This window comes from Triticum dicoccoides, chromosome 7A (assembly GCF_002162155.2).
Source record: "Triticum dicoccoides isolate Atlit2015 ecotype Zavitan chromosome 7A, WEW_v2.0, whole genome shotgun sequence".
Taxonomy (NCBI): domain Eukaryota; kingdom Viridiplantae; phylum Streptophyta; class Magnoliopsida; order Poales; family Poaceae; genus Triticum; species Triticum dicoccoides.
The window spans coordinates 443663978-443736066 of record NC_041392.1 but is presented as its reverse complement, the minus strand read 5'-3'; positions in this window follow the sequence as shown (position 1 = coordinate 443736066).

Genomic DNA, 72089 nt, shown 5'->3' with positions numbered 1-72089 from the left:
GCTCGCCGAGATCATAGGCAGCCGGGATGCATCCGGCCGGGTGGCAAAATGGGCCATTGAGCTAGCCTCCTACACGATCTTCTACCAGCTCTGCACCGCTATTAAGTCCCAGGCACTAGCCGACTTCCTCGTCGACTGGGCGGAAACCCAATACCTGCCACCGGCCCCCGACTCCACCCACTGGCGGATGCACTTTGATGGGTCCAAGATGCACACCGGCTTGGGAGCCGGCATCGTCCTTACCTCTCCCAAGGGAGACAAGCTCAAGTACACATTGCAAATTCATTTTGCCGCCCGCAACAATGTGGCTGAGTACGAGGCGCTCATACACGGGCTCCGGCTAGCCAAAGAGCTCGGCATCCGCCGGATCCTGTGCTATGGCGACTCGGATTTGGTGGTCCAGCAGTCATCTGGCGACTGGGACACCAAGGACACGAACATGACGAGCTATCGTTTCCTCATTCAGCAAATCAGTGGATATTTTGAAGGATGTGAGTTCCTTCATGTACCATGTGCCAACAACATGCAAGCAGATGCCTTGGCACGAGTAGGCTCCACCCGGCAAGCTATACCAGCCGGCGTTTCTCTCCACCGCCTCCTCAAGCCGTCTCTAGAATCTGATTCCATCCTCGTGCCAACGGACCCCGACGCAGTCGGATCCAACTCAAGGAACCAAGCAGGCGGCACGGGGACTCCGGCAGGCGACCCGGGGACTACCATAGTCGCACCCGGCCCGGGGACTTCAGAACTCGGTCCGGGGGCTACTACAGCCGGCCTGGGGACTGCATCGACACAACAGGCGGTGGCTGACTCCAACTCTTCACCACCCACCCCACCCGCCCTGGTCACAGCAGCAGTCCTGACAATAGAAGAACTCCCAGCTCCATCATGGGCCCAGCCCATCCTCAACTTCTTAGTAAACAGAGAGCTGCCAACCGATGAGATCTTGGCAAGACAAGTTCAAGGCCGAGCCGGAGCTTACACAATCGTCAACCGAGAGCTTGTTAGGTGCAGCGTCACTGGAGTCTTCCAGCGCTACGTCGAACCAGAGAAGGGCATAGCAATGCTCAGGGACATCCACCCAGGCGAATGCGGCCACCATGCAGCCTCAAGATCACTCGTCGCCAAAGCTTTTCGCCATGGATTCTTCTGGCCGACTGCTTTGGATGACGCCAAGGAACTAGTCAAACACTGCAAAGGGTGCCAAGTTTTCAGCTCCAAGCAACACCTGTCGGCTTCTACACTCAAGACCATCCCCCTCACCTGGCCCTTTGCCGTCTGGGGGATGGACATGGTGGGCCCATTCAAGACGGCACGCGGCGGCATGACACATTTGCTCGTTGCTGTGGACAAGTTTACCAAGTGGATTGAAGCAAAGCCGATCAAGAAGCTGAATGGGCCGACTGCCGTCACTTTCGTCGCAGATATTACAACCCGGTACGGCGTGCCGCATAGCATCATCACCGACAATGGCACAAACTTTGCAAAGGGAGCACTAGCACGTTTCTGAGCGACACACGGCATCCGACTGGACCTAGCGTCCGTCGCCCACCCGCGGTCAAACGGTCAAGTCAAGCGAGCAAACGGCCTCATCCTCTCCGGCATCAAGCCCCGACTGGTCGTGCCACTGGAGCATTCGGCCGGCTGTTAGCTCGACGAGCTGCCGGCCATCCTCTGGAGTTTGCGCACTACCCCAAACAAGTCAACCGGCTTCACACCTTTCTTCCTTGTATATGGTGCCGAGGCTGTCATCCCAACTGACATCGAGTTCGACTCACCTCGGGTCACCATGTACATGGAGGTGGAGGCCAAGGAAGCACGAGAAGATGGCGTTGACCTGCTAGAAGAGGGCCGGCTGTTAGCCCTCAGCCGGTCCACCATCTATCAGCAGGGCCTGCGCCACTACCACAGCCGGAAGGTCAAGGCAAGATCCTTCCAAGAGGGTGATCTTGTGCTCCGGCTGATCCAGCGAACAGCCGGCCAGCACAAGCTCTCGGCCCCTTGGGAGGGCCCCTTCATCATCAGCAGAGCTTTAGGCAATGACTCCTACTACCTAATCGACGCACAGAAGCCGAAGGCATGCAAGAGAGACGATTCTGGCAAGGCGTCGGAACGACCGTGGAACGCCAATCTCCTCCGAAGATTTTACAATTAAAAAGTAGTACGTAGCATGCTACCTTTTGTACTAAGTACGAGATAAAGGGTACCCCGAGGTGCACTCGGGGACTACCCTCCTATATCTATGAATGATGAGTATCACGCATATGATTATGTTACTACATTTACTTTTTTTCGTCCGACACCGGGTTCGATCAGTCGGCCTGGGGACTCGCCACCTCGTGTTATACCTGAAGTTCTGCCTGTAGTGGGACAAGTAGTGTGCCGGCACCCAAGTCCCCTCTTGCCAAAAATCGCAGCTCGAAGAATCGACTGTCCGATTGCCAAGAGCCAAGGGCAGGAAAGGGCGCCCACACGAAAAATGGCTAAGGACCAACGAACTTATATAACACGAGCCGGCATCCTGCCTCGCCAGCCGGCTACCAGAGCAGTCAGATGGCCGGTTTCCCGTTCACCTTGCTGCAATCAAAGAAAGCTCGAGTACTTGCCTTCCCAAAATGACCAAGTCCTTCTCCGGCCACAAACTGCAGAGCAGCTGTCCGACTGGGAAGGCGGCAGCCAAGGGAAGGCGGCAAAGGAAAAAGCCAAAAAGATGAAAAGAAAACATGAACGGAAGCCAAACACATGCATAATATTTACACAACAGACCTTCAAAAGGCCAGCATTCAACGTAGTCTGAATACACCTGAGGGAGTCCTGGATTAGGGGGTCTCCGGACAGCCGGACTATCTCCATTGGCCAGACTGTTAGACTATGAAGATACAAGATTGAAGACTTCGTCTCGTGTCCGTATGGGACTCTACTTGGCGTGGAAGGCAAGCTAGGCAATACGTATATGGATATCTCCTCCTTTGTAACCGACCTTGTGTAACCCTAACCCTCTCCGGTGTCTATATAAACCAAAGGGTTTTAGTCCGTAGGACAACAACCATAACATACAATCATACCATAGGCTAGCTTCTAGGCTTTAGCCTCTCTGATCTTGTGGTAGATCTACTCTTGTACTACCCATATCATCAATATTAATCAAGCAGGACGTAGGGTTTTACCTCCATCAAGAGGGCCCGAACCTGGGTAAAACTTCGTGTCCCCTGCCTCCTGTTACCATCCAGCCTAGACGCACAGTTCGGGGCCCCCTACTGAGATCCGCCGGTTTTGACACCGACATTGGTGCTTTCATTGAGAGTTCCTCTGTGTCGTCGCCATAAGGCTTGATGGCTCCTACTATCATCGATAGCGATGCGGTCCAGGGTGAGACTTTTCTCCCCGGACAAATCTTCGTATTCGGCGGCTTTGCACTACGGGCCAATTCGCTTGGCCATCTGGAGCAGATTGAAAGCTACGCCCCTGGCCATCAGGTCAGATTTGGAAGTTTGAACTACACGACCGACATCCGCGGAGACTTGATCTTCGATGGATTCAAGCCACAGCCGGGCGCGCCGCACCGTTGCGATGGGTATGACCTAGCTCTGCCGCCGAACAGTACCCCAGAAGCCGCGCCCGCATCAGCTCCGACCCTTAGTTCGGAGCCAACTGCTCCAACCAAGGACGGGTGGTTAGACACCGCCTCAGGGGCTGCAGTCTCAACGGCGATCGAGCCAAACACCAGCATAATCCTCTGCGCAGCCCGTGACTCCAAGGTGTCGGACTCTTTTTCTGACTCCGAACCGCCCGCACCCCTGCCAATGAATCCGATTGGGCACCGATCATGGAATTCACCGATGCAGATATCTTTCAGCACTCACCCTTTGGCGACATTCCGAATTCACTAAGGTCTCTCTCTTTGTCAGGAGAGCACTGGCCGGATTATGGCCAACAGGATTGGGATGCGGACGACAAAGAAATTCGATGCCCACCCACCACCGACTTCATAGCCACTGTCGATGATTTAATCGACATGCTCAACTTCGACTCCGAAGACATCGACTGTATGGACGACGATGTAGGAGACGAACATGAACCAGCACCTATAGGGCACTGGAAAGCCACCTCGTTATATGACATATACATGGTGGATACACCCAATGACGGCAATGGCGACGAGATAGCAGAGGATGACCCCTCCAAGAAGCAACCCAAGCGCCAACATCAGCGGCGCCGCTCTAAGTCCCGCCAAAGCAAAAGTGGTGACACCGGCACATGAGATAATAATACTCCGGACAGTGCCAAAGACAACAACAATCCCCTCCAGCAAGATTTAGAGCAGGAGGATGAAGGAGCCAGCTCTCCTGAGGGAGCGGCAGATGGAGAGGAGGAGGATGACAATTACATCCCCCTCCGAAGACGAGGCAAGCCTCGGCGACAATGGATTCACCGTCCCAGAGGATCTCGTCAAACAAGAGCACTTCAAGCGCCGGCTTATGGCCACAGCAAATAGCCTGAAGAAAAAGCAGTAGCAGCTTCAAGCTGATCAAGATCTGCTAGCTGACAAATGGACTGAAGTCCTCGCGGCCGAGGAATATAAACTCGAGCGCCCCTCCAAGAGTTACCCAAGGCACAGGCTACTACCCCGACTGGAGGAAGAAGCATATGATACGGCTGATCGGCCACCTCGTGGCCGCGATAGAAAGGCATTCTAGCCAAAAGCTCAGCCTCCACCCCAACGCCATTCAAATAAAAAGGCATGGGGAGGTACGCCAGACCTGCGAGACATATTGGAGGACAAGGCAAAGCATTCAAGATCGATCTACGGATCACGAGGGCGCACCACTCTGCGAGACGACAAACGTCACGCCGGATACAGTAAAAGCAAATCCGGTCGGGCCGAACACAGTGGGTAAGACCCATTCGAGCTACGTCGAGATATAGCCCAATACAGAGGCGCCGCACACCCCTTATGCTTCACAGACGAAGTAATGGAACATCAATTCCCAGAAGGTTTCAAACCTGTCAATATTGAATCATACGACGGCACAACAGATCCCGCGGTATGGATTGAGGACTTCCTCCTCCACATCCACATGGCCCGCGGCGATGACTTACACGCCATCAAATACCTCCCACTAAAGCTCAAAGGACCAGCGTGGCATTGGCTTAACAGCTTGCCAGCGGACTCCATTAGTTGTTGGGAAGATCTGGAAGCCGCATTCCTCAACAACTTTCAGGGCACTTATGTGCGACCACCAGACGCTGATGATTTAAGCCACATAATTCAGCAGCCAGAAGAGTCGGCCGGGCAATTCTGGACTCGGTTCCTTACAAAGAAAAATCAAATCATCGACTGTCCGGATGCGGAGGCGTTAGCGGCTTTCAAGCACAACATCCGAGATGAGTGGCTAGCCGGGCACCTTGGTCAGGAAAAGCCGAAATCTATGGCAGCTCTCATGACGCTCATGACCCGCTTTTGTGCGGGAGAAGACAGCTGGCTGTCTCACAGTAATAACATATCAAAGAACCATGGTACCTTAGATACCAAGGACGGCAATAGCAGGTCACGTCGCAACAAGTATAAGTGCCGCATTAACAGTGAAAATACTGAAGATACGGTAGTCAATGCCGGATTCAAAGGCTCTAAACCCGGTCAGCGGAAAAAGCCTTTCAAACAAAGTACGCCGGGTCCGTCCAGCTTGGACTGTATACTCGACCGCTTGTGTCAAATACACGGCACCCCAGACAAGCTAGCCAATCACACCAACAGGTATTGTTGGGTGTTCAAGCAGGCCGGCAAGTTAATTGCCGAAAACAAGGACAAGGGGCCGCATAGCAATGACGAGGAGGAGCCCCGGCAGGTGCACACTAGAGGACAGAAGAGGTTTCCCCCGCAGGTGCGGACGGTGAACATGATATACGCAAAACACATCCCCAAGAGGGAGCGGAAGCGTGCGCTCAGGGCCGTATATGCGTTGGAGCCAGTCGCCCCAAAGTTCAACCCTTGGTCCTCCTGTCCGATCACCTTCGATCGCAGGGACCACCCCACTAGTATCCGTCATGGTGGATTCACCGCACTGGTTCTAGACCCAATCATCGACGGATTTCACCTCACTTGAGTCCTTATGGACGGCGGCAGCAGCCTGAACCTGCTTTATCAGGACACAGTGCACAAAATGGGTATAAACCCCTCAAGGATCAACCCCATGAAAACGACCTTTAAGTGCGTCATTCCAGGTGTAGAGGCCCATTGCACAGGCTCAATTACACTGGAAGTGGTCTTCGGATCCCCGGATAATTTCCGAAGCGAAGAGTTAATCTTCGACATAGTCCCGTTCCGCAGTGGTTATCACGCGCTGCTCGGGCGAACCGCATTCGCTAGATTCAATGCAGTATCGCATCATGCATACCTCAAGCTCAAGATGCCAGGACGTCGCGGAGTTATTACAGTCAATGGAAACACAGAGCGCTCTCTCCGAACAAAGGAGCACACCGCGGCCCTCGCAGCAGAAGCGCAAAGCAGCCTCTTAAGGCAATCAACCAGTTCGGCGTTTCAAAGCCCGGACACCTTCAAGCGCGCTCGGGGCAATTGGCAAATAGACCACCTGGCGCGATATGAGCTCGCGTAGCAATACGGCGGCCACCCCAATCCCAGCCCAGCGGTGAAACTCGTGCCACGCGTACATAATTACGCATTAAAAATACCATGGGCACAGGTGGGGAGGGGGGCACAACCGCGGCACGCCCCAAAGCGCGGCCTAAACCGCACTAGGGGCTTCCCGTTTGATTATTTTTCTTTTTCTTTCAGGACCTTAATCTCTGGAAACACTGTCCGGCAGCACTATTGCCGAACACATGATGCAGCAACCAAGGAGGCAGACAGCTACGAAATTCCCAAGTTGATTACAGTAACGTGCGAAATATTCGATTTCATATCATTCCTCAGCTTGCCCTTGGAAGGGACATAGTCCTACTCTTTGCTTATCGCACTATCTGTATCCACCTGCTTTAATGCAATTTTTCAATAAACAATGAATGATATTACGATTATTATTGCATTCTTGATATATATATATATATATATATATATATGTGTTCATTAATGACGCCTTGCAACCGTACACTCTGGTACGGCCAATACACCAGGGGCTTACGTACCCCACAATGCGGTGTGAAAAGTCTGAACACTTTCACAAGTGCGGCACCCCGAACTTATAGCATTATATGCATCAGCTCTGAATCATGTCTTTGGTCAAATGTTGGGTTTGCCCGGCTCCTATGTTTTGGTACCTTATGTTCCACTCTATCGGCTAAGGTAGCGCTAGGAGAACTACTGCGATTGTGCCCCGGTTCTGCCGGGCTAACCACCTCATTAGAGAAAGCTAAAACTGACTGTCATGATAAGGCGAGAGACTGGTCGCTGTTCGGCGAGGTTTTTCGAGTCCCTAAAGACTTATGCCGCTTAGGGCGAGGGGCCGGCCCTGTCCGGCTTACAGGCGTGTATCGCGCCCCAGGGTGTCGGTGTCAAAACCGGCGGATCTCGGGTAGGGGGTCCTGAATTGTGCGTCTAGGCCGGATGGTAACAGGAGGCAAGGGACATGAAGTTTTACCCAGGTTCGGGCCCTCTTGATGGAGGTAAAACCCTACGTCCTGCTTGATGAATATTGAAGATATGGGTGTTACAAGAGTAGATCTACCACGAGATCAGAGAGGCTAAACCCTAGAAGCTAGCCTACGGTATGATTGTATGTTGTGATTGTTGTCCTACGGACTAAAACCCTTCAGTTTATATAGACACCGGAGAGGGTTAGGGTTACACAAGGTCGCTTACAAAGGAGGAGATATCCATATACGTATTGCCTAGCTTGCCTTCCACGCCAAGTAGAGTCCCATCCGGACACGAGACGAAGTCTTCAATCTTGTATCTTCATAGTCTAATAGTCCGGCCAATGGATATAGTCCGGCTGTCCGGAGACCCCCTAATCCAGGACTCCCTCAGTAGCCCCCGAACCAGGCTTCAATGACGACGAGTCTGGCGCGCAGTATTATCTTCGGCATTGCAAGACGGGTTCCTCTTCAAATTCTGTGTACCTGTCGAAATAATGTCCGGTTCCTTGTGATGGTTTGTACTTCTTGGCTTCTACGCCCAATAATGGCCATGTTCCATGTGTCGAGCAAATGTGAAGAGCCAGGGTGTTTTCACATTTACCCCCTAGCTATGTAAATGAGCCGCCTATTTGAAAAGACGAGGATTCAGATCCAAATCACATCATCCTCCCTTGCCGAGTCTTCATCAGAGCGTACCCGACAGAGATCCATTCCATCATGGCTGGTCGACGCAGCTCCTCCTCTCGCACCCCTAGTTCCAAGCCTGGAGATTGGGAGACATGTTCCATCCCGCACAGCAAATTGGTGATGCTTCAGTCCAAGGGATTTCTTCCCCCAGCATAACTGGTCCCGGTTTGAGCCGGGCTTGCCACTTATAATGGCGGAGAGCAAGCGGAGAGCCGTCCCAATCCATCCAAGGGAGAGCGGGTATGCCTTGTCCCTTATCTGGTAAGAGGGCTCGGATTCCCAATCCATCCGTTTCTCCGAGGGCTTCTAGAGTTCTATGGCCTCCAGCTGCACAACCGTATGCCTGCCTCCCTGCTGCATATCACGGGATTCGTAGTCCTTTGCGAGTTAATTTTGGGCTGTGAGGCTCATTTTGCTCTATGGAAGAAGCTGTTCTGCCTTGTGCCGCGTTCTAAGAAGGGATCAATATATCAAGTCGGCGGAGCCGAAGTGTGGCGTATCGCTGGGACCGGATACCTATCCGGGACCCCGAAGAAGACGTCTGAAGACTGGCCTTCAGAATGGTTTTATATAGAAGATCTCCACCTTCCAGACCCTATTCGGATCGGTCTTCCTAAGTTTGACAACGCCCCTTTGAAGAAGCGCCAGAGCTGGCGTCCACGGAGCCCCCTGGAGGAAGACGACTGGGACATTCTTTATCTGATGAGCCGGATAAGCTCTTTAGCTCGATCCATATTGACCATGATCGACGTCATGGCTATATGCATTATGCGGGGGGTGCAACCGCTCCAGTATAGAGGCCACCCCATGTGGGACTTCAACGGGGAGGATGACGCCACCCGCCACGGCCGCAACGGGCCGGGATCAGCTGCTGATCTAATAAAGATCTTGTCCACTTTGTACAAGGGAGAAGAGGAGGAATTCCTCCATATCAACCCGCAGGGCGGATTCTCCATGTACAAGGGAGAAGCGGAGATTTTTTCTCGCAAATCCGTTTCGTATTCCCGTAGTTTAAGTATTCATTCTAGCGATTTCATCGCAGGAGCTGCGCCAGGCAGTAAAGGAGATAAACAACCCTCCTCCACAGCCCAAGGACCCTGGACTGTCCCTTGACCCGGCCTCCAAGGAGGATCCGGACATATCCGTGGAGTTGATCGATGGGGTATTTTACCAAGGGAGTAATGACAATACCTTGGTGGCCATTACGGCCGATTACCTTGGGCTAGTTCCAGTCTCACAGGTGTCTGAGACCGAAGTCCCAGCACTTAAAAAGGGATCCGTCCTTGTGCTCTTTTTTATTGCCGTATAACAGCCGTGTTTTGCAGGGGAGGTCCTCGGGGCAGAAGGCCGAGCCTATGGCAAATAGCCAACAAGGGACCGTTAGGCCAGGCAGGCTGAAAAGATCCGCAGTCCAGATTGAAGCACCGGCGCAGCGGTATAGCGCACTGTCTTTATTGCAAGACATTATTTACAGAGGCATATTAACGCCCATGCCTTATTTTCAGGAGAAAGAGCGCTCGTCGGACTATACCCGGAGAGGCTACCAACTGCGCCTCCACAAGCCAGGCTCCAAGGCCGGACTTAGGGGTGGGAACGAGTACAAGGCGTGCACCGGGTGCTCCTCCGACAGAGGATACGGATAGACTGTCCGCCACCCATTCCGAGGTGGAAAGCGCCATGAACCATAGGCGTCGCTGGACTGTTCTTCGTGACTCTTGTTTCTCCCAAGAGGCTTTGGATGCCTTCAACTCAGGATATGCACACCTCCGTGCCGCTCAAAATGGTCTAGCCAGAGCCACTAAGCAGTATGTAAAAGACATACAGGGTGAGAAAATTTGATGATTATATATATCGGTAGCCCCTGAGACTTGAAACAGTTAGGATAACTGATTTAAGGATCATTTGTTATGTAGGTTCTTAAGAAAAGAATACTCAACTGTCCCAGGAGCTGGAAGAGTGCAAAGCCCAACTTCAGGCCGCACTGTCCGCCGCAGGGGAGCCTAAAGAGACCCCCGCTGGTAACATATCCGTCAAATGATAAGTATCATATTAGAGTGCGGCTTTATATGCAAATCTGACGATAAAATTGCAGATGACGCTGGAGTGAATCCGGATAAGCAGCAGCTCATAGGCCAGCTAAAGGCTGGTGAGAGCGTGCTAACGAGGGTGAGGCAGGAGAAGAATGATCTCCAAGATGCAAACACCAAGCTGGGCGTGGAACTAAAAGATGTTCGTGCCCAACTGTCGGATTCTGTTAAGGAGAATCGGCGGCTTCGACACGGCATATTTAGTAAGTGCTTGAACGAACTTTGAAAAAGAGTTCGGCGATGAAGCTGGCTGACAGAGTTATGTCTGTAGGTATGTGAGGGAGTCCTGGATTAGGGGGTGTTCGGATAGCCGAACTATACCTTCAAGCCAGACTCCTGGACTAAGAAGATACAAGATTGAAGACTCTGTCCCGTGTCCGGAAGGGACTTTCCTTGGCATGGAAGGCAAGCTTGGCGATACAGATGTTCAGATCTCCTACCATTGCAACCGACTCTATGTAACCCTAACCCTATCCGGTGTCTATATAAACCAGAGGGTTTTAGTCCGTAGGACAACATACACATCAACAATCATACCATAGGCTAGCTTCTAGGGTTCAGCCTCTCTGATCTCATGGTAGATCAACTCTTGTAATACCCATACCATCAATATTAATCAAGCAGGACACAGGGTTTTACCTCCATCGAGAGGGCCCGAACCTGGGTAAAACTTCGTGTCCCCTGCCTCCTGTTACCATCCGGCCTAGACGCACAGTTCGGGACCCCCTACCCGAGATCCGCCGATTTTGACACCGACATTGGTGCTTCCATTGAGAGTTCCTCTGTGTCGTCGCCATCAGGAAGGATGCCTCGCCCCGTCTTTAAAGACGGCACCGTTGCTAAGGGAGTTTTGGCTGTCGGCCAAACCCTCCGGCTAGGTGGTTTTCTTATGACCCCTGTTCGGCTTCTACACCAACGATGACCTCTCGAGCCATCGAAAACAATCTTCATGTCAACTCAGAACTTGCCGAGCGGTTAGATCCAATAGAGCTTTCCTTCATAAACGAGCTCTTGGACTGCTTCACCGCCCTGGGAGTCGCTACGGATTACGACCAAATCGGGCCTAAAACCGATCTGAGAAAGATTAACTCTCCCCAAGCCACCCACCACGTCGCCGTGGTAGAGGGATAGTGCGGCGACCCTTCATCTATCCTAAGGACTCGCTACGTCCGGATTCCCGATCCCTCCAAGCCGGATGTCCGCGGAAGGGAGGGTATCACTCAAGACCTGAACCTAGAATCAGGCGACGGACTGGATTCATTGGACGACATCCAGGAATCCAAATTTTCGAGTTCGGAAATTCCTCGGCCTCTGAGCCTCAGAAGGGGTAAGGCTTCGGACTTAATTCCACCCACCCACCCGAACATTAGCGATCTATCCCAAATCAGGCAACAGCCCAACGAAACAGTACATCATTACTGGGCCAGATTCCTCCTAGTTATGCACAGGATAAAGGGCTGCCGCAAGGAAGACGCTATTCTATCCTTCTGCAATAATTGCACGGACAAGGGAATACTCAACGCCATAGGTCGCCGTGATATTACACGCTTCGCCGACTTAGCATCCATAGTACGAAAGTACTATGCGATGGAAAGTGCCCGGAAAACCGAAACAAAATTTTGGGACAATCCGGCCCTTAATGCAAGCCCAGTTTGAAACAAGAGGGTGCATCATCGCCAGACACCCGGGTCAAACACCAAAAAGCAAAAACCCTCTCCAGGGCATGGAACCGTACTGGAAGGATGGCTTAATGGACCCTGTAAAATTCATAGCACAGAGGACGCTATACCAACTCACAACCTTAGAGCATGTTGGATACTCTGGCAGGTGGCCAAGATTGGCGAGAACCTCCTAATCACGGAGACCACAGAAAGCCACCCCAGAGACTCCAATACGGTACTAACAGTCTTCGAGACCTTCGCATAAAATAATATGCGAAAAAGGACACTCCGCAGCCTTGCCAAAATCTACCAAGTAGCAACAGTAAACCCGTGCAGTGACACGGCCATTACCTTCAACGCCAATGATGAACCTAATTTCCGAACAGCCCGAGCACTAGCCGCATTGGTCCTCAGTCCAATAGTGGACGACTTTCGTCTCACCAAGGTACTCATGGACGGCGGCAGCGGATTGAACCTCATCTATGAGGAAACCCTCCAAAAAATGGATATAGACTGGAACCGCATCACGCGAAGCAGCACAACCTTTAGAGGAATAATCCCCAGTTGGGAAGCGCGCTGTACAGGAAAAATCACACTGGATGTGGTGTTCGGCACGACGGAAAATTACAGGTCCGAAGAAGTCACGTTCCATGGGGCCCCATTCAGCAGTGGTTATCATGCTTTGCTAGGGCGGGAAGCATTCACAATCTTCCAAGCAATACCCCATTACGGGTACATGAAGCTCAAGATGCCCGGGCCTAACGGGATCATCACTCTGGCTAGTGATCCGGATGTAGCACTCCGCGCCGAAAACAAGACAGCCGCACTGGCCCTCGAGGCACTATCCGAAGCCCTAGCAGCCGAGGAACTGACTGCGCTGCACTCTACCGTGAATAGGGACGACGTGGTACTCGACAAAAGATCCAAGTCTACCTCCTTTAAACCAGCGGACGAAATAGTCAAATTCCAAGTTCATCCAATGGACCCCAACAAAACAGCTTCCATCGGGGCACAGTTAAACCCTGATGTCGACACCACATTGCGAGAGTTCCTACGGGAGAACTGGAACATTTTCGCCTGGCATCCTTCGGTTATGCCAGGAATCCCACGCAGGCTGGCCGAGCACAACTTAAATATCCAAACAGGATTCAAACCTGTCAAACAGGCTCTTCGGCATTTTTCGGAACCTAAGAGACAGGCTATGGGAGAGGAGCTAGCAAAGCTATTGGAAGCCGGATTCATCAGAGATATAAAACATCCGGACTGGCTAGCAAACCTGGTGATGGTACCAAAGAAGGACAAATCTTGGCGCATGTGTGTCGATTTTAAAGACCTCAACAAGGCTTGCCCAAAGGATCCCTTCCCTCTCCCCCGCATCGATCAAATTATCGATGCCACCGCAGTACACGATTCGTTGTGTTTCCTTGACGCATATTCTGGCTACCATCAAATCAAGATGGCAGAATCAGACCCAGCTGCAATGGCATTTATCACACCATACGGGCCATTCTGCTTCAACACAATGCCCTTCGGGCTCAAAAACGTCGGCGCAACATATCAGCGCATGATTCAGACATGTCTGGCAAGCCAGATCGGTAAAACAGTGGAGGCATACGTAGATGATGTGGTCATCAAAACAAGACATGTTGAATCTCTAGTAGACGACTTGAGGCTCACATTTGATAATCTCCGAACATACGACAGCAAGCTCAATCCGGAAAAATGCATTTTCGGCGTTCAAGCCGGAAAGCTCTTGGGCTTCATTGTATCCAGCAGAGGAATTGAAGCCAATCCAGCCAAGATCCGAGCTCTGTCGCAATTGGATATCCCAAAGGACCTCAAACAAATACAAAAGTTAACCGGATGTGTGGCGGCTCTAAGCCGCTTTATCTCCCGCCTGGGAGAAAAGGCCCTCCCCCTTTACCGCCTCCTTCGGTGCACCGAACACTTCAAATGGACGGACGCAGCCACGGCCGGACTTGACGAAATAAATGCCATACTGGCAACAAACCCAATCCTGGCCGCGCCAAACATCGGCGAACCAATGCTATTGTACATCGCAGCAACACATCAGGTTGTAAGCGCAGTGCTCGTCGTCGAACGAGAAGCGGATGGACACAAATTCCTACTTCAAAGGCCTGTCTATTATGTGTCCATTGTCCTCACTCCCTGCAAATCATGGTACCCGCATTATCAAAAGATTGTGTACACAGTATTCATGGCATCCCAGAAGCTACGACACTACTTCCAAGAGTGTTCAATAACAGTAGCCTCGGAAGTACCACTTAATGACATTATTAACAACCGTGACGCAACGGGCCGGATCGCGAAATGGGCCATCGAGCTCCTCCTGTTCGACATAACTTATAAGCCACGATGAGCCATCAAGTCACAAGTTTTGGTCGATTTAATCGCAGAATAGACGGAGGCCTAACTCCCTAAAGAGTACGGCACGTATTCAAATTGGATCATGCATTTAGACGGCTCCAAGATGTTGGCCGGACTGGGGGCTGGTGTCATTTTGACGTCCCCCACAGGAGACACAGTTCAATATGTACTACAGATTATGTACACAGACTCCAACAATGCAGCCGAATATGAGGCCCTTTTACATGGTCTACGGATTGCAGTATCCATGGGCATTCAATGCCTAGAGGTGCGCGGGGACTCCAACCTCGCAATATCCCAAATAAATGGAGACTTCGACGCCAAAGATCCAAAGATGGCAGCTTACCGTAACGTCGTCCTAAAAATGTCAGCTCGATTCGAAGGGCTTGAATTTCACCACATAGCCCGGGAAAATAATCAGGCGGCAGATGTCCTGGCACGCATCGGTGCAAAACGTGATGTAGTCCCCCCCAACATCTTCTTGGAAAGGCTGTTCAAGCCATCTGTAGTATGGGAAGGGGAGCCACACAACAACAGCCCGGACCCAACCACACTGCCCGACATCGAACATTCTGACACAATCGGCGGCTCTGCTAATGAAATAACACCCTCAGCCCACGTAATAATGGTCGTCATAGCCCCGTGGACAGAACCATTCCTCGCCTACCTTACTAGGCAGGAACTCCTCGGGGACCAAAATGAGGCACGCTGCATAGTGCGGCGATCCAAAGCCTACAAAGTCCATGAAGGAGAGCTTTATAAGAAAAGCACTACCGGAGTCCTTCAAAGGTGCATCTCCGAAGAGGAAGGGCGGGACCTCCTGGCTGAAATTCATGCCGGACTCGGTGGTCATCACGCTGCAGCTCGGTCCCTTGTAAGCAAGGCCTTCCGTACATGCTTTTATTGGCCCACGGCTCGGGCAGATGCCCAGGACTTAGTCCAAAAATGCACCGGTTACCAGCTCTTTGCAAACCAAAGCCATATGCCACCTACTGCCCTCCAAACCATCCCCATCACTTGGCATTTTGCGGTCTGGGGGCTTGACATGGTTGGACCACTTAAAGGTGGAACCCACAAGCACAAATACTTACTAGTCATGGTGGATAAGTTCACCAAATGGATAGAAGCCAAGCCTGTTAAGACGGCCGAATCCGGACCTGTGATAGACTTTATATCCAGGGTTGTACACCGTTACGGCGTCCCCCACAGCATCATCACTGATAACTGCACGAACTTCATGGCCAACGAGGTAAAACTCTGGTGCAAAAACATGGGCATCAAGCTCGATTATGCTTCCGTCTATCACCCACAAACCAACGGCCAGGTCGAACGTGCAAATGGTCTTATCATGAGCGGCATCAAACCCAGGTTAGTGCGGTCCCTCAAGGAATCTAACACGCACTGGGTAGAGGAGCTCGACTCCGTACTCTGGGGGCTGCAGACCACGCCGAATCGCACCACCGGATACACACCATTCTTCATGGTGTACGGTGCTGATGCAGTTTTGCCTTGCGACATAATTCATGACTCACCTCGAGTGCGCATGTACGAAGAAAGAGAAGCCGAGCTCCATCGGCAGGACAGTTTGGATGCATTAGAGGAGGAGCGTGACATGGCAAAGGCCCGTTCCGCATTTTATCAACAGCAGGCTCGAAGATATCAAAGCAGAGAAGTACAGGCCAAAAATTACAAGTTGGTGAACTAGTTCTACGCCTGCCGGACAAGAAAAAGGACAAACTCAAGCCCAAGTGGGAAGGTCCCTTCATCATCGACCAAGTCCTGACTGGTGGTGCGTACCGGCTGCGAAGTGCATCGGATAACTGACTCGAGCCGAACCCATTGAACGCCGTCCGCCTCCGAAGATTTTATGCCTAGCGCCGGATCCCGTGTTCGTCTCCTTACTCTGTCCATTTTTTATATATACCTTATGCCGTACATTTCTCTCCTCCTCTATCTCTTCCCCTCTTATAGCCTTTAGAGGCTCACAAAGTGACGCGCTATCCGTGCTCAGCAAACCTGGGGGCTTCTTTCGACAGAAGCTTACTTCTACGGGCTTCACGCCCAACACATGTGTCAAACTTCCGCATGTACCTTTTATTCACCACTATATGCATCGATATGACTTAAGTTTTGGCCAAGCTGGGTTGCCTGGCTCCTGTGCTTACCCCTACATTCCCGATTGTTCGGCTAGGCGGTAAAGGGAGCACCTCTACGATTGTTACTGCTGGGTCAGGCGGACATGTACCTCAGATTGGGTGAGATCGAAAGCTAGCGTTCTTAAGGGAATATTCGGTCGGTGAACTAAAGACGATCTTTTTATTTTTTCCATGTGCCCCCAGATGTTTTTTCTGCGTTTCTCATCGCAGCATGGACATGCACTTTAGGGCATGCCTCCCAGGGAAAGGAACCACTAATGGAACTATTCTCCCTGGAAGATGTTTCTTACTAACCATGTAATATAACATAACTAGTTGGGCACTTGTCTATTCACGCCACAATGACCCCTACGCCTGGTCTCCACGCATTCCCCGGTTCCTATATAACCGCATGGGAATTCGGACACACTCAGGACCGTCAGGTCCCGAGGCTGAAGCGAAAAGGTCGCCATGACAAATGATCTACAATCCGGCTAGAAGGCATTATAAATGTCAATCAAAATTACATAGTCATTTTGACTGACTGTACTTCTCCTCAATACCATCTAACAGACTGTCTAATTTACAGTCCTGCTGGGAATACTTTGCGGCCAACTCCACTTGGCCGCATACTAAGCTCACAGGGATCTCCTTCCCATCGGGCCCTACAGGACCAACCTCGGCCATATGGTTGGGGTCGGCCCGTGAATATCGCGTCTTCACCATAGCCCAGGCCTCCCTAGCGCCTTGACGGCAGGCTGATATCTTCCACAACTGGAATCGCCGCCGTGCTCCCCTCAGCTTCTCCGCAAGCTCTCCAAGACTTTCGGGTGTGGAGACAGATGGCCACAGGACTTGGGCGACGCCTCGCATCGCCTGCCGAGCTCGATCGAGCAATTGCAAGAGCTCGGGAAGAAGGTCACCCGTAGAACCGGGCATCTCCTCTGCAGGACGACCTGTTAACATACCTACGGATATTTCTCTCTTAATCAACGGCACCGCCGAACTTTCTTTTAAAAGGTTCGCTCAAGCACTTACTAAACATGTCGCGCCGAAGCCGCTGATTCTCCTTCACGGAGTCTGACAGCTGGGCACGAACATCTTTTAGCTCAATGCCCAGCCGGGTGTTGGCATCTTGGAGAACGTTCTTCTCCCCCATCACCTTTAACAGCACCCTCTCACCAGCCTTTAGTTGGCGTCCGAGGTGTTGCCTTTTCGGATTCAATCCGGCGCCATCTGCGATTTTATTTGTCAGATTCGCACACAAGCCGTGCTTCACCACATACTTATCTTTCGAAATGAATATTACCAGAGGGGGTCTCCTTAGGCTCCCCTACCGCGGCTAGTGCGGCCCCCAGTTGGGCTTTGCACTCTTCCAACTCCTGGATCAGTAGGGAATTCTTTTCTGTAAGAACCTGCATTTCAAATGATCCTTAAACCAGTTATTCTAACTGTTTTCAGTCTCGGGGGCTACTGCTACATATATATTTATCAAAATTTTCTTACCCGTATGTCTTTTACATATTGCTCCGTGGCTCTGGCTAGACCATTTTGAGCGGCACGGAGGTGTGCATATCCCAAATTGAAGGCATCTAATGCCTCTTGGGAGAAGCAAGCGTCGCGAAGAATTGTCCGGCGACGCCTGTGGTTCATGGAACTTTCCACCTCTGAGTTGGTGGCAGATAACACGTCCGCATCTTCCGTCGGAGGAACGTCCGGCACACACCTTATGTTCGCTTCCGCCCCCGGACCAGGCCTTGGAGCCTGGCTGGTGGAGGCATGATTAGCAGCCTCTCCGGATATAGCCCGGTGAGGTCTCTTCGTCCTGAAAAGGGCACGAGTGTCAAGTGTGCCTCGAAGGTATAACAACTGGGATAAAGGGGCGCGCCATACCTTCGCGTTGACGCCTCGGTCCGAACTGCACCTCTTTTCTGCCCATGGGGCCCTGCGGCCCCTGGTTGGTTTGTCGCCGCAGGTTCGGCCTTCTGCTTCAGAAACCTCCCCTGCAAAGTTCGGTTGCAATCAGGAAATTAAACACGCGTGGACGGATCCCTGTTCGGGGTACAAGGACTTCAGTCTTAGGTACCTGGGGTGTTCGGATTAACCCTGGGTAATCGGCCGTAATGGCCACCAAGGCGATGTCCTCGCTCACTTGATGGAACACTCCATCAATCAACTCCACAGATATGTCCGGATCCTCCCGAGAGGCCGGGTCGAGAGACCGTCCTGAGTCCTTAGGTTGTGGAGGCGGGCTGCTTATGTCCTTTACGGCCCGGCGCAGTTCCTGCATTGAAGTCATCAGACTAAGTATTTAACAATGGGAACACTAAACGGATGAGCAAGTAAAAGTGACCACTTACCCAGCTTGGGGGATTGTGCATAGAGAATCTACCCTGTGGGTTCACGCGGAGAAATTCCTCCTCTTCCCCCTTGTACAAAGTGGACAAGATCTTTAATGGAGCGGCAACTGAATCTGGCCCTTTACGGCCGTAGCGGGTGGTGTCGTCCTCCTCATTGAAATCCCACATGGGGTGGCTTCTGTACTGAAGCGGCTGCACCCCCCGCATGACGCATTCAGCCATAACTCCAATCATGGTTAGTCCGGAATGTGCTAACAATCTTATTCGGCCCATAAGATAAAGGATGTCCCTGTCGCTTTCCCTTTGAGGGCTCCGTGGATGCCATCTTAGGCGCTTTTTTAAAGGAGCACTATCGAACTCTGGGAGGCCGATCCGGACAGGATCCGGCAACGGGACATCTTCTATATAGAACCATTCCGAGGGCCAGTCTTCGGATGCCTTCTTTGGGGTTCCGGACAGATATCTGGTCCCGACGATGCGCCATACTTCGGCTCCGCCCACTTGATACATTGACCCTTTGTTCGAATGGGGCACGAGGCAAAATAGCTCCTTCCACAGTCCGAAATGAGCTTCGATACCCAGAAACAGCTCGCAGAGGGCTACAAAGCCCGCGATATGCAATACTGAGGCAGGCGTGAGATGATGTAACTGGAGGCCGTAGAACTCTAGCAACCCCCGGAGAAACGGGTGGATGGGAAATCCGAGCCCCCTTATTAAGTAAGGAACAAGGCACACCCGCTCTCCTTTAGATGGATTAGGGGCATTCTCTGCTTGCTCTCCGCCATTCTAGACGGCGAGACTGGCTCGGACCGGGACCATATAGGCCGGGGGGAGAAATCCTTTGGTCTGAAGCGTCACTAGCTCGCTGTGCGGAGTAGAACATCTCTCCCAATATCCAGGCTTAGGGCTAGAAGGACGAGAGGAGGAGTTGTGGCGGCTGGCCATGGTGGAATGGACTTTTGTCGGATGCGCTCTGATGAACACTCGTGGAGGGGAGAAGGTGTGGATTGGATCTAAATCCTCGTCCCCTTAAAAAGGGCAACTCATTCATGCAGCTAGGGGTGTGAACGTAAAAACACTCAGAATTTTCATATTCATTTGACACGTGGAAAATGGCCATTATTGGGCGTAGAAGCCAAGGAGCGAAACATCTACACGAAACCGGACTTTATTCGAACAGGTACACAGAATTTGGAGGAGAGCCCGCCTTGCAATGCTGAAGACAATCTGTGCACCGGACTCATCGTCATTGAAGCCTGGTTCGGGGGCTACTGAGGGAGTCCTGGATTAGGGGGTGTTCGGATAGCCGAACTATACCTTCAAGCCGGACTCCTGGACTAAGAAGATACAAGATTGAAGACTCCGTCCCGTGTCCGGAAGGGACTTTCCTTGGCGTGGAAGGCAAGATTGGCGATACGGATGTTCAGATCTCCTACCATTGCAACCGACTCTATGTAACCCTAACCCTATCCGGTGTCTATATAAACCGGAGGGTTTTAGTCCGTAGGACAACATACACATCAACAATCATACCATAGGCTAGCTTCTAGGGTTTAGCCTCTCTGATCTCGTGGTAGATCAACTCTTGTAATACCCATATCGTCAATATTAATCAAGCAGGACGTAGGGTTTTACCTCCATCGAGAGGGCCCGAACCTGTGTAAAACTTCGTGTCCCCTGCCTCCTGTTACCATCCGGTCTAGACGCACAGTTCGGGACCCCTACCCGAGATCCGTCGGTTTTGACACCGACAGTATGCTAACAGGACGTCCTGCCGAGGAGATGCCTAGTTCGACGGGTGATCTTCTTCCCGAGCTCGCGCAGTTGCACGAACGAGTTCGGCAGGTGATGCAAGGCATTGCCCAGGCCTTGTGGCCGTCCGTCTCTATACCCGAAGGCCTTGGAGAGCTTGCAGAAAAGCTGAAGGGAGCACGACGGCGTTTCCGATTATGGAAGATATCGGCTTGCCGTCAGGGCGCCAGGGAGGCTTGGGCAATGGTGAAGACACGGTACACGAAGGCTGACCCAAACCACATGGCCGAAGTCGGACCTGTGGGGCCTGACGGCAAGGAGATCCCTGTGAATTTAGTGTACGGCCAAGTAGAATTGGCCGCAAAGTATTCTCAACAGGACTGTAGACTAGACAGCCTGTTGGAGGGCATTGAAGAGGAATTCAACCAGTCAAATTGACTATGTAATTGTAAAGTGACACATATGATGTCTTCTAGCCGGATTGTAGATCGTTTGTCATGGCGGACCTTTTCGCTTCAACCTCGGGACCCGACAGTCCGGAGTGTATCCGAATACCCTCTCGGTTATATAAGAACTGAGGCATGCGTGGAGACCAGGCGTAGGGGTCATTAGTGCTTTATCAGACAAGTGCCCAACTAGTTATGTTATATTACATGGGTAGTAAGAAACATCTTCCAGAGAGAATAGTTCCGTTAAGGGTTCCTTTCCCTGGGTAGGCATGCCCTAAAGTGCATGTCCGGACTGCGACAAGAAGCGCAGTAAAAATGTCTAGGGGCAGATATGGTTAATAAATAAAAGTCATCTTTTGTTCACCGACCGAATATTCTCTTAAGAACGCTAGCTTTTGGCTTCACCCAGTCTGAGGTACACGTCCGGCTGACCCAGCGATAACAATCGCAGAGGTGCTCCCCTTATGCCCTAGCCGAATTAACGGGAACGTAGGGCATAAATACAAGAGCCAGGCAACCCAGCTTGGCCAAAACTTAAGTCATATCGATGCATATAATGGTGAAAAAAGGTACATGCGGAAGTATCACGCATGTATTGGGCGTGATGCCCAGGTAAATAATTTAAGCTTCTGTGAAAGAAGCCCCCAGGTGTAGATAGTGCGGCTAGCACCTTTGTAATGTACAAGTGAGGCACAAGGTGACCCTTGAAGGCCTAGAGGAATAAAAGAAAGAAAGGGAAACAAGACAGATGACGCATATGCAGAAAATGGACAAAGGGAGGGGACTAACATAATGTCCGGTGCTAGGCGTAGAATCTTCGGAGCCTGGTTGCGTTCCATGGGTTCGGCTCGAGTCGACTAGTCGATGCATCCCGTAGTCGGTATGCTTCACCGGTCAGAACTTGGTCGATGATGAAGGGACCTTCCCATTTGGGCTCTAGCTTGTTCTTTTTCTTATCCGGCAGCTGGAGAACTAGTTCGCCAACGTTATAAGTTTTGGCTCGTACTTCTCTGCTTTGGTATCTGCAAGCCTGTTGCTGGTAAAATGCGGAACGGGCTTTGGCTACGTCGCGCTCTTCCTCCAAGGTGTCCAGACTATCCTGCCAATCGAGCTCGGCTTCTCTTTCTTCATACATGCGCACTCGAGGTGACTCATGAATTATGTCACAGGGCAGGACTGCCTCTGCGCGTACACCATAAAAAATGGTGTGTATCCGGTACTACGATTTGGCGTGGTCCACAGCCCCCAGAGTACGTAGTCGAGCTCTTCTACCCAGTGCGTGTCAGACTCTATTAAGGAGCGCACTAGTCTGGGTTTAATGCCGCTCATTCTAAGACCATTTGCTCATTCGACTTGACCGTTGGTTTGTGGGTGGTAGACTGAAGCATAATCAAGCTTGATGCCCATTTTGCTGCACCAGAGTTTTACCTTGTCGGCCGTGAAGTTCATGCCGTTATCAGTGATGATGCTGTGGGGGACACCGTAGCGATGTACAACCCCGGATATGAAATCTATCACTGGTCTGGATTCGGCTCTTTTAACCGGTTTGCCCTCTATCCATTTGGTGAATTTATCCACCATGACCAATAAGTATTTTTTCTTGTGGGTTCCACCTTTAAGGGGTCCAACCATGTCAAGCCCCCAGACAGCAAAGGGCCATGTAATGGGGATTGTTCAGAGGGCGCTGGGTGGCATATGGCTTTGATTTGCAAAGAGCTGGCAACCGGCGCAACGCTGGACTAAGTCATGTGCGTCTGCCCGGGCCGTTGGCCAATAGAATCCTGTACGGAAGGCCTTGCTCACAAGAGCCAGGGCTGCAGCGTGATGACCGCCGAGTCCAGTGTGAATTTCTGCCGAAAGGTTCCGTCCTTCCGCTTCGGAGATGCACCGTTGAAGGACTCCGGTAGCGCTTTTTTTGTACAATTCTCCCTCATGGACCCTGTAGGCCTTTGATCGCCGCACTATGCAGCGTGCCTCATTTTGGTCCTCCGGGAGTTCCTATCTAGTTAAGTAGGCCAGGTATGGTTCTGTCCATGGGGCAATAATGGCCAATATTTCGTGGGCTGATTGTGTTATTTCGGCGGCGGAGCCTCCGATTGTGTCACGGAGTTCGGTATTGGGTATTTTGGCCGGGTCCGGACTGTTGTTACCGGTGTCCCCTTCCCATGCTACGGATGGCTTGAAAATCCTTTCCAGAAAAATGTTGGGAGGGACTGCGTCGCGTTTGGCGCCAATGCGGGCGAGGATATCCGCCGCCTGATTGTTTTCCCGAGCCACATGGTGAAATCCGAGCCCTTCGAACCAAGATGACATTTTTAGGACGGCATTGCGATAAGCGGCCATTTTTGGATCCTTGGCATCAAAGTCTCCATTTATTTGAGATATCGCGAGGTGGGAATCCCCGCTTACCTCTAGGCGTTGAATGCCCATGGATACTGCCATCCGGAGACCATGGAGAAGGGACTCATATTCGGCTGCGTTGTTGGAGTCTGTATACATTATCTATAGTACGTATTGAATGGTATCTCCTGTTGGGGACGTCAAAATGACGCCAGCCCCCAGACCAGCCAACATTTTGGAGTCATCGAAGTGCATGATCTAGTTTGAATATGTGTCGTACTCTTTAGGGAGTTCGGCTTCCGTCCATTCAGCGACAAAGTCAGCCAAGACTTGTGATTTAATAGCTCGCCGTGGTTTGTAAGTTATGTCGAACAGGAGGAGCTCAATGGCCCATTTGGCAATCCGTCCCGTCGCGTCGCGGTTGTTTATAATATCGTTAAGTGGCACTTCCGAGGCTACCGTTATCGAACACTCTTGAAAGTAGTGTCGCAGCTTCCGGGATGCCATAAATACCGCGTACGCTGATAATGTGGGTACCGTGATTTGCATGGGGTAAGGACTGTGGACACGTAGTAAACCGGCTTTTGAAGGGGAAATTTGTGTCCGTCCGCTTCTCGCTCGACAACAAGCACTGCGCTTACTACTTGATGAGTTGCCGCAATGTATAATAGCATTGGTTTGCCAGTGTTTTGCGCGGCCAGGATTGGATTTGTTTCCAATATGGCTTTTATTTCGTTCAGTCCAGCCATGGCGGCGTCCGTCCACTCAAAGTGTTTGGCGCGCCGTAGGAGGCGATAAAGGGGTAATGCCTTTTCTCCCAAACGAGAGATAAAGTGGCTTAGAGCCGCCACGCATCCAGTTAATTTTTGTATTTGTTTGAGGTCAGTTGGGGTAGCCAACTGTGACAACGCTCGGATTTTGGCCGGATTAGCTTCAATACCTCTACTGGAGACGATGAATCCCATGAGCTTTCCTGCTGGTACGCTGAAAACGCATTTTTCTGGATTGAGCTTGATGTCATATGTTCGGAGGTTGTCGAATGTGACCCTCAAGTCGTCTACTAGGGTTTCGACATGCTTGGTTTTAACGACCACGTCATCCACGTATGCCTCCACTGCTTTGCTGATCTAGTTTGCCAGGCATGTCTGAATCATGCGCTGATATGTTGCACCGGCGTCTTTTAGCCCGAAGGGCATTGTGTTGAAGCAGAATGGGCCGTATGGTGTGATGAATGTCGTTGCGGCTTGGTCTGGCTCTGCGATTTTCATTTGATGGTAGCCGGAGTATGCGTCAAAGAAACACAATGAATCGTGTCATGCGGTAGCATCGATGATTTGATCGATGTGGGGGAGGGGGAAGGGATCCTTTGGGCAGGCCTTATTAAGGTCCTTAAAATCGACGCACAAGTGCTAGGATTTGTCCTTCTTTGGCACCATCACCAAGTTTGCTAGCCAGTCTGGATGTTTTATGTCTCTGATGAATCCGGCCTCCAATAGCTTGGCTAGTTCCTCTCCCATGGCTTGTCTTTTAGGCTCGGAGAAACGTCGAAGAGCCTGCTTGAGTGGCTTGAATCCTTTTAGGATATTTAGGCTGTGTTCGGCCAGCCTACGTGGGATTCCTGGCACGTCTGAAGGGTGCCAGGCAAAAATGTCCCAGTTCTCACGTAGGAACTCTCGTAGTGCGACGTCAACATCAGGGTTTAATTGTGCCCCGATGGAAGCTGTTTTTGTAGGGTCCGTTGGATGGACTTGGAATTTGACTATTTCATCCACCGGCTTAAAGGAGGTGGACTTGGATCTTTTATCGAGTATCACGTCGTCCCTATTCACCGTGGAGCGCAGCGCAGTTAGTTCTTCGGCCGCTAGGGCTTCGGATAGTGCCTCAAGGGCCAGTGCAGCTATCTTATTTTCGGCGTGGAGTGCTATGTCCGGATCACTAACAAGAGTGATGATTCCGTTGGGCCCGGGCATTTTGAGCTTCATGTACCCGTAATGGGGTATGGCTTGGAAGATTGTAAACGCCTCCCGCCCTAATAGAGCGTGGTATCCGCTGCTGAACGGGGCCACTTGGAATGTAATTTCTTCGGACCTGTAATTATCCGGTGTGCCGAATACCACGCCTAGTGTGATTTTTCCGGCGCAGCGTGCTTCCCAACTGGGGATGATTCCTCTAAAGGTTGTGCTGCTTTGCTTAATGCGGCTCCAGTCTATTTCCATCTTCTGAAGTGTTTCCTCGTAGATGAGGTTTAATCCGCTGCCGCCGTCCATGAGTACCTTGGTGAGTCGAAAGCCGTCCACGATTGCACTGAGGACCAGTGTAGCTGGTACTCGGTCTATTCGGAATTTAGGTTCGTCAATGGCATTGAAGGTAATAATCATGTCGCTCCAAGGAATTGTTTCTGCTATGTGGCAGATTTCGGACGTGCTGCAGAGTGTTCGCTTTCGTCTTTTATTTGACGCGAAGGTCTCGAAGACCGTTAAGACCGTACTGTTGTCCTCGGGGTGGTGCTCTATGGTTTTTGGGAGGAGTAGATCCTCACCACTTTTGGCCACCTGTCGGAGTATCCAGCATGCTCTAAGGCTGTGCATCGGTATCGCATCCGCTGTACTATGAATTTTGCAGGGTCCGTTGAGCCATCCCTCCAGTACGGTTCCTTGGTTCGTAGAGGGCTTTTGCTTTTTGGTAGTTAACCCAGGTGTATTGTGATAATGCACCCTTTTATTTTGGACTGGGTTTGTATTCAGGGCCGGATTATCCCAAAATTTTATTTCGGTTTTCCAGGCGCTTTCCATCGCACAGTACTTTCGTACTATGGACACTAAGTCGGCAAAGCATGTAATTTTGTGACAACTTATGGCGTTGAGGATTCCTTTGTCCGTGCAATTATTGCAGAAGAGTGAAATTGCGTCTTCCTCGCGGTAGTCCTTTATCCTGTTCTTGACCAGGAGGAATCTGGCCCAGTAATGGTGTACTGTTTCTGCGGGCTCTTGCCTAATTTGGGATAGATCGCGTATGTTTGGGTGGGTGGGTGGAATTGAATCCGAATCCTCACCCAATCTGAGGCTCAGTGGCCAAGGAGTTTCCGAACTCGAAAGTTTGGATTCTTGGATGTTTTTCGGTAAATCTGGCCCGCTGCCTGATTCTGGGTTCAGGCTTTGAGTGACATCCTCCCCTCCGCAGGTATCCGGCTTGGAGGGATCGGGATGTGACACTCCAAAATTTTTATTTGGTTTTTATCAAAAACTTTGTGGTTTTGAGGAGAGACCTTTTTAAAAAATTTCTTTTTCAGAAAAACCTTCCTCTTAAAAACCTCCTTTTGCCTTGGCAAGGATTTTTTTTTTCTTTCAAACTTTGGTGGTTGATCTTTTGCAAGCTTCTTCTCTATTAGTTCCCTCTAAAAATTTATTTTTTTTGGAGTTTTAATTTTTTTTATTTTTTTAAGTGAAGCTCTATGAAAATTTGGGATTTTCTTATCTTTGAAGCCACCCTTAGCTTTGTATTTTTGCCCATGAGATAAAACCCCTCCAGAACCTCCCCTCCACCTTGTGATCAACCTAAGTTCTCTGTCCCAACTAATCCAAACTGGTTTTGGATTTTATTCTAATTATTTTTCCCCCTCAAATCAATTCTGAAAATTATTTGGAGCCTGAGGGATTTTCAAAGCAAGTACACTTTTTCATTTGAGTTTTGACCTCAAACCAATTCTCCTGGATTGTCCTTTGAACCCACAACCCAGAACCATCTTGATCCACTCCTCCTCTTTTCAAATTTTTCAAAATACAGTCTCTGCAAGTTTGGACCAGATTTGCCAAATTTGGTGAAATTCATATCCACACTGCTCCAAAAATTCCACCAAAAATCATGCAGCCTACTTGAGCAAGGAGAAGTCACTCCACCAAAAATCAGCTCAAGGAAAAATCACCAGAGGCCAATTTCATTCGGTCGAACACCTTGTGGGCACTGTTACTGTTCAAAGTTCAGAAAATTCTGTTTCAGTGTCATCTTCCGTCCGTCAGTTTCAGTCACGCAGCCACAGTGCCCTTGGCACGTTCCTCGCCGCCTCTTCCTCTTGTCCGAAGCTTCACACGCGTGCGTGGAGCCTTCCTGGCGTCGGTAGCGCGCTGGCCCGCCCTCGCCGGCGTCTTCTGCGGCGTCGGGACCTCCCGTGGCGGCCGACAGGAGGCACACCATGGCAGAACGCCGTTCCGCGCCGCCCATCGCTCCCTGGCTCTCCGCGTGGCCTCATGCACGCCAGCGCACGCCCGTAGCACAGCCACCGTGGCCGGCAAGCACGAAACGCGCTCTCCACCGCCGACGGGCCCGCGCCATCCCCGTTCCGTCGAGCTCGCCCTTAACACCCAAACCCCGGCCAGTTTAACACCAAAACGGACCCATTGAACCTCCGTGATGACGCTCGACCCCCTAACCACCCCGACCGAGCACTGCGCCACCGTAATCACTCGCCGGTGATCCTCGTTCACGGCAACCGCCTCGGACCGCCTATATAAAGGGGTCCCGAGCTCACTCTCGTGCACGCAGCACCTCCACTACTCACCAACACCCCGCCAGGCCACTAGGGGGACCTCGAGGAGGTCTCCTCCCCCAGCTCCGGCCGCCTCGCCCCACCTCGGCCTCCAGCCCGATTCGTTCTGGTGAGGCCATCTCCGGCGCTCAAACCCCATTCGTTACCCTCTCTAGCTGCCAGGAGCATAACCCCCTCTTCAATTTAACCTTTGCAGCCCTCTCCGACGAGCCCCTCGACCACCCGAGCCGCCGTCCGCCGGAGCAAAGCTCGCCGTCGACGTGGTGCTCGCCGACCGACTCCACGACCATCAACTGACGCGGAAGGGTGCCCTGAGCACGGAGGTACTCTCCGATCTCTCTGCCTCGCCGTGGATCGCCGCCGGCGACCACCACGGCTCTCGGGCCCCGGCGAACTCTGCCACCCCGTTTGAACATTTGAACCTGACGGGTGGGACCCCACCGTCAGCCTCTCTGCTCTCTCTTTCGAATCGTTTTCTGGAAGCGCCTTCGGGCAGAATGCGTTTTCTCTTTGGGCTGGCGTAGTCGCTACCGAAGCGTTTTCTGTTTTTATAAACTAGCCCCTGGAAATCTTCTGTTTCATTACAGATAAGTCCCTGGACAAAAACCCTTATAACTTTTAATCAGAAAAGTTTTTGATTGATTCTTTTTCTGTTCTCTTTAAAATTTTGTCTAGTTTTTTATCAGATATATTTGAAAAATATTTGGTTTACCTTCTGTGCACTCCTTGGTATTTACGTTAGCGCATATATTTTCTTTAAACCGTAGATACCGAAGGAGGTGACGGAGCCGCGAACTTCACCGAGCTAGGCTCCGACTACTCTGAACCAGGCAAGCATGTTTGAACTTTTGATATGATGAGTGTCTTGGCATATTTTGCATTTAGTTAGTTTCATGGCATGTTGGTGAGCATACCGATGAACGTTATTTTATGTGATAATGAGGTAAGTGAGTTCGATGATCCATACGTGGATGAATGTGAATATGAATGGCCATGTGTTGGCATGAGGATGGGTACGATGGCAGTGTTGTAGCATGCCAGTCTTACGCCAGACTATGTGACTTCAGTGTCAAACCATATCGGTCCAGTACCTATCATTTCCTTCCTTGTACTACCACATGTTTTCCGCAAGGAATATGGTTTAGTAAGTTGCAAACCTCTTTCATGGTACACACCAAAGAGGAGAGGCCGTGATGATGGTTCCATGGCCCTGGATTAAAGCCAGTCATCCGGTCAGGGGGCATGGGTGTTTCCGGTTGGGACCGAGAGGGGGGCACCCCTTAGAGCGCGCGTATATAAATTTGATCCCATGCTATTCGAGATTGTGATCTCCCCGTCTCAAAAGTTTTTCTTGGACGATGACTAGGGTGATTCCTAGCATCGAGAGGTAGGATGGGTGTGTACCGGTTAGCTGTGTTTTCTTCCGAAATACCGTAAACGGAACTAGTCCTTCGTGACTACGGAAATCCGTTGGTTGTGGGAAAAATTTTGTACAAACTCTGCAGAGTCATATATTCCTCCAAATCATCTATTCCATGTCAAGTTTCGTTCCATCTTATCCTAATCAATTGTCAGCTTTGATGACAGAGACTCCGGTGAATCGCATGAGTGCTAAGTCCGGTTGAATGATTATCCCTGTGGATGGACTAACCCATTTATTCTCATGGATTGAATGTTTATTATGAGTATTATTTACTGGTGAATTTAAAGCCCTTTCTGCGATGTCGCTCAGACGTCCGACAGTGGCATTTCTTTTAAAGCCCTTTCTGCGATGTCGCTCAGACGTCCGACTGTGGCATTTCTTTTAAAGCCCTTTCTGCGATGTCGCTCAGACGTCCGACTGTGGCATTTCTTTTAAAGCCCTTTCTGCGATGTTGCTCAGACGTCCGACCGTGGCATTTCTTTTAAAGCCCTTTATGTGGCGTCACTTAGACACCCGACTGTGGTATTTCTTTTAAAGCCCTTTATGTGGCGTCGCTTAGACGCCCGACTGTGGTATTTCTTTTAAAGCCCTTTATGTGGTGTCGCTAAGATGCCCGACTGTGGCATCATTTCCTTATTCTTATTTGTTCACCTTTCGAGGCGTCGCTTCAGACACCCGATCGGTCCTTATTTATGTTCTGTGGGATTTCAGGCGGACTACCGCCGTTTCCCTTTTTACTTACCCAGTTATGCCAATTTTATTTATTGTGCATTAAGGAATTAATCATGTTGCATCCATGCACGCATTTGTTATATCTTACGTCCGAACTGTCTTGCGAGTACTTTCAAAGTACTCACTGGCTTGTTGATTTGGCCAGATGCTGACGAAGGCGATCTCATGGATGAAGAGTTCGATAGCGAGTCCGACACTTAGAGGAGTCCCAGTCAGTCTCGTGCGACCCTGGATTTGGTCACTGTTTTATATCCGCTTCCGCTACCAAATAAATTTATCGAGCCTCACCTTGACGTTCGATGAAATGATATTCTTAGAGTCCTGTATTTCCCTTTCCGCTGTGTTTTTCCACCACCAACCTATCCATGAGTCAGTAGTATGTCTCCACACCACTGTGTCCTGTCCGCCATTATGTATGATTATTGGCATGCTTGTAATAATTTGGTTGAGCGACCGCAGTTCAACCCTGTAATATATTTTATGCTACTGGCTTATTGTATCAAGAAATTGTCTACCAGTGAGGAGGATTTCTCTCATACTGGACTCAAAAGACTGGTTTATCAATAAATATTTTTATTGGAAAACCGGTCGTGACACGAGAATCCGGACGTAGCTATTCCTTAAGATAGATGAAGTTTTGCCGCATTGTTCTTCCACCACTGCAACGTGATGGGTGACCTGGGGAGAGTTAATTTCTCTTAGATCGGGTTTAGGCCCAATCTGATCGTAGTCTGTAGCGACTCCCAGGGCGGCGATATGATCCAAGAGCTCGTTCAGGGAAGAGAGCTCCATTGGATCTAACTGCTCGGCGAGTTCCGAGTTGATGTGAAGATTGCTTTCGATGACCCGAGAAGTCATCGTCGGTGCAGCGGCCGAACAGGCGGTCATAAGAAAACCACCTAGCTGGAGAGTTTGGCCGATAGCCAGAGCTCCCTCAGTGATAGTGTCGTCTTTAAAGACGGGACGAGACATCCTTCCTTGTGGCGACGGCACAGCGGAGCTCTCAATGAAAGCACCAATGTCGGTGTCAAAACCGGCGGATCTCGGGTAGGGGGTCCCGAACTGTGCGTCTAGGACGGATGGTAACATGAGGCAAGGGACACGAAGTTTTACCCAGGTTCGGGCCCTCTTGATGGAGGTAAAACACTATGTCCTGCTTGATTAATATTGAAGATATGGGTGTTACAAGAGTAGATCTACCACGAGATCAGAGAGGCTAAACCCTAGAAGCTATCCTACGGTATGATTGTATGTTGTGATTGTTGTCCTACGGACTAAAACCCTTCGGTTTATATAGACACCGGAGAGGGTTAGGGTTACACAAGGTCGGTTACAAAGGAGGAGATATCCATATACGTATTGCCTAGCTTGCCTTCCACGCCAAGTAGAGTCCCATCCGGACACGAGACGAAGTCTTCAATCTTGTATCTTCATAGTCTAACAGTCCGGCCAATGGAGATAGTCCAGCTGTCCGGAGACCCCCTAATCTAGGACTCCCTCACAGGGGCTTCGCCGAAATTTAAAATTATAGAATTCTATGGCTAAGTGAGAGTGATAAAGCATTATTAGTCCGGTTGCCTTGTTCGTTGTGCTGAGCACCTCCCTCGAAGGACCCAAACATGGGAACAAGAGTGGTCAGGTTTATCCCCAACACCCCAGCACTCATGGCATGGGGGCAGAAGCCGAGGACTAGCCATCTCTCAGATTGGATAAACAGCCAAACAGAAGGTAATATTTTAAATTCCAACAAGCGTTGCATAGTGCATATGAAACAAGTTTTCATACATACAGGATAAAACGGGCAAGTCTCGTTCAAATATTACATCTTTTGAACACTCATCCGCGATAAGACGGGCACCCGGCAGAACACCCTCATAGTACATCTCGGTGTGGCGGTGCTCCTTGCCCTCCGGCAGCCCCTCCTTGATCAGCTTCACGGTGTCTAGCTTGACCCACTGCATTTTTACACGGGCGAAAGCCTGGCGTGCACCTTTAATGCAGACGGATCGCTTGACGACCTCCAGCCATGGGCAGGCATCGACAAGCTGCCTCACCAGGCCGAAGAAGCTATTCGTAAGGGCGTCGCCAGGCCACAGCCGAATTATAAAGCCCTTCATGGCCTGATCGGCCGCCTTATGTAGCTCGACCATCTGCTTCAGTTGGTCGCTCATCGGCACTAGATGTTCGGCCTCAGCATACTGAGACCAGAACAACTTCTCCGTCGAGCTTCCGTCCTCAGCCTGGTAAAATTGTGCGGCATCGGACACACTGCGGGGCAAATCTGCGAATGCTCCTGAAGAGCTCTGGATCCGGGTAAGTAATCGGTAATTTATTTTTACATGCTTGCTTTGCATATAGAAAGCCTTACCCGTTCATCACGTCGATCTCCTGAAGGGCCTTTTGGGCCTCGGCCTTGGCACTCTTTGCCCTCTCACAGGCTGCGACAAGCTCAGACTCTCGCGTCTTCAAGTCAAGCTCCAACGCCTCGTGCTTCGTCACGAGAGCCTGGAGCTCTTGCTGCACCTCACCCACCCGAGCCTCGTGCTTCTCTCGCTCGGTGCGCTCCTTGGCCGTTGTATCTTCGGCCTTGGTCAGCGCTTGCTTCAGGGTCGCCACCTCAGTCGTGGCCCCTGGCAAACATACAATGATCCTGTCATTTTGCAATTGCGTCCTTTTTTATATACATATCTATAGACGGGGTATTACTTACCTTTGTTCTCCTCGAGCTGCCTCTTGGCAAGGCCGAGCTCCTTCTTGGACCCCTCGAGGTCCTGCTTCAGTACGGTGACCTCCACAGTTAGTGCGGCGGACGCCAGCAGCGAAGCCTGCATATGCATATTGACATACTTATGTTAGACTCCTGCGATATTATTTAATCCTCTGTTCGGCTTTTCTTTGTGAACACCGAACAAAGCATCAGGGGCTACTGTCTATGCGGTAATATTTCTACTACATTTTAAAACGCTTACCTCAAAGCCTGTTAAAAGGCTAGCACAGGCTTCAGTCAATCCTCTCTTGGCGGACTGAACCTTCTGGATCACCGCACTCATGATAGTGCGGTGCTCCTCGTCGATGGAAGCACTGCGAAGCGCTTCCAGCAGATTGTCCGGTGCCACAGGATGGACAGAGGTCACCGGCACAGGCGTCTGGCCCCTCTTAGAAGGAGACCGCCTACCCGAGCCTGGAACCGCTGGAGGGTCTGGCATGGTGTTCGGCTGAGGGACGAACTCGGAGCTCTCGGGGGCTCCGTACCCGCGGCTCCCGCAGTCCGGAAGGTCGCCTTGAGGCACCTCCGGGACTATCTCCCCTCGATCCGGTGCCTCTTGAGACAACACCTCGGCGTCGTCGGCAGGATGAGGGGAGGTGGCGGTCGGGACTGGATCGCTATCCATGTTCGACGAGCCCAGGGAGCCATCTGATGATACCTCGATATTGGCTCATGGCGGCCTGCGTAATTATGTTCGGCGATTAGGGAAAGCAGTGCGACCAAGGAATCTTACGGGTTACTTTGGTATCCGAATACTTACGATCTCCCCGGGGGCTTGGCCCTGGGCAACCACTCGTCTTCGCCTTCGTCGACGACGATGGAGCTGTCTGGAAGGAGAGTCCTTCCCTTCTTGGACCCTTAGGCCCCCCAGTTGGGGCGGCCTTCCTTTTTCTGTCTCCCCCAGTCGGTGGGGGAGCATCTTCTTCTTCTTCCTCGTCTTCGGGGGAAGAGTGCGCTGCAGAGTCATCAGACGGTGAGTCCGACGACGCCGGGCGTCGGGAACTCTTTCGAGATCCCTTGGCCTTCTTGGTCTTCTCCGGCACCTTATAAGGGGCCGGAGTCAACATCTTCGCCAGAAGAGCATCTGCGGGGCCTTCAGGCAAGGGAGCCGAACAGTCGATCTGTCCGGCCATCTTCTACCAGTCCTGTCAAAGGTACGGGGGTTTAGATCCCGCATAGAGTCAATCTATATAAAAAATAAGTATCCTGTGAAAGGTAAAGCAGCTTACCGCACTAGCTTGGCACTTCGCGCTGAATCCACGATCCTCAGTAATGGGGGGAGGGACCTCGGCACTTTTGAATAGCACCCTCCAGGCGTCTTCATGAGTCGTGTCAAAGAGCCTGTTCAGAGTTCGGTGCTGCGCCGGATTGAACTCCCACAAGGTAAACTCCCGTTGTTGGCACGGGAGTATCCGGTGGATGAGCATAACCTAGACTATGTTGACAAGCTTGAGCTTCTTGTCCACCATGTTTTGAATACATGTTTGGTGTCCGGTCAGCTCTTTTGAATTACCCCAGGACAGGCCCTTCTCTTTCCAGGAGGTGAGCCGCATGGGGAAGCCAGATCGGAACTCGGGGGCCGCTACCCATGCGGGATCGCGCGGCTCGGTGATATAGAACCACCCCGATTGCCACCCCTTTATGGTTTCCACAAAGGAGCCCTCGAGCCATGTTATGTTGGGCATCTTGCCCACCATGGCACCTCCGCACTCCGCCTGGTGGCTGCCCACTACCTTCGGCTTGACATTGAAGGTCTTCAGCCATAAGCCGAAGTGGGGCTTGATGCGGAGGAAGGCCTCGCACACGACGATAAACGCCGAGATGTTGAGGACGAAGTTCGGGGCCAGATCGTGGAAATCCAGGCCGTAATAAAACATGAGCCCCCGGATGAAGGGATGGAGAGGGAATCCCAGTCCGCGGAGGAAATGGGTGAGGAATACCACCCTCTCGTGGGGCCTGGGGGTGGGGATGAGCTGCCCCTCATCTGAGAGCCGGTGCACGATGTCGTCGGGCAGGTATCCGGCTCTCCTTAGTTTCTTGATGTCTCCCTCCGTGACGGAGGAGACCATCCACTTGCCTCCCGCTCCGGACATGATTGGAGAAGGTCGAGGTGGGAAGTGCGGACTTGGGCGCTAGAGCTTGAGTGTGCGAAAGCGGATGAGCAAAGGAGGAAGAAGGCGTGGATAGAAAGGTGGATCCTTATCCCTTTATATGGGCAGAGAAACTAAGCGTCCCCACTTTCCTGGTAAAACTCGCATATCCCCCAAGCGCTGCAATTGATGGCGTGGTTGGGTTACCCACGCCCGTATTGATGAGAATCCCGTAATAAGGGGACACGATCTCTGCTTTGACAAGACGTGTTGAAAAACTACCTCGCGTTATGTGCGGGGCTGGTTAAAAGAAACGGTTCGAATAATAACCGGGCCATGACATAACGTCATGCTTCCAAAACAAGCCAGCAAATTAGTTCTGCGAAAATATTATTCTCTCTACGGTGGAATGTGGAACTTATTTTGTAGGGTCGGACATTATCCTCGTATTCAAATTCTTCTGTGATGTATTCAGAGAAGGAACCCGCCTTGCAATGCCGAAGATAATACTGCGCGCCGGACTCATCGTCATTGAAGCCTGGTTTAGGGGCTACTGAGGGAGTCTTGGATTAGGGGGTCTTCGGACAGCCGGACTATCTCCATTGGCCGGACTGTTAGACTATGAAGATACAAGATTGAAGACTTCGTCTCGTGTCCGGATGGGACTCTACTTGGCGTGGAAGGCAAGCTAGGCAATACGTATATGGATATCTCCTCCTTTGTAACCGACCTTGTGTAACCCTAACCATCTCCGGTGTCTATATAAACTGAAGGGTTTTAGTCCGTAGGACAACAACCATAACATACAATCATACCATAGGCTAGCTTCTAGGGTTTAGCCTCTCTGATCTCGTGGTAGATCTACTCTTGTACTACCCATATCATCAATATTAATCAAGCAGGACGTAGGGTTTTACCTCCATCAAGAGGGCCCGAACCTGGGTAAAACTCCGTGTCCCCTGCCTCCTGTTACCATCCGGCCTAGACGCACAGTTCGGGACCCCCTACCCGAGATCCGCCGGTTTTGACACTGACAACACCCCAGTGGGTGGAACTGCGCAAATTTAAAGATTGTTCAAAAGAGTAACAAGCAGGAAAGCAAGGACGGCGGATCAGGCCAATGGGACGACGGGCGAGTTGGGCACGTTGGTGGAGTCGGCAGTGCCGGCTGGAGGAGTGACCGGCTGGTGAGTCTCGGCATCGTTGCTGGAGGCATGATCAAGCTGAGGCGGGCTGCTCGCTTCACCGTCTGGCACAACGTCTTCACCATCCTCTCCCTCTTCCCCCTCGCCCTCATCACTGGAGGCAATCTCCTCCGCCGAGTCCTCACCTTCTGCCGGGTTCCGCCCGAACCACTCCTCCGACATAGCGACGCCGGCATCATCCACCTCAGGGGCAAAGGCGCTGGTGTCGGTGTACTCGGCGATCGCCGAGGCGCGCTGGACGATAGCCGGCCGCACCGCCTCTAGCTCCTCGCCAGCCTCCTGCCGCCAGGTACTCAGCTGGTCCAAGTTCAACCCAGGATCCCAGGCTCGCACGAACTCTAGTGCCCGCCCACCGCCGGACCGGGCTGCTGACGCCTTCCAAGCCTCGAAGTGGCCGACTGCGACCTCCAGCCAGTCGGCAGTCCAACTTGGGGTGTGTGGAATCCCCTCACCAGGCCAGAGGGCAGCCAGCACTTGCGCCCCGGCGCGCTGAAGACGGCAGAGCATGCGGTGGGCCGGCTGCAGGCGGGCTTGAAGCCCCAGAAGCTGCTCCTCAAGTGACCGACTGGCACCTGGCACGATCTCGGCCCCCGCCTGCCGTCGCTCGTCGCGGTAGACCTTGATGGCTTGGGTGGCGGCAGCAGAGTAACCAAGAAAGTAATCTGCACAAAGAAGAAAGCAGTAGTACAAAGTTAAAAGACGAACCAGATAGTAGGAGGCAGGCAAGGAAGCGAGGAAGAAGGCGGCCTATCATCGATTAAGTCTTCCACCCGGCTGTAGCCTTGGCTTAGCGCCTACCTCGTCTCGGCCCAGTTCGCCGCCTCCGTCTCATACTCGGCTTTGAGGGTGGCCTTGCTGTCCTGTGCCGCCTTCAGGGACGCCTTGTGGCTCTCCTCCTGGTCGGCCAGCTTCTTGGCTAGGCAATCACGCTCCTGAGCCAGGGCGGCGCACTTGACCTCCTTGGCGCGAAGGGTGGACTGGGCTCCGCTTAGCTGGCCCCTCATGTCAGCATTGGCCCCTGCAAATATGAAGAAAGAAGTCATCAGGAAAAGATCCGACCCGACTACTTGGCAGTCGGCCCGAATCTCGAGGACTACACCCAGTGGGTGCGCTGACGCGCCCCCACTTAAAAAACGAAGCACTTACTCCGGCTCTCGGTCAGATCAGTGGCTTTCTGATTCAACTCCTGGGCCTGGGAGTTGAAGGAAGCTGCGCGGAGGTTGTGGTACTCCTGCAGATAAGACAAGGGACGTGAGTAAGAACAAGACGGCAGTCAAAGTCTTCCAAGAAGTTCCAAGCCGTCTGCTCAGCAGCCGACTCGGAACTCGGGGACTACACCCAGTGGGTGCACTGACGCGCCCACACGGAAGAAATCAAGAGCAATCGACAAAGAGCAGGAGGACTCACCCGAATAACCGTTCGCGTTGTGAGAAACTCCTGAGTGTACTGCTTCAGCGCGGTGGCTTGGGCCTCCAGCCGGTTCCGGACGTCCTGCGCCGCCACGTTCAGCACGGCCGTCCCACCACCTAACGTCCACCCGGACGAGTTATCGCTGGCCGCTTCCAGGTCCTGGGCCGACAAGCTGGCGCCCACAGTTTTTTGCGCGTCTGGCACTGAAGTCACCTTCCCTACGCGCCGGCGAGACGGCGACGAGATCACAAGATCCCCTCCCACGACCGGCTCGCCTCCAGTCGGCTGCACGGGTGGCGCATTAGGCCGGCTTCCTTGGTCCGCTCCAGTCGGCAGCGACGGCACCACCTCCTTCTCCATCTCCAGCTGGCCGCGGCCGGCCTCCTCCGATGGGGGCACTGCGATGTCAGGAGCCACGGCACGGAGAGGAATGACGAGCTGTTGAGGCTGGTTCTGCTGGGCCTCTGCCTTCCTCTCCGCATCTGCGGCCTCCGCCTGGGCCTTGGCGGCCGCACCGGCTCGCGCCTCCGCCAACTTCTCCCTCGCCTCCCGAGCCACCCTCCGCTCCTCCGCCTCCCGCTCCTCCCACTCTTCCCGCGCGTTCCGCTCCGTCGCCTCTAGGAGGTCGGCGCGGGGATCCACACGGCGGGAGCTTGAAGACCCTCCCACGGCTCCGACTATGGAGGCGGCCGGGACCCGCCCAAGGGAAAGAGGGGCCCTATTTGATAAGTTGAGAAAAAGGCTTGGAAGAACATCAACCGAAGAAGAAAAAAGAAAGGCCTGAGAACATCGACAGTTACGCTGAGACCGCCTACGGCTGCTTCACCAACTTGCGGAAGCGGGCTGCCTTCGCGGCCGCCTCGTCCCACTTGGTCGCCGCCGCATTACTCTTGGGCTTCTTTGGCCGACTGCCGAAGTGGGTCATCGCGGCCCTGCGCTTCTGCGCGCCACCATGGGCAGCCGGCCCGGCAGATGGGCCCGCGCCTTGGTGATCGAGCGCCGGTCGGCGGCGCTGAATGACTTCGGCCTCGTCGTCGTCCGGCCAGTCCTCAAAGGCGGCCCCGAACCCAGACCCACCTGCATTGCCACCTTCCCCCGCGACGTCGTCTTCCATGACGGCCGCCCCCAGGTCCGGGTCATCTATGTCGTCCATCATGCGGTCGAGGAGGAACTGGCGTTCCACCCCTACAGCCCCGGCTGCCGGCGGAAGCATGGGGTTCTGCCAAAAACAAGCCGGCTGGTTAGGAGTCGGCCATCATGAACTCGGCAATAAGCAAAGAAAAGAAAAAAGGAAGAGAAGCTTACCGTAGGTGGAGGATTGGCGCGAGAGTATGGCTCCTTGCCATACTGCCACTCCTCGGTGAGCTTGCAGTTGGAAATATAATTCACCATATAAGACACCTCGGCGTGAGGCATCTCCTTGGTGCTTAGCCGGCACGAGTCGAAGCGGCCTCTCATCTGGCCGATCATGTGAGGTCGGCCCTGGAGTGGGAGCACCCGGCGCTCCATGAAGGCAGCCACCAGGTCGGCCCCGGACAGACCCTCTGACTGTATCATCACCTGGAGCCGGGCAACGGAGGCGGCCCCACCCGGAGACAGCGACCTGGCCCGGAAGGACCATGAAGGCTGCCTCCTAGCCAGCGGGCCGGCTACATAAGCCGGCAGGTTGACGAAGTCCCCTTGCGGAGCGATGTTCTTCACGTAGAAGTAAGATTTCTACCAAAGCTTCACCAACTGGATCAGCAGGATGGACGAAAATGGGTTGTTGTCACTCGTCCTCCGCACGGCGACGAAGGCGCCGCATGGGGTGGGCACGCCCGCGACAACAGTTCCAAGCTTGCACTGGAAGAATTATCCCCACAGTTCGAGGGTGGGGAGGACGCCAAGAAAACCCTCGCATAGGGTGACAAAGGCTGACAGCAGCATCACTGTGTTTGGAGTAAGGTGATGCGGCTGGATATGATAAAATTCAAGGAAGGAGCGGAAGAACCCGCTCGCCGGCAGGCCGAAGCCGCGTAGGCAATGCGAGCAGAAGATTACCTGCTCGTCTTCCTCCGGTGCCGGCGAGATCTCCCTCTCCGGCGCGAGACGGATCCGCACGTAGTCCGCGCCCGGCAGCCGCCGCGTTCGGCGGAGAAAGTCGACGTGGTCGCCGTGGACATTGGAGCCGTCCCAGTAGCTCGACAGCGCCATGAGAATGGCGCGGCGACGAGAAAGATGCGGCGACAGGGAGACATGCGACCCTGTCGCGACAAAGCAACGGCGAGCCAAGGAGGTTGGCGGAAGAGCCGGGCAGCGGCGGGGAGTTGTGGCAACAGAGAAGAAGAAGAAAAGGAAGGGGCAGGGCAAGGGCGAGCGTGCGAGCGTTTTCCGCTCCCCTCCTCCCCCCTACTTATAGCCTCGTGCGGCGAAGCCGAGGAGGCGAGGCGTGGGGGACGTGGGATTAACTGCGCCCACTCTCCCATGTCCTGCGCTTATTGCGCCTTCACGGCATGCGGTAACCGCCGCTGGGAGGCACGCGGTCCGTCTGGGCCGCAGAAGATCTGAGCGTGGACCGTGGCCCAGTAGTGGCGGGCCCCAGACTGCGGCGGTGTCCCGTCGCGCGCGTCGGCTGGCAGGCCCTTCCAGCCACTGGGTGCCACGTGGCGCGTGGGCGACGAGCGGTCAGCCCGCAGCCTGACTCGCGCGCCGCTTGGTTCCCGCCTACAAACTTCGAAGCCCTACAGAAGACGGCGCACCCAATCAAGGCCGGCTCCCAGTTTCCGGCTCCTCAAGACAGGAAGCTGTTTGAGCGTCTCGACTCTTTTTGTTGCCTCGGAGCCCAACCAGCTTCGGGGACTACTGTCGAAGTAAATGACCACGGGTAGCCTAGCCGGCTCCCCCTGGCACTTCAGAAAAATTATAGGTCGATCAAGCCTTCAAGCTTCCAAGACGCGGGGCCGCCTTCCTCCAGCCGACTGCCCCTCAGGCCGGCTGCGCGAAGGCGGCCCAGGCCTAAAAATCTCCAAGAAGAAAGCCCCGAGAGGGCCGGCTCCACGAAGCCGGCCACAAGAAGGCCGACTCCAAGAAGCCGGCCCCCCCTCAGCAGGCGGCCCAGATCGTGCCCTCAAAGTCTGCACCCACATAACGGCGATGAGACAGGGCGTGGCTACAGCGAAACCTGCCACCCCCGAATCCCGGAACACGCCTGGCCACAGTGCACCATACGGGGCGGCCATCACCCGTCCGGCGCGGCACTGTTGCCATGTTGACCGTGATGTCACCCACGGCGTGCCGTCAGTACGACCCGTGGGAGGCGGGCCCCATCTGTCAAGGAGACATCCGAAGGCGGCCAGGCCTCCCCCAGTCGGCCTGGGGTACGGCCGACTCCCAGTAGCCGGCCAGTCCACTCCCTCGAAGGAGACGCTCCATTAAGGAGATAAGATGAGGTAAGGCTACAGCGACGAGCCACCCGGTAGCAGCGTTGTAGCCATGCTTACAACGACAAAGCCCTCGTCACTAAGGGCGAGGCCACAGTAACCAGCCCCCGACAGGACCCCTGAGCGATGGGGCCGGCCTGTCGACCAGAGGACCGGCAGCCGGCGGGGCCCACCAGTCGGCGGGCCCCACCAGTCGGCGGAGAAGCCGGCGGGCATAGACACAGACAGCTAGGGCCCATGCCCAGCCGGATTACCATTGTACCCCTGGGGGTAGGCCTATATAAACCCCCAGGGCACCCATGCAGGGGAGATCTCTCTTTCGAGAGTTTTAGACACCACAACAAGGAGAGGAATGGGCTGGCCTGGCCCTCCTTCATCCTTTCACCGAACAGCTCAAGGAGCATCTTGTAGCTACTTGTCAAGCTAGTAATCATGCGGAGACCCCGCAGAGCAGCATTAGGGGTGTTATCTCCACGGAGAGCCCTGAAGCTGGGTAAGATTCACCGGCGTGCATGTCTTCGCCTTATCCCGTTTCCAGGCACCGGCGATGTATTATTGGCTCCCACAATGATAAGCCATCCGTTGGCATATGTCGCACCAACCACCCGACACTCAAACCTCCATTCCTAAATATAAGTCTTTCTAGAGATTCCACTATAGGCTACATATGGAGCAAAATGAGTGAATCTACACTCGAAAATGCATCTATATACATCTGTATGTGGTCCATACTGGAATCTCTACAAAGACATATATTTAGGAATAGAGGCAGGACATTACACAAAATCGTAGGTGGCATGTAGGAATTCCAGTGCACTACATTAGGCTCCCTTAGAGTGCCTGCTAGTCCAGCACACAGAGTCATGCTAGTTTATGCTACACACACAATCGTTAATTGGTGGTTTAAATATGCCAATGGATATGCAATGTATTGTCATGTAGAGATGTCTTAAATTAGCAGTGTCAACTTGCAGATAGGGTTACACAATGAGAAAGTACAAGATGTATGTGGCAATTTTATGGAACATTGCAAAAAAAGGAGAGGCGGGGGTGAGCCTATACAGTGTGCTATGGTACATCACTCCTCCATTGCAATCATCATGACATGTTATTTGTATGTCAGTTCTATTGGCCAAGTTTCTTAGGGACAGTTATTACGAGTTATCCTAAGAAAATAAGCACCTGTGAATATAAGCTCCATGTAATAAGCCAACCAGTTCTTTTCATTGCGTTTTCAGCTGATCTTTGGTATGATCAGTGCAAAGTCTAGATTGCATTATATTTTTTTCGTTTTGCTGCCCATAAGAAAATTAATTTGACATGCAAACATCACAAATTGAACCCAGTGCAGTAATTAATATGATAGGAAAACAGACCATCACTATTTGCTCAAAATGCAAATACAAAGATACCATCTACTTGGCACAATCTACTTTGGTCAATGGTTTCCATAGAGATCCCATTGCCTAATCTAAACGGAGAATGCATGACCCACATTCAAATGAAGAACAATTATTTATTGAAATTCTATGGTCCAAGTGGCTGGTTATTATCATATAGCAGCACCACCTGAAACCATCATATAGCAGCAGCAGCAACTCATAGCAACTCATCATATAGCAGCAGCAGCACTAGCAGCAGTGTGCAATTCTCATATACCAGCAGTAGCTCATAGCAATTCATCATAGAGCAGCAGTAGGAGCAGCTCATAGCAATTCATCATGTAGCAGCTGCAGGAGCAGCTCATAGCAATTCATCATATAGCAGCAGGAGGAGCAGCTCATAGCAATTCATCATATAGCAGCAGCAGGAGCAGCTCATAGCAATTCATCATATAGCATCAGCAGGAGCAGCTCATAGCAATTCATCATACAGCAGGAGCAGCTTATAGCAACTCATCATATAGCAGTAGCAGGAGCTCATAGCACTTCATCATATAGCAGCACCAGCTCATAGCAATTCATCATATAGCAGCAGCAGCTCATAGCAAGTCATCATATAGCAGCAACAGGAGCAGCTCATAGCAATGCATCATATAGCAGCAGAAGCAGCTCATAGCAATTCATCATATAGTGGATTAGAATGAAAATTTGGCAAAAAATCAGAGGAGATCCTCACCTTGTTGGATGAGCTCATCCTTCAACAGCACTTCAAGGCCACGGCCTAGGAGGTGGGGAGGGGAAATAAGGTGCCTTCTATCGCAGTGTGGAATCAGCCGTAGTTGTGCAACGCCTGCCGGAGTAGTGCGTTGGACGAACCACAGTGGAGCAGCTGCTGGAGACCATGAGAATGAGTGGCGGCGCCAGAGGGAGGAGCAGCTAGGGAGATTTGCCCCTACCCGCCGGCCATGTAGCCTAGCTGGACAGAGCATCGTCGAGGACCAGGTAAGATGGGACCAGTGGCGGCGGCTCGCTGGAGGAACCCTAGTGCTGCAGGCAGGGGATCGAGGTAGAGGGAAAGGGGGGAAGAGATGCAAGTGGGCAGGGCAATGAACGGTTGTGTGTTTGTTTTTACTTGAGGGTGAGGTGTGATGCGGGTGTTAGTAGTTGCATTTTGAGTGTAATATAGGCAGACAACAGAGTCATTTCACTATTCCCCTTCCCTTCAATTTTTAGTGAGGTTCTACCCGAAACACCCCCCTCCAAAGCGAAATTAGTTAATCCCAAGCCCATAACTCAAAAATGACTTCTTTACATCTTTTATGGCTTATTTTGAAAATAAGCCCTGAAAAGGCAGAATAGAACTGGCCCTTAACCTGTAATTCAATTGTGTGTGCAATGATGAATCACCCCTTCCTGCTATAGTGTACATTTAGGCATCATCATACATGGCATAACCTAATACATGTGCATTCCATTGTAGAATCTGGAATAGCAATGTTGTTTAAATCTTACATACATGAAATTAGTTAAGCCCAAGTTCATACGTTGCACATGATGTTTAAATGCCCCTTAAATCTGGCCAGTCAAGTGATGGTCTTTTAGCCTCCTTCTTTGCTTCTTTTCTTGATATGTAAGATTTTCTCACACATCTGTTCAATTGCTTGTTTGCATCAGCCAACCATACTAGGACTGTTTGCTTTGATTACTTGTTGTTCTTGACCTAACACTCTAACAGAGCTTGTTAATGATTTAAACATTAAGGGCTGCAGTAGTGGGGCCTTTTCTAACTCATAGGTGACATAAAGGTTTGGTTGTACACTAAAGTAGGCTCTCCAAGAATACTTGGAAATCCAGTTCGAAGGTATGCCTAGTTTTTACATACATTGTTGAGGAAATCGTTAACTGGTAATTGCTCGGTTGACTGGCGAGTAGGGGATTAATAGGATAATCGGCAAGTTAATCAGCCATTTAATCAATTAGTCGGACAATTTATCAGTTTATCGGCTACTCGGTGACCCTATGAGTAGGGATTAATCGGCAAGTTAACTGGTTAATAGGATGAACTCTTGAACAGGATTCACATAGTGCAGACATAGTAAATGCTCATTTCATTGTGTGCAAGTGCAAGAGATGCGGCGTGTTTCATTATGTGGTGCTGTTTTGTTATAATATCATCCTTTTGTGTTCATAGACTGGAAAGTATGCATATTGATCTTCCAAGGAGACGAGTAACTAGTTTGTGTCACCTTGTAGAGGGGGTGCAATGAAGATAAGATTGAGGATTTCCAAGTACAAGATGTTAGGGAGGAGCCTTGCAAGAGAAGTAGGAGCTGCGTTGAGCCTCTTCAACATGTTAAGGTAAGTCACTGTATCCAACTCGACAGTTCAATTCCTTGTTTGTTCCAGGCATAGTTAATTTGCTCTTTTCAATTGCTTTATTTGTCCTCAGTTAATGAGATGCCCAAAGAATGATGCCTGATGTTGGGTACTTGTATAACTATTAGTTGACATAATTAAAGGCCTTACCATTTAGTTACTCTGCCAAAGTGTGCCTGAAGCTTTGAAGTCTATTAATCAACTATTATTGCATGAGGCTCACAATCTAGTTTATACTAGGCTAATGATTGCGTAGTTTTGCTTGTTGTAGTATGTTTGTATGAAACCCTTTGTTGATCATTATGCTCCCTAAGACTTTAATTGAGCTACAGAATGGCCAACTGCTTGCTTACTTCTACGCAACGTGCTGTCTAAATTTGTAACTTGTTTGTGTTTTGGATTGGGCCCCAACATCATGCTCCTCTGGTGAGCTAAGAGAGATTTTTGTATGCAGGCTGCACAGACTACCTTTTATATAATTTTTAAAATATCATCTGCTTATGCTTCATGACGTATAACATTATTATTAGTCCTGTTTTGCCATGTACAAAATAGTCTGTCTTGCTCGCTTCACTTTTGTAACTATATTTTTGCCCTAGTCATGTGTATTTACAGAAACATTTCAGGATGAAGTGACATCAACACAAAGATCTGTGAGCAGTGCGGCATGGCCGTTGCCGAATGATTATGGATTGGAATTGGAATGTGCTGATGTTCTCGAGCATGAACTAGAGGTGGCAAGACAACGTGTACATGATTCTCAACGTACAATCAACAAGTTGAGACTGGACATGTAGGTATTAGATGCAGGAGTCAAAAAATGAAACAAGACACTGAGGTAACAACGAAGGAATTGGAGATTTTGCAGACTGAAATTTGTGCTATCTAAATCTGGCCAATCCTATTTTCTGAAGGGATTATAGTTCAAATGGTAAGTTATGTTGATGTGCGTCCATGATGTAGGAGCTGTATTTGCCCAGTGTATATAATTTGTTGTTTGTGTATGCTTTATTACCACTGGTGCCGAACCATAATGCCCATTGGGTATAATCGGCTGTAATTTCTTTATTGTATAGTGTAGGATTATTCTACGTTTCTATGCCTTATTCTCTTTATTGAATAGTGTATGTTTTTTAGAGGTGCTAGTATAGAGTAGGATAATTCTTTGAAAACGGGGGCCAACTCTCCCAAACGTTGTAGTGACCATGGCCCTCCACAGGCCGTACGATCCATGGGCCATCTACGGGACGGACGATCCATGGCCTTCTATGGCCGTCGGATCCATGGGCCTTCTATGGGCTGTCGGATCCATGTGCCTTCTATCGGCTGTCGGATCCATGGGCCTTCTATGGGCTGTCAGATCAATGGGCCTTCTATGGGCCGTCGGATCAACGGGTCTTCTACGGGCTGTCTCATCTATGGCCCTTGTACGGGCCCTATAAGGGGCCGTAAACGGGCTAGAGTGGAAATCGTATGTTTTATGGGCTGGCCATAATGGGTCGTTAATAGGCCGTATTTGATGATGCTATGAAAATGGCCCAACAGATTAACGGGCCACAAAAGGGTCGACTCTATCCACGAGCTGAATTTGGCCCACAAGCAGAAAAGGCCAGTAACGGGTCGTAAGTAACCGAATGCTGGAAATGAGCCCAAGAATAAATGGGCTCTGAGAAGGCGAAAGGTAACACGGGCTGGAAACGACTCAATGGAATAATGAGCCGCTAATGGGTATAAAGCGATACACTGTTAATTATGGGCCGGATTCACCACGGGTCGTTAATGGGCCAAGAGTTACAAAGGGACTCATATGGGCCTAAATACGTCATGGGCCATACATGGGCCGGAAGTTACAACAGGCTAGAATCATATTGGACGGCCCAGATGACGCTACTGGGCCTAATTCCGGTAGGCCGTAACGGGTCATGAGTTAGCGGGCTATAAATGGGCTATATGCGAACATTTCGTTAACAGGCTTTTCGTGGGCCAGCCCGCCACCTTTTGACCAAGTCAAACGGGCCGGCCTTTTCACAAAAATGGGCCTCTATTGGGCCATGCCACATGTCGACGTATCATAGGCGCCTTGGGTCCAATGTGTGGATGACACCTGTCCCAACGGTGAGCCGACACGTGTTTCCTCTAGTCAATGATGATTTTACATGTGGAAAATCCCCATTGGGCGGGGCTGTTAACGGGTTATCGGATCCAAAACCGGACCCGATAGCTTAACGGCGTTCCTTTACGATGGATGCCACGTGTCGGTCACCCTTGACGAAAGCACTTCTGTGATGCGTGATTTATCTTCATGGAAGTGGACACTTCCGTGATGATAATTTTGGTAATGTCATGGAACACTTCTACGACAGCATAGGTATGACTATCTTGATCCTGTCATAAAATCATCATGCATGACAAAAAACACGACCTACTGTGACAAACACGTATCATCACGGAAGTGTAATTTTTTTGTAGTGGGCTTCTCTCTCGAATAAATAGCATATGGTGGGTAAACAAATTAATGTTTGGCAATTGATAGAAAAGCACATAGTTATGATGTTATTAATGGCAATGATCATGTATATAGGCATTACATCCATGACAAGTAGACCGAAATTATTCTGCATTTACTACTATTACTCCACCAATCAACCGCTATCCAGCATGCATCTATGATATTAAGTTCATGACAACCAGAATAATGATTTAAGCAAGATGACATAATCTAGACAGAATGAAACCAAGCAATATGATCAAAGCCGTCATTTTACCCTTAATGGCAACAAGACACATACATGCCTCGCTGCCCCTAGTGTCATGATACGGCTCCAACGTATCTATATTTTTTTATTGCTCCATGCTATATTATCTATTGTTTTAGACATTATTGGGCTTTATTTTCCACTTTTATATTATTTTTGGCACAAACCTATTAACCGAAGGCCCAGCCCAGAATTGTTGTTTTTTTTCCTATTTTAGGGTTTCGAAGAAAAGGAATATCAAACGGAGTCCAAACGGAATGAAACCTTCGGAAACGTGATTTTCTCATCAGATAAGATCCAGGAGACTTGGACCCTCCGTCAAGAAAGCCATGAGGTGGTCACAAGGGTAGGGGGCGCCCCCCTAGGGCGCGCCCCCTGCCTCGTGGGCCCCTCGAAGCTCCACCGATGTACTTCTTCCTCCTATATATATCCACGTACCCCCAAACGATCGGGGACGGAGCCAAAAACCTAATTCCACCGCCGCAACTTTCTGTATCCACGAGATCCCATCTTGGGGGCCTATTCCGGAGCTCCACCGGAGGGGGCATCGATCATGGAGGGCTTCTACATCATCATCGAAGCCCCTCCGATGAAGTGTGAGTAGTTTACTTCAGACCTACGGGTCCATAGCTAGTAGCTAGATGGCTTCTTCTCTCTTTTTTGGATCTCAATACAATGTTCTCCCCCTCTCTTGTGGAGATCTATTTGATGTAATCTTCTTTTTGCGGTGTGTTTGTTGAGATCGATGAATTGTGGGTTTATGATCCAGTCTATCTATGAATAATATTTGAATCTTCTCTGAATTCTTTTATGTACTCCCTCTGTTTTTATTTACTTCGCATCATAGCTTTGGTCAAAGTCAAGCTTTATAAACTTTGACAAAGTTTATAGACAAAAATATTAACATGTACAATAACAAATCAATACCATTAGATTCATTATTGAATGTACTTTTGCATGATATAGATTTGTTATGGTAAATGTTTACATTCTTTTCTATAAACTTGGTCAAACTTTACGAAGTTTGACTTCAGTCAACTCTAATATGCGGAGTAAATAAAAACGGAGGGAGTATGATTGGTTATCTTTGCAAGTCTCTTCGAATTATCAGTTTGGTTTGGCCTACTAGATTGGTTGTCCTTGCCATGGGAGAAGTGCTTAGCTTTGGGTTCAATCTTGCGGTGTCCTTTCCCAGTGACAGAAGGGGCAGCAAGGCACACATTGTATTGTTGCCATCGAGGATAACAAGATGGGGTTTTTATCATATTGCATGAAATTATCCCTCTACATCATGTCATCTTGCTTAAGGCGTTACTCTGTTTTTAACTTACTAGCACATATGCCCGTGCATTGCAACGGGAGAGATATTTTATTTACGACAAGCAACGGAAAAGATAATCGATTGTGTCCGAAAAAACGATCTCCACAACGTTAGGCGAGAGAGCAAGGAGTTGTGGTCTTCTTACTAGACATGTTTGGCTCGTGAAATCTTGATAGTGGTGGGGTTGGTAGGCGTGGTGGCGAGTACCCAACTCGTTATTTTTTATTTTGCATGCCTCCTCATTTGGTGGATGTGTGACGACCATCGGGACACGGTTGCTTCGAACACTCTCCTACGACGGTGTAACCGGATGGATTACTAATTGCAGCGCATAAATCCTCTTACACAAGCATAATTAGGCATGAATGTCCCTTTATTATGAAGGTTTATTCTCTTTAATTATTTTAGCACTTATATTAAAAAAATTGAAAGCCCAAACAGTTAAAAAAAGTGAACATTTTTTTTTGAAAATTCCATATAATAAAAAAACAAAAAAATTAGAAACGGGAATAGTTATTTAAATTTGAAAAAATATGTTGAAACCATGAACCTGTTATAAAAACACAAAATTATTAATTTTTTTAAAAGGGGGACATTGGGAAAAAATTAAAATGTTTTTTTAGACGAAAACATTATTTTGTTTTTGTGAACTTGTCAATAAAATAGGAATATTTTTTTAAATATGGAACATTTTATAAAATATTAACTTTATAAAACAATCTCAAAAAATTCTAAAACATAATTTTTTTAAATGGCAACATTTTTTAAATGTTGAGGAAATTCCGAAACCAGTTTTTTTAAAGTTTCTAATTTTTTTCAAAACAAGAATAAAATATTGTAATGCTGATTTTTTGAATATTTGAACAAAAATTAAAATTATGAATATATTTTGTATATTTTTATTTCACGGCAAAATAAAAAAGTGAAAAGGAAAACGAAACACAGGTATAAAAATTTAGTTGAAATGGGCCGGCCCAGTCTTGGGCGACCTGTGCGTTCCTTGAAGGTCTTTTTAACACCTGGGCAGGATAATTACTGGGTTGGCTTTGTTGGGCTGGAGTGCGCCCGGCCCAATTACGGAATTCTGGAGAAACTTTTTGTCTTCTCTAGTAGATGCACAAAAATTTAGTACCACCTCGGATAGAAAAAATATTTTTGACGGTGAACGGATGAAAATATAAGAGAAACGCACCTTGCTTTATTAGTAGGTATAGAATACTCTAGATGGATGCTGGATAGCGGTCGATGAGTGGTGTAATAGTAGTAGATGCAGAATCGTTTCGGTCTACTTGTCTCGGACGTGATGCCTATATACATGATCATACCTAGATATTCTCATAACTATGCTCAATTATGTCAATTGCTCAACAGTAATTTGTTCACCCACCGTAGAATACTTATGCTCTTGAGAGAAGCCACTAGTGAAACCTATGGCCCCGGGGTCTCTTTCTCATCATATCAATCTCCATTACTTTATTATTGCTTTGCTTTTACTTTATTTACTTTACATCTCTATACCAAAAATACCAAAAATATTATTTATCATCTCTATCAGATCTCACTTTCGTAAGTGACCGTGAAGGGATTGACAACCCCTAAGCGCGTTGGTTGCGTTGAGCTATTGTTTTTGTGTAGGTACGAGGGACTCGAGCGTAGCCTCCTACTGGATTGATACCTTGGTTCTCAAAAACTGAGGGAAATACTTACGCTACTTTGCTGCATCATCCCTTCCTCTTCGGGGAAATCCAACGCAGTGCTCAAGAGGTAGCAAGAAGAATTTTTGGCGCCGTTGCCGGGGAGTCTGCGCAAAAGTCAACATACCAAGTACCCATCACAATCCCTATCTCCCGCATTACATTATTTGCCATTTGCCTCTTGTTTTCCTCTCCCCCAATTCACTCTTGCCGTTTTATTTGCCCTCTCTCTCTCTCTATCCTCCCTCTCTTTCTCCGTTTTCCTTTTTGTTTGCTCATGTGTTAGTTTGCTTGTTTGTCGCGATGGATCTACCTAGATTTGGTGGTCTTCACCTTAAAAGGTTAGAGGAGATCGAAAACAACGTCAAGAAGTTTATGGTTTTGCAATTTGAGCATAATAATTTCTTTAGAAATTAGCTTAAGGAACAAAAAAGTTTCTTGAATTATATGAATAAAGAGCTCGATGATATATCTAAAGAATTTGATGGTATAAGGTCCCAAATTGCCCAACTTGAAAAATTAACTGTTGAAATTTCGAATATGCAAGGTACCTTAGTTAATAAGATGGCTGCTAAACCAGATTCCTATGAAAATAATGATGAAGATCTAAAAGCTATTGGTGTGTCCCCTATTAAATCTTTGTTTTGCAATATGAATCTTGATAATGATGGGACTGAATATGATCCACCTTTACCTAGAAGGCGTTCTAAGAATTCGGAATTTGTTGATCTTGATGCTAAATTTGATAAAAGTGGGATTGAAGAAATTAAAACCCTAGATGTTGCTAAACCCACTATTATGAATTTCAAGGAATTTAATTATGAAAATTACTCTTTAATTGATTGTATTTCCTTGTTGCAATCCGTGCTAAAATCTCCTCACGCTTATAGTCAAAATAAAGTGTTTACTAAACATATTGTTGATGCCTTGATGCAATCTTATGAAGAAAAACTTGAATTGGAAGTTTCTATCCCTAGAAAACTTTATGATGGGTGGGAACCAACTATTAAGATTAAAATTAAAAAATATGAGTTTTATGCTTTGTGTGATTTGGGTGCTAGTGTCTCTACTATTCCCAAAACTTTGTGTGATTTAGTAGATTTCTGTGATTTTGATGATTGCTCTCTAAACTTGCATCTTGCGGATTCCACTATTAAGAAACCTATGGGAAGAAGTAATGATGTTCTTATTGTTGCAAATAGGAATTATCTGCCCGTAGATTTTATCGTTCTTGATATAGATTGCAATCCTTCTTGCCCTCTTATTCTTGGTAGACCTTTCCTTAGAACGGTTGGTGCAATTATTGATATGAAGGAAGGGAATATTAGATTTCAATTTCCATTAAAAAAGGGCATGGAACACATTCCTAGAAAGAAAATAAAATTACCATATGAATCTATTATGAGAGCCACTTATGGATTGCCTACCAAAGATGGCAATACCTAGATCTATTCTTGCTTGTTATGCCTAGCTAGGGGCGTTAAACGATAGCGCTTGTTGGTAGGCAACCCAATTTTATTTTTATTCCTTGATTTTTGATCCTGTTCAGTAATAAATAAATTATTTAGCCTCTGTTTTGGTTGTGTTTTTTGTGTTTAATTAGTGTTTGTGCCAAGTAGAACCGTTGGGAAGACTTGGGGAAAGTCTTGATTGAACTTGCTGTAAAAAACAGAAACTTTAGCGCTCACGAGAACTGCTGTCATTTTTATTTGGAAAGTGATATTTAGTTAATTCCTTTTGCAGATGATTAATAGATAAATTCCTCACGTCCAGAAATTTATTTTAGAATTTTTGGGTTCCATATCTTGCGCTAGCTACAGATTACTACAGACTGTTCTGTTTTTGACAGATTCTGTTTTTCGTGTGTTGTTTGCTTATTTTGATGAATCTATGGCTAGTAAAATAGTTTATAATCCATAGAGAAGTTAGAATACAGTATGTATAACACAAATATAAATAAAGAATTAGTTAATTACAGTACCTTGAAGTGGTCTTTTGTTTTCTTTCGCTAACGAAGCTCACGAGATTTTCTACTTTAAGTTTTGTGTTGTGAAGTTTTCAAGTTTTGGGTAAAGATTTGATGGATTATGGAACAAGAAGTGGCAAGAACCTAAGCTTGGGGATGCCCATGGCACCCCCAAGATAATCTAAGGACAACTAAAAGATAAAGCTTGGGGATGCCCCGGAAGGCATCCCCTCTTTCATCTACTTCTATTGGTAACTTTACTTGGAGCTATATTTTTATTCACCACATGATATGTGTTTTGCTTGGAGTGTCTTTTATGATTCGAGTCTTTGATTGTTAGTCTACCACAATCATCCTTGCTGTACACACCTTTTGAGAGAGCCATACATGATTTGGAATTTGATAGAATACTCCATGTGCTTCACTTATATCTTTTTAGCTTTATAGTTTTGCTCTAGTGCTTCACTTATATCTTTTAGAGTACGGTGGTGGATTTGTTTTATAGAAACTATTGATCTCTCATGCTTCACTTAGATTATTTTGAGAGTCTTAATAGCATGGTAATTTTCTTAAAATCCTAATATGCTTGGTATGCAAGATTAATAATAAAACTTTCTTATGAGCATGTTGAATACTAAGAAAATTTTGATGCTTGATGATTGTTTTGAGATATGGAGGTAATAGTATCAAAGTCATGCTAGTTGAGTAGTTGTGAAATTGAGAAATACTTGTGTTGAGGTTTCCAAGTCCCGTAGCATGCACGTATAGTGAACGTTATGCAACAAATTTGAACATGAGGTGTTATTTGATTGTCTTCCTTACGAGTGGCGGTCGGGGACGAGCGATGGTCTTTTCCTACAAATCTATCCCCATAGGAGCATGCACGTAGTGACGAGGTTTTTGATTACTTGTAGATTTTTGCAATAAGTATGTGAGTTCTTTATGACTAATGTTGAGTCCATGGATTATACGCACTCTCACCCTTCCATCCTTGTTAGCCTCTTCGGTACCATGGATTGCCCTTTCTCACATTGAGAGTTGGCGCAAACTTCGCTGGTGCATCCAAACCCCGTGATATGATACGCTCTTTCACACATAAACCTCCTTATATCCTCCTCAAAACAGCCACCATACCTACCTATTATGGCATTTCCATAGTCATTCCGAGATGTATTGCCATGCAACTTTCCATCATTCTGTTCATCATGACACATTCATCATTGTCATATTGCTTAGCTTGATCATGTAGTTGACATAGTATATGTGGCAAAGCCACCGTTCATAATTCTTTCATACATGTCACTCTTGGTTCATTGCATATCCCGGTACACCGCCGGAGGCATTCACATAGAGTCATCTTTGTTCTAGTATCGAGTTGTAATCATTGAATTGTAAATAAATAGAAGTGTGATGATCATCATTATTAGAGCAGTGTCCCAAGTGAGGAATAAAAAAGGCCATAAAAAAGGCCCCAAAAAGAGAGAGAAAGGCCATAAAAAAGAGAAGGCCCAAAAAATGAGAGAAAAAGAGAGAAGGGACAATGTTACTATCCTTTTACCACACTTGTGCTTCAAAGTAGCACCATGATCTTCATAGTAGAGAGTCTCTCATGTTATCACTTTCATATACTAGTGGGAATTTTTCATTATAGAACTTGGCTTGTATATTCCAACAATGGGCCTCCTCAAGTGCCCTAGGTCTTCGTGAGCAAGCAAGTTGGATGCACACCCACTAGTTTCTTTTGTTGAGCTTTCATACATTTATAGCTCTAGTGCATCCGTTGCATGGCAATCCCTACTCCTTGCATTAACATCAGTCGGTGGGCATCTTCATAGCCCATTGATTAGCCTCATTGATGTGAGACTTTCTCCTTTTTTGTCTTCTCCACATAACCCCCCTCATTATATTCTATTCCACCCATAGTGCTATGTCCATGGCTCGCTCTCATATATTGCGTGAAAGTTTATAGGTTTGAGATTACTAAAGTATGAAACAATTACATGGCTTTTCATCGGGGTTTTGCATGATGATAGCATTCTTGTGTGACGAAAATGAAACATGACTAAACTATATGATTTTGTAGGGATGAATTTTCTTTGGCCATGTTATTTTGAGAAGACATTATTGCTTAGTTAGTATGCTTGAAGTATTATCATTTTTATGTCAATATGAACTTTTGTCTTGAATCTTTCGGATCTAAATATTCATACCACAATTAAGTTTGGGGATGCTTGATACGTCTCCAACGTATCTATAATTTTTGATTGCTCCATGCTATATTATCTACTGTTTTAGACATTATTGGGCTTTATTTTCCACTTCTATACCATTTTTGGGACTAGCCTATTAACCGGAGACCCAGCCCAGAATTGCTGTTTTTTTGCCTATTTTAGGGTTTTGAAGAAAAGGAATATCAAACGGAGTGCAAACGGAATGAAACCTTCGGAAACGTGATTTTCTCATCGGATAAGATCCGGGAGACTTGGACCCTCCGTCAAGAAAGCCACGAGGTGGTCACGAGGGTAGGGGTGCCCCCCCCCAAGGCACGCCCCCTGGCTCATGGGCCCCTCGAAGCTCCACCGACGTACTTCTTCCTCCTATATATATCCATGTACCCCCAAACGATCGGGGACGGAGCCAAAAACCTAATTCCACCGCCGCAACTTTCTGTATCCACGAGATCCCATCTTGGGGCCTGTTCTGGAGCTCCGTCGGAGGGGGCATCGATCATGGAGGGCTTCTACATCATCATCCAAGCCCCTTTGATGAAGTGTGAGTAGTTTACTTCAGACCTACGGGTCCATAGCTAGTAGCTAGATGGCTTCTTCTCTCTTTTTTGGATCTCAATACAATGTTCTCCCCCTCTCTTGTGGAGATCTATTCGATGTAATCTTCTTTTTGCGGTGTGTTTGTTGAGACCGATGAAGTGTGGGTTTATGATCCAGTCTATCTATGAATAATATTTGAATCTTCTCTGAATTCTTTTATGTATGATTGGTTATCTTTGCTAGTCTCTTCGAATTATCAGTTTGGTTTGGCCTACTAGATTGGTTGTTCTTGCCATGGGAGAAGTGCTTAGCTTTGGGTGCAATCTTGCGGTGTCCTTTCCCAGTGACAGAAGGGGCAGCAAGGCACGTATTGTATTATTGCCATCGAGGATAACAAGATGGGTTTTTTATCATATTGCATGAAATTATCCCTCTACATCATGTCATCTTGCTTAAGGCATTACTCTGTTTTTAACTTAATACTCTAGATGCATGCTGGATAGCGGTCGATGAGTGGAGTAATAGTAGTAGATGCAGAATCGTTTCGGTCTACTTGTCTCGGACGTGATTCCTATATACATGATCATACCTAGATATTCTCATAACTATGCTCAATTCTGTCAATTGCTCAACAGTAATTTTGTCGTGGAGTTGAGACGGCAGATGTCCTAGAGCAAGGACTTAATCGTAGGGCCATCGCACTAGGAAGCTTAAAGGGGTTAATCGGGACAAAGGACACACGAGAGAGTTTTTATACTACTTCGGCCCCTTATGATGAAGGTAAAAGCCTACATCTAGTTGGGATTGGAATTGCTGAGGTTTCGATCTCCAAGGGGCTTACTTGCCGGCTTGGTTATCGGTTTGGTTGTTTCTTGTCCTAAGCCGCCACCGGGTCGTCCCCTTATATACATGGGTTGACGCCTCGTGTCCTACAGAGTCCCGGCCGGCTCATAATCGTGTCCGGCTCGGTGACTTCCTTTACATGCCTTTCTTTACAAGTCTTTACATATGGCGGTTTACAATAACGGGCCTTAAGCCGGCCCCAGCTCTTTGGGCCTTCTATATGTTTAATAAACTATCATCTTGAATGTATACTGGGCTTCTTATGTAACCCGCCATTAGGGTTGACCTGGCCCCTCTTGGGCGGGTCATACTGGTAGTAATATCCCCGACATTAGGCCCTAGGTTGACTTTGAACTTTGTTCTTTGTCAATCTTCAATACTTAGATGAAATCCATCTTCTGTTCTGAAAAAACCCTGTAACCCGCCGTGACGTCATCTTTTGAAAACTCAAACAACTTTCATGATGTCATCTTCCAACGGATCTTTTATCTTTAATGCTTCCCGAGAATCGAGGCGTTCGTTTAGCTGGACAATCATTATTTTGGTGCTCCCTTGATTTTCGTGCCCGTCTGTTCGCATCTACCCTTATAAATAGGCACGCGACCGGTTTCTTCCATTCTCCTCTCTTCCTCATCTTCTTCCTCTCGCAACCTCCGCTACTGCTCGAGCTCCGCCGCCACTGCAACTCTCATCGTTGTCCTCAAGCTTGGCCGTTGCATCACCCTGACTTCGTCCAGAGAACGCGGCGACTCTTCGCGGCAGGCCTACATCTTGTAAGTTTCTTCTCTCTCATGCACCTAGATCTGTTCTAGGTTTGCGAGTTCTTCGGTGTTCTTCACCTGTTCGCCACGGATCATCTTGTAGATCTTCTTCGAAACTTCTTTTGATCCAAAAAAAGAAATATAACTCGCGCGGTAGCTGTTTGGCATTCATTTTTGATATCAGTAGATCCCTTTTACCTGTATAGATGCTTCTTTATAGCCGACGAACTCATCTATACTAGGTTTTTAGGTCTAGAATATTTCCATTTTGGAACAGCCATTTGATCCAAAATAATAATGATAGCTTGGTGAAACTTGTTTATGCCAACACTTAGCTGAATCTGCTTTTTAAGAAAATCTGTAGTCATGGCGGCTTACCACTCCGGCTTTCTTTTCCTTATATGTCATTAGCCCTTAGTTAAGCCGCCGTTACTTGTTTTACATCTTTAACCTTTAACTGTTAATTTTGCCATAAACTGAACCGGTATGTTGTTGTTTTTTCTTTCAGTCCCTTGCACATCATGCCGTCAAAGACACCCACCATCTGCAATTGGGTCCCCTCAACCATAACTGAGGATCGTTTAAAAGAGTTCTTCCTCATTGGGTTTCTGCCCTCAAAAACATCATGTCTTATCGTGCTCCTGACCCGGAAGAAGAACAGCCACATCCAAAAGATGGTGAAGTGATTGTCTTTACTGACCACATGAACCATGGTTTCTCACCGCCCGGTTCAAAGTTTTTCAGAGAAGTTCTTCACTTCTTCAAACTCCATCCTCAGGATATTGGGCCCAATTCCATATCCAATATTTGTAACTTCCAAGTACTCTGTGAGGTATATCTTCAGCAAGAGCCGACTGTAGAACTATTTAGAGAATACTTCTATCTGAATCGGCAGAACGAATGTACCAATGGCCTTAGCTTGGAGCTTGGAGGCATCTGAATTCAACACTGGCAAAGTGTTGTCTTCCCTCTTATAGTTTTACCAAGTCACCCAAAGGACTGGAACCAAACTTGGTTTTACTGTCAGGACATCTCACCCGCCAACGAGAAGCCACTGCCGGGTTACCGCCCCGACCCTCTTGACTCCAAGTTCATACTGCCAGATAAACTTACAGTTGCTGAACGCAAGAAGCTGCTTCCCTCTATCAGAACAATCAATGGTTTGTTGGGGAACGGTTTAACCGGAGTCGATCTAACCCGCTGCTGGATCTCATGGCAGATTATTCCATTAAGCCGTCGTTCAAAATTGATGTATGAATATGGTGGAGACCCGGACGATTCTCTCCGTCATTCCCCGGTTCAATTAACCAAAGAGGACATTGTCCCAATGTCAAACCTTTCTGGTGAATGTGAAATATGAATATTGCAGTATTACTAGGTTAAATCCCTTCTGTAAGCTTAACCCGGTACCAGAAGTAAGTTTATTTTGATCTTTTTTCCTTTGTATTTTGTCCAGCCACATTGTTTATCACTAATCCTTCCTCTTGTCTTGTAGGCCAACTCTGACTTTTGGAAAGTGAAATATGATCATGAAGCTGCCAAGAAGGCGAAACTCGCTGCCATGAACGCCAAGAAATCGACCCGGAGATGGAAGAAGAAAAAGAAGACCACTGCTGAAGATTTAATGAAACTTGATGACACGTCTGACTCAGAGGTAGCCCTTGATTCACTTGGCCAATTTTTTAACAATCTTATTGACACTGATCCTTACCAGGATGACACTGGGGCCAGTCAGGCCGGGGAAGCAGAGGTAACTATCATTTCCTCTGACTCAGAGCCCTTACCAAGACACAAAGTTCGACGAGTGATCCGTAAAGTAAGGTTTTATAACCCCTTAGCTCACTTGGATCCCAACTTTCATTTGAAAAAACAGCAACATGAGAGCTGCCGTGAAGTTGGGACTGAAGATGAACCGGTTGTCGTCCTTCGACAGACCCCTCGGAAACGCCCGAACGAGGTTTACTTATTACTGTCTTTAACTCGTTCGAATGAATCCTGCTCCTTGTATAACTTTTTTCTTTTATCCTTTCAGGAGGTGTCTCATTCTTCAGGCGATTCATCACAAACACAATTTCCAGCTTTCAAGACTGCTCCTGGGTAATCAGAAATCATTCTCTCTTCCGGGTTGCTCAATTGTATCTTTTATGCTGACAATCCTGCAATACTTTTCCTTAGCGGCCAGGCTAAATCCAAGAAGGCGAAGGCGGCAAAACTGGTGGAAGATCCGCCAGTGCTAACATCTGAACCGGCCAGGCCGCCTTCTCCATTGGCTAACGCCCCAGAGCACCCGCCTATTGACAATGAGGCAAACCCTCCTGAACCGACTTTTGATGAAGCCACAGTGAATTCCTCTACAGCTGGTCCATCAAGTTCAACCAACCCGCCATCTCCAACTGCCCAAGATGTTCAAGTTACTGGGAGCCGCTTTGTTCAGCCGGGGAACCCAACCGCATTGGCTCGCTGTACAGCGAAGCAAGAGGCGTTGGAGAGGCAGAAAGGTCGCTTTGACGTTGCCAATTATGACCGTCTCAATGCCAGTGATATTTTATCCGGCTATCTCAGTCATGTACACTCCAGTCGTGAATTTGAGATTGAGATGGTCAAGCAACTTCAGTTGAAGTATGAGGTATGTTTCTCCGGTTTAATTGTATTCCTTCAGCCCCCAAGTCTGCAGATTATGAAAGAACCGGAAAAATAATCTGTAGACTTTGAAAATATAGGCCAAGACTTTTACTTCTGAATCTTTGCTTGACTATAATAAAACAGAGCTTCACTTGTAGTCCCCAAGGACCGGTTCATTTTGATCACAAATGAATCGGTACTTTGTTTAAATTTGTTTTTGAAATTGTCTTCAAAATACTTAATACTCTGTCTTAATCTTGATAAACTCACTGAACTATATACATTAGCCCCCACGTGCCAAGTGATGTTACTTTGTAAGGGACTTGGGACTTTAAATATGTTTGTAAAGTCGTAGAAATTTGATTTGGCATACATTAGCCCCCAAGTGTCAAGTGGTTTTCTGTAAAGTACTTGAGACTTGAATCTTGAACATAATTTTTGAATTTGAAACCAATTCTTGACCCATCTGAATGTTTTACAGAACGCCTCGTCTGAATTGAACTCTCAATTGACTGACGCAAAGACCCAGCTAGCAAGTCAGGAGTCAGAAATCAAATCTTCCACCTCCAAACTGCAAGCAAGCCTTTCTGCAATAGAAAATTTGAAGACCAGCTTTACTGCCAAGGAGAAGACTTGGGAAAATGAGAAAACAGTGCTGACCCGACAAGCTGAAACAGCCGAAACAGCTCTGAAAGAAATTTCAACAGAGCTGAACGGTTTAAAGGGTCGTGTGTCTTAGATGGTTGCTGCTATCTTTGGTAAGCTGCCTGATCTGACCTTTTGTATATTTTTTGCCAAAACAGAGTATAATCCGCCAACTGATTCTGTAAAAATTTACGCAGGCCCTCGAAGTAAGAATCTGAGCCAAGACCCACTGATTAAACTGAAGGCAGTGTACACCTTGGTTGAACAATTGTATATTGGTGCACAACGGGATCTGGCCGCTATCTCTCCTGCAAATCAAGGACCCAACCAGCTCAGCGATGTCCTGAAGAAGTTGTCCATCCTTCCTGCCAGATTCCAAGAAGTAAAGCGCTCCTATGCGCGAGCCGGAGCTTTGACTACCCTAAGCCGCTCCAAGGCTTGGGTGCCAGACCTTGACCCGATGGACGTAGCAAGAGGTTACCCTACTGTGAAAGAGGACGTGTCCCCGTTTGATCAGGATGATTTCATAGCTTGCGTACGCGAAGTCCGGCCTCAGGCGACTAGTCTTGGAGATGACACCAATGTAGACAAGTACCAGCCGGGTTTTGATAGTGAAAATAAGAAGATGGCCACTCCTTCATACAAAGTAGCAGATCTGATCCCACCAATGAGAGAAAATACCTTTGCCCCGGAGATTGACCCGGTCGGCCTGATTGACGATAAAGCCGAATTTGTCTCCATGAACGGCTTTGATTGGTCAAAATCCAACTTCCAGCAAACAGAAGGTGTTGAACCGGCGAGGGAGGGACGATGATCATCTTCATGGGCTTAAAAAATCCTTTTAATAACTTAGTTGCTAAAACACCACATGTTTGCTTACGCCATCGCGCATAAAATACTTCTATGTGAATCTGCTTGCAGATGTCAATGTATGCATCGTTTAATGTTTGTCTCTGCAATGTTTGAACTCTCTTCCTGTGAATACAAGGAAAAGACTGGCAAGGCGGTTTAGAACCAAACGGGTTTAAACACCTCATTTACAACCCATATATTTACCTCAATAAAAAAAGAGACAAATATAAATAAAGGATAAGGGTTAATACTAACTCTTGAGTTAACGCAGCAGGTAAGCGCGTATAAGTAAGAACCATACCTTGTCCTTGTTGATCCTTAGATCACCGGTTTAAATAATCCGAGTGATAAACTTGATACTTCCATATGTATGAAAAGTTAATACTTCTCAAATACTCAATGATCATCATATCTTAGTAGCTCGTACCTTTGGATCCTTGAACCACCGACTTGAATAACCCGGGCGGCTGTGTTGTCCAATAATTGAGCCGGTGAAGAAAACCAGACTATCTTATTTGTAATATTGAAACAACAAAAGCTAAAGGGCAAGCAACATATAATAAATATAATCTTAACTCTGTATTCAAAAGGTTGGGGGTTTCTGATTTGAATACGATCAGTAAACCGGACCAAAGGGGTTAAGCTAAGGTTCGAATACGACCATATAGCCCCCAGTGGCTTTGGCGTTGCGCCGATCAAGAGGGTACCAATAGCTATGTTCTCTTTGGTTCAAATACGACCTATGTTTGAACAGGAAGCCCCCAAATGACCTTGAGAGGTTTTTAACGACCCTGATTCGAATACGATCCAAGTCGAACTCAAAAGGGGTTAAGCTATGATTCGGATACGATCAAGAAGTCCCCAAGTGAGTTTGGCCTTGAGCCGATCAAAAGGGTTACAACAGCTATGTTCTCTTTGGTTCGAATACGACCTATGTTTGAACAGGAAGCCCCCAAGTGACCATGAGATTTTACAGCTAGATTCGGATACGATCATAAGCTGGACCAAAAAGGTTAAACTTGATTCAAACATGATCAACTCCTTAATAGTCATTTGTAAATAAGAAATAATAAAGTTGCATAGTCTGTGAAAATAAAAGAGACCGATGGTCTTACTTTATTGCTTATCGTAGTATATACAATGTGAACGTATGTACATGTAGAGAGTCGGTGGCCCAGGTGTAATATGGCCGAAGTTGAGCAATGTTCCATGGCCGGCGGGTCTCCTCTTCTGACTTACGTGAGACTACATGCTCTCGAACGTCAATGAGGTAGTATGAACCATTGTTTAAATTTTTACTGACCACAATGTCGGCGTTCTGGGAACGGGGGTCCCCAAACTTGCCTTCCTGCGGCCTGCGGCGTGGCTCAAGTGGGGGCCCAGCGCGGCCCATCTTCATCAACTCAAGCTCAAGACCCTCGCGAGGGGCCAAGCCTCGCGGGGCAGACGACCGGAAGCTTCCTCAAAGACAGCCTCTTCAGGAAGGCTCGCGAGGAGGCGGAGAGATCAATGCAAGGGCACCTCGCAAGGATCCCATGACGCAAGCCATGAAGATCGAGGCCAGGAGGGCGCCAGGCAAGCGCCGACCTGCGCAAGGTCCTTGTTTCCCCTTTGGTGCAAAGGGGGCAAGCACAGGCCAAGGCATCAGGCAAAGGTTACCATTCCGGTGCAACGAGACCAAGACCAGCCGGACGGCCGGACGGAGGTCACCGTGGAGCCCAAGACGGCGTCATCACCAGTGCTTTTGGTAGCCGAAGACCACCTTTGGTCAGGATAACTTGTACTAGATGTTCCCCTTCAAAATGGCCAATTGTTGGCGCCCTTCCCGCTCAATTATTTGGGGAGAGGCCCACGGCCTCTATAAATAGAGCTAGCCTCCACAAAGGAAAGGGGGGACGAGAAAGAGAAAGAAGGGAAAAAAGGAAGAAGAGAGATGGGAAAGAAAGAGAAACCCAGTAGAGACTAAGTAGAACACACCGCACCAGCTCAAGAACACCCCTCGTGAGGCTGTTCTTCCCCTGTACTGTCCATCATCAGCCCCAGAGGCAATCCACCATGCCACACACTGGAGTAGGGTATTACACCACAACGGTGGCCCGAACCAGTATAAACCTCGTGTCTCTTGTGTTGTTCATCATTTTCATCTTAGTTCGCACGAGAGGATCGGACGTAGATCGGTAGGGGAGAGATCTCCGTGTGCACCCCAGTGTTCGAACCTCAAGGGTCTGCCGGAACCCGAAATCCGACATTTGGCGCACTAGGTAGGGGTGCGCCGGAGTCCTTCTTCCTTCGCATCGTGTTCCGCTGCTTCGCCACCCAGATGTTAAGCAACCTAGCTGCCAACGCCGACCGCTGGGCGGCGTGGCCCGGCCACGCCGTGTCGCCGTCTCAAGGCGACCTCAACCTTGCGCCTCAGGCGGTTCACGCCCCGTAGAGCGCTGCAGGGCACGAGCGACGCGGCCAGAGACCACCAGCCCTCACGCCGCGGCAGGTGTGGGCCGCAGTAAGGGCCTCGAACCACGCCGCTGCCACGGCACCATACACCCGACGGGAGCAGGCGAACTCCACGGCCACGCTCACGGTGGCCCGAGAGCTACTACGGTGCCGCTTGCTGGAAGGCAGCCGCGACGTGTTGTTGGAGCAAGTGGCCGAGCTCCTGGACGCTGCCGCCTCAGGAGCGCCCCCTTTCTGCATCCAGCTGCGGCCCCAGATCCAGGACAGGTCGCACGACGGCATTATGCACGCCCACGCAACTTCAGGCGGGTCCCAGGGTCGGTCCAGCGCCAATACCTCCGCCAGCACCAGGCGGCTGGTCGCCCCGGCCCTTCCCAAGGCCGGCGCGGTGACCACTGCGCCATCACCTACAAGGCGACGCTCCAAGTCAGACTGTGTGGCTTGTTGGGCGCTACAGCGAGGCCCACGAGGTGGTCGCCCCGGAGGCTTATGTACCCCGCCTGGTGGATCAAGGGCGCGTATTGGAAGAAGGTCATGGCTCATTCCTCGGGCCCGGCTGGGACGAGGAGGCACCGGAAGCCGAGCTCTTTCAGGAACCCCAAGAGAGCATCGACAACCGCGCCGACAGCAGCAACTATCGGGTACCACTCATCCCTCAGGAGAAAGCTTACACTAACCATGGGTCGCAGGAGGTACAGGTCGCCGCAGCGGATGCCTGCCCCAACACTGCAGCCTCTTATCCCTCAGGAGGAGGGCGCAGGGGGCTGCAGGAGAGGGGCCGAGATCCGGGCTCACCCTCGCGGCGGTCGGATCAAGGTGTTCTCAGGAGGTAGGCCCTCTGCCGGGGAGGTGCCCCATGGCCTGCCCCCGGCAGAGGACCCGTGGTCGTCGGGGGAACCGCTGGCGACCGCTCTACCCCATTGGCGTCGTCCTTGGTTTCCAGTCGCCGTCAATGGCGGCAGAGTGAGGCGCAAGGCGGGGCCCTCATCTGGCGATATGAAGCAAGGCCAGTACCTGTGAAGAAGGCCCAGTGCCTGTGAAGCTCACCGCCCCGTTGACACTCTCATGTAATAATGAGTGGGGCTGTACACGCCCCGGAGTCTCAGGAGCGCCAGCCTCAGGCCCTGGGGCTCCCGCCCACGCCCAGTGGCAGCACTTAGCTCCGCGCTGGTGAGAAGACGTCGAAGACTAGACTAGGTGCCGGACGCGGCTTTTTTGCTTTTCTTCTGCCTTCTTGCTTTTTTGCTTCTTCCTTGTCGGCAAGTTTCTTCGGTTTGGATTTAAGTTGGATTTGTGTTCGAAGATTGCGTGCATTTGGGGAGGGGGTGTTTAGTCTCATTCGAGCAATCTCTTGCATTCTGGTTTCGGATTTACGCCCCAAGCTAGCGTCAGCTGACCCCCTCACGAGCCCCTCGTGAGCCGGGCCGGGCCAGGCACGCCTACAACCGGGACCACCGTCTCCGCACCCTCTCCGGAGGTCCTCATCATAGGATCAGCAGGTTAATCGGGGGACGCCGGAGGCATAGCATCCCCCCGCAGGCCCGCTCAGGGCACGCCAGGGCCGGAAGGTAAACGAATCAACCGAACCATCACCGGGCTAGCGACTAAACTCTCGCATAACGTTGTGCTCACCATAGTACGGATTAAAAATCTTTACATGAGGGGCCTCCCCTCCCAAAATGCTCTTATATTCTTCAGGGCCAAGCCCGAGTCTTCTTCATGCAGGATAAACTGCGGAGAAATGCGGTCAGTCGGACATATCACACACCGTGTCTTCTAGGGGATCCACGGAAGCGTCATTGGCATCACTGACGTCGTCGCCCCCACCTCCTGTGTTTCCGTTAGCACCAAGCTCATCTACAATGCCGCCTTTGTCGGCACCCACGACCACACCATCATCATCAGACGCGAAGGCCCTGACGAGGGCGTCCACGTTGTTCTCCACCCACTGCGCCAGGTCGCCCCGGACAGCTGTGGGCACAGGCGCGATGGCAGCATCAAAGTCGAAGTGGGGGTCCATCTCCTGCAAATGGCTGAAGACACGGGAGAAGACGCGCCTAAGCAGGGCTAGGCTCCTCTCCTCAACAAGCCCGCGGGCTCTCTCGGAACGATCCTCTAGAAGCATCACCACGTCAGTGAAGAACCGAAGATTGCCTGCGTAGCTGGCCTCGTGCGGCTCCTTAGCGGCAGCCTCGCAAATCTCGCCTAAGGCTGAGTTGGCCCTCTCCCTAAGCATCTGAAGCATGGGAGCATGCTCGTGCTCCAGAACCCTCCGCTGGCGGATCTCGTCCTCGTTCTGCCGCGCAATGGCCTCGGTGTCATCGACCCTCCATTGAAGATGAAGCAGCTCAGCCTGGGAAGAGGACAGCTCCGCCTGTGCCGCACCAAGGGCGACTGTGGAGGAATCCGCACGCTGCGTCTCTTCAACCAACTTGGCCTTGATGGCCGTTGTCCTGCCCTCAGCCTCGGCCCTGATCAGCATCGACCTCGCCTCATATTCACGCTCGAGGGCCAAGCGAGTTCCCGCCACACGGCGGTCGACCTCTTCCTGGACCCGGGCTTCGCGCGCCACAACGTCGTCCTCCGCCTGGGCCGCCAGGCGCTCCCTCGTCTCCAACTGCTCCAGGTCAAGGCTGCGCTCGGTGGCCTCGAGCGTCAGTGCCTCCTCGCGCCTCTGGAGCTCCGCCCGGTCGACGACGGCCTCCTGCATCGACCCAAGGGCCGCATGGTGCAGCTCTATTTGCTGCTCCAGGGAGTTGCTCCAGGCTTGGAGATCCCATACGCGTTCCTCCACATCCTTGCATCATAGGTCCGCCTCCCGAGCCTCCTCGACGGCCCGGGAGCAGGCCTCCCGTGAGGCCGCTAGTGACGCTTCGGCCTTCGCGTTGTCGAGGTCATGTTGATGACACGCAAGGGCAATGGCAACCTTCAGCTTGCGCCTCTCCTCACCAAGGCGCAGGCCTTCAGCCTCGAGGCATGCATCCTCGGCAGCAAGATCTACTCCGACCCGGTTCACCGCGTCCGCCGCCCCCTGGAGGAACTCTTCACGAAGAGCACGACGCTCCCCAGCACGCTTGAGCACATCTTCCACATCACCCTCTTCCGCTGGAGCATGCAGAGGGCCCCGAGGAGGTAAGCCCCCTCCAGGCATGGGGCAGGGGGCTGCTGCCCCAGCCATCGCCGGATGGACCGCATTGAAAGTCCGGCCCAGCGTCGATCCACCCACGAAGGAGGAACCAAGGACAGACCTCAGCCATTCGCCTTCTATGACCAGAGAAGGGGCGCGGGGCAAGCCTGACGCGCCCCAAGAAGACTCACGAAGAAAGGGCATCGGGCGAGCAAGCTCGAGGTGCCCTATGGAGCAGATCACTCCACCAACTGGTCCAGCGGCGAGGGCGCCACCCGAGCTCGGCGGACCCAGAGCCAGCAAAGGGGGCGGAGCTGCGGGGGGCGGCTCCTGGGTCGACTCGGCGGGCTCAGCAAGGTGGGACCTGAAGGGCCACAATCAGCCACAAGGATAACAGAGCGAATGAACAGGGAAATAAGAAGGCTTACTCGTCCATGGCAAAGTACTTCCTGCGCCCCAACAAGCGGCAAGGGCGGTCGCTGCCACCTGAGGCCTCCTTCCTCTTGCGAAGGGCCTCGAAGTCTACACGAAACCGACCCAAGCACCTGGGGCAGGGGTCGGCCTGGGGCGCAGAAGAAGCCTCAGGATTGTCGGTGCTGGAGGAGTCAGCTTTTGGGGCACCGTCGGGCATCGCCTCGCGAAGAACAGATGGGGGCTCGGGAGCCCCGGCCTCAGGAGCCGAAGGCCAAAACCCTGCATCAACCGCCGCCCAGGGCGGGCCTCGGGAGACGTCGCCTCCGAGGCTTCACGTGGTGCCACCACCTCGACATCAGCCATCTCAGCTCCCGTCGGCTCTCTCTCCACCCTGTCGCCTGAGGAAGGACCGCTGTGGGCGGCGGGGGGAACAACCACGGCAACTGGGTTCTCGCATGGCCCAGTGAGGCCAGCCGGGCGCAGTCCCCACTCGTCGAAGCTGGGCATTTGCTTCACAAAATCAGCCCTGCCAGAACAAAGGTACAGGAGGACGCCAGCGCTCCGTAGGCTGCCTAGGGAAGGATCACCAGTCAAGACCCGAAGCACCGTCCGCAGCACTTCGGGCACCAAATCCTCCTCCTGAAGCCGCATGCGGTCTCCACGCCCTGCAAAGTCCCACATCCGATGAGAGTGGCGCTGGAGAGGAGCAACGCAACACAGAAGGAACTCCCTCACCACCTTGGGTGCTGTCACATTGTGCGCCCTCAAACTTTTGAAGCGGCGCCAGACGAAAGCGAGCTAGGGGCTCGCGAGCGGTTCATGACCCCAGCCTGGGTTGGGAACAGCAGGCAAGGTCGGGTGCGAGAGCAAGGGGCTGGGCACCCCGACGTCCACGTACAGCCACCGCTCTCTGAACCTGGCCTGAGAAGGTGGAAAGCCAAAGTCAATCCCTGAAGCAGCCGTCTTAGGCACGGCGAAGAAGCTTACACACCCTGAGCACTGAGTGGGATCGCTCAGGCGCAAAGAAAAGAAGTGGCACAGCAGGGCAACAGAAGGAGGGATGCGTATCATCGCCTCGCACACGAAAGCAAAGACGGCCAGAAGGGTAATGGACTCCGGCCCGAGGTGCATCATGTGGATCTGGTAATGGGAGAGCACAACATTGAAGAAAACAGAAAAGGGGGGAACCATACCCGCCCATAGGGCATCGATGAAGAATCGGACCTCCGTGATGGTCCTAGCAAGAAAGGCGTGGGATGCGGGCCAAACTATGGTCCGGCCGCACTCGTTGAAGATGGAAGCAAGGGCGGAGTGGACCTTGTCCAAGGCTTCTGGGTTGAGTATGATTGACCGATCGACAGCGGGGGCCACCGTTGGAGGTGCACAGGACGAAGGCGCGGGCTTCTTCCCCCTTCCCTTCTTCGTCGGCGCCATGGCGTTGGGGAAGGGGAAGAGCTCGGACCGGATTGGTGGCGGAGGTTGGAGCTCGGAGAAGAAGGAAAGGTAGGAGGCGAGCGGGCAGCCAAAGGAGGAACAACTATGTGCAACTCCGGGTCCGCTTAGCCGGGCGCGTAGCAAGGCGTCGTCGGAAGCGCAGAAGCCCACACCCAATCAACCGCCACGCAGCGCCCAAGGCCGCAGGCTGTTAGGGCCCGCGGCGCTTCATGCTTTCCCCTTCGCTTCTCTGCTAAGCCAAGCCCGCGCGCACCTTGGGCCCGGCGGCTACTGTCGGCGTTCTGGGAACGGGGGTCCCCAGACATGCCTGCCTGCGGCCTGCGGCGTGGCTCAAGTGGGAGCCCAGCGCGGCCCATCTTCATCAACTCAAGCTCAAGACCCTCGCGAGGGGCCAAGCCTCGCGGGGCGGATGACCGGAAGCTTCCTCAAAGACAGCCTCTTCAAGAAGGCTCGCGAGGAGGCGGAGAGATCAATGCAAGGGTACCTTGCGAGGATCCCATGACGCAAGCCATGAAGATCGAGGCCAGGAGGGCGCCAGGCAAGCGCCGACCTGCGCAAGGTCCTTGTTTCCCCTTTGGTGCAAAGGGGGCAAGCACAGGCCAAGGCATCAGGCAAAGGTTACCATTCCGGTGCAACGAGACCAAGACCAGCCGGACGGCCGGACAGAGGTCACCGTGGAGCCCAAGACGGCGTCATCACCAGTGCTTTTGGCAGCCGAAGACCACCTTTGGTCAGGATAACTTGTACTAGATGTTCCCCTTCAAAATGGCCAATTGTTGGCGCCCTTCCCGCTCAATTATTCGGGGAGAGGCCCAGGGCCTCTATAAATAGAGCTAGCCTCCACAAAGGAAAGGGGGGACGAGAAAGAGAAAGAAGGGAAAAAAGGAAGAAGAGAGAGGGGAAAGAGAGAGAAACCCAGTAGAGACTAAGTAGAACACACCGCACCAGCTCAAGAACACCCCTCGTGAGGCTGTTCTTCCCCTGTACCATCCATCATCAGCCCCAGAGGCAATCCACCACGCCACACACTGGAGTAGGGTATTACACCACAACGGTGGCCCGAACCAGTATAAACCTCGTGTCTCTTGTGTTGTTCATCATTTTCATCTTAGTTCACACGAGAGGATCGGACGTAGATCGGTAGGGGAGAGATCTCCACGCGCACCCCAGTGTTCGAACCTCAAGGGTCTGCCAGAACCCGAAATCCGACACACAAAAGGTCCTTCCCAAGGTGGGGATAACTTGTGTGCATCTAAAAGATCTTGGATGAGCCGGAGCACCAAGTCGCCTTCCTGAAAAGTCCTGGACTTAACCCGGCGGCTGTGATAACGACGCAGGTCCTGTTGATAAATTGCTGACCGAGCTGCTGCTAAGTCTCTTTCTTCATCCAACAAGTCAAGCGCATCCTGTCTGGCTTTTTCATTGTTAGCTTCAACATAAGCCGCCACACGGGGCGAGTCATGACGGATATAACTAGGCAACACTGCTTCTGCTCCATAAACCATGAAGAAAGGTGTGTAACCTGTAGACCTGTTGGGCGTAGTATTGATGCTCCATAACACTGATGGTAACTCCTCTACCCAACAACCCGGCGTTCATTGTAAAGGAACCATAAGCCAGGGTTTTAGCCCTTTCAGAATTTCCTGATTGGCTCCCTCAGCTTGACCATTGGATTGAGGATGAGCTACAGAAGAAACATCAAGCCGGATGTGCTCTCGCTGACAAAACTCTTCCATAGCCCCTTGGGACAGATTAGTGCCATTGTTTGTGATGATACTATGTGGAAAACCGAAACGGAAGATTACTTTTTTCATGAACTGAACCACCGTGGCTGCATCACTCTTACTAACAGGCTCCGCCTCAACCCACTTGGTGAACTTATCAACTGCCACCAGGAGATGTGTCTTTTTATCCTTAGACCTTTTCAAAGGCCCCACCATGTCAAGCCCCCAAACAGCAAATGGCGAAGTGATTGGAATCATCCAGAGCTCTTGAGCCGGCACATGCGCTCGTTGTGCAAATTTTTGACATCCATCACATCTACTGACCAGATCTTCTGCATCAGCGTGAGCCGTCAACCAGTAAAAACCGTGACGAAACGCCTTGGCCACTAAAGATTTTGACCCGGCGTGATGACCACAATCGCCTTCATGGATCTCACGAAGGATTTCTTGACCTTCTTCAGGGGAAACACACCATTGAAATGCTCTAGAAACACTGTGATGGTATAACTCTCCATCCGAAATTTTCATAGACTTAGATCGCCGGGTTATCTGTCGAGCCAGGGTCTCATCCACTGGCAACTCTCCCCGTGTCATGTAAGCCAAAACGGCACCGTCCTATCTGGGATGACATGAAGAGCCGCTACCAACTACGCCTCCGGGTCAGGAACAGCTAAATATTCTTCAGTGGGCAACTTGACAGAGGGGTTATGCAAGACATCCAAAATGGTGTTAGGTGGCATCGGCTTACGCTGAGACCCCTGCCGGCTTAAAGCATCAGCTGCTTCGTTCTTTCGACGGTCAATGTGTTCCACCTGATAACCTTTAAAATATCCTGCAACAGCATCAACCTCTCAGCGATAAACCGCCATGAGAGGGTCCTTGGAATCCCACTTGCCAAATATCTATTGAGCCACTAGATCTGAGTCACCAAGACATCTGACCCGGCTCAAGCTCATCTCTTTTGTCACTCGAAGACCATGGAGCAAGGCTTCATACTCGGCTGCATTGTTAGTGCAAGGAAACATCAACCGTAACACATAACAAAATTTGTCACCTCGTGGGGAAGTTAATACGACTCCAGCCCCTGAGCCTTCCAGTTGCCTGGATCCATCAAAATTAATAGTCCAATACGTGTTGTCTGGCTTCTCTTCTGGCATCTGCATTTCTGTCCAGTCATTGATGAAGTCAACCAGGGCTTGAGACTTAATTGCAGTACGTGGAACATACTTCAACCCATGAGACCCAAGCTCAATTTCCCACTTGGTGACTCGCCCCGTGGATTCTCTGTTTTGAATAATGTCTCCCAAAGGAGCAGAGCTAACCACAGTGATTGGATGTCCCTGGAAGTAATGCTTAAGCTTCCGGCTCACCATGAACACCCCATAAACAAGCTTCTGCCAATGTGGATATCGTTGTTTAGACTCAATTAGCACTTCACTGACATAATAAACTGGCCGCTGAACCGGATGCTCTTTGCCAGCCTCCTTACGCTCTACCACAATAGCCACACTAACAGCCCATGAGTTGGCAGCCACGTATAACAATAGCGGCTCTTTCTCAATTGGAGCGGCCAGGACCGGCGGCTCAGCCAGCTGTGCCTTCAGATCCTCAAAAGCAACGTTCGTAGCATCGCTCCAAACAAAAACATCTGTTTTCTTCATCAACTGATATAGAGGCATAGCCTTTTCCCCTAACCGGCTTATGAACCGGCTCAAAGCAGCCACATGACCTGCTAGCCGCTGAACATCATTGACGCGGGTTGGTTTGGCTAGGGATGTAATTGCCTTGATTTTCTCCGGATTAGCTTCAATACCTTGGTTAGACACCAAAAAACCCAAAATCTTGCCGACTGGCACTCCAAAGACACACTTGGTCGGGTTAAGCATCA